The sequence below is a fragment of the Anabrus simplex genome, chromosome 13, assembly GCF_040414725.1.
Source record: "Anabrus simplex isolate iqAnaSimp1 chromosome 13, ASM4041472v1, whole genome shotgun sequence".
Taxonomy (NCBI): Eukaryota; Metazoa; Arthropoda; class Insecta; order Orthoptera; family Tettigoniidae; genus Anabrus; species Anabrus simplex.
In genome coordinates this window covers 35,312,017-35,384,105 of record NC_090277.1, presented here as the reverse complement: position 1 = coordinate 35,384,105, position 72,089 = coordinate 35,312,017, and the positions used below count along the sequence as shown (strand labels likewise).

The 72,089-nt window shown below is 39.8% G+C and overlaps 1 protein-coding gene across 2 annotated transcripts; it reads right to left on the bottom strand.

Moving 5' to 3' along the window:
• Positions 1 to 12,790: 12,790 nt before the first annotated feature.
• On the bottom strand, positions 12,791 to 63,447 carry LOC136884881 (gastrula zinc finger protein XlCGF57.1). Of its 2 annotated transcripts, none has more exons than XM_067157177.2 (5): positions 63,375 to 63,447; positions 50,147 to 50,274; positions 25,099 to 25,179; positions 19,539 to 19,618; positions 12,791 to 14,025 (listed from the first exon to the last, which is right to left on the bottom strand). In XM_067157177.2, the coding sequence occupies exons 2-5, from the start codon at positions 50,210 to 50,212 to the stop codon at positions 13,032 to 13,034; spliced, it is 1,221 nt and encodes a 406-aa protein (XP_067013278.2). In that variant the 5' UTR covers positions 50,213 to 50,274; positions 63,375 to 63,447; the 3' UTR covers positions 12,791 to 13,031. The 2 variants fall into 2 exon arrangements, with proteins under 2 accessions (XP_067013278.2, XP_068086213.1); XM_068230112.1 differs by lacking the exon at positions 63,375 to 63,447 and adding an exon at positions 62,680 to 62,788.
• Between the last annotated feature and the right edge of the window lie 8,642 nt (positions 63,448 to 72,089).

The following is a 72,089-nucleotide window of genomic DNA, read 5'->3' as shown; positions in this document are numbered from 1 at the left end:
GAGCTGACCGCTCTCAATCTTTCAAGCCTATCAAAGGCAACTACCAACATTAATATCAACTGCCCTGAAGGCACATCTATCAAGAAACAGGTGTATCTAGTACCCAATCTACTGCGCCTTCGTGGAAAAGGAACAGATTAATTAAATGCCCCCCAGAAAATCAAGATGACTGGAGGCGTGTACTTGCACTCCACATGAAAGCTTGTTAAAACCTAAGTGGCGTTAAGCCGATACACAGCGGCTATTCCCATACTATAGATGTGACTCGTATAAGAAAAATAATTTAACACATTAATGAAGAGGAGAAAATCGGTTATGAAAACGTAGTCACCTCATATCCAAATTGAAGGGGAGCTCGAGGGGGTAAGGCACTCTCTATCCCCGATTTACAGTTAAAGTAATAAGAAAATGTTTACATAAGCCGGCACTAAGTTACATTTTTTAATAGGTAGGATACTTTGAAAAGGTTTCGAACCTTCCCCGGGGGTTAAACTGCTGACCAAGAAAGAAATAAAGATGTTAAAAGGTCATTACCTTTGCTGAAGAGCTGCTGCTCGAAGGAAGAGGCGCAACCCGCCCCCTGCTATACTTCCATACACTAAGCAAGATGTTGTTGAAGTGGCGACGAGCCATGAAAATCAGCAGTTTTTAAACCCTCATGTAAGATTCGACACCTTTCATAAATAATTAAGACACACCCACAGGTGTTTATTGGTTCCCCAAAAGTTACAGATCACAAATAGAGGAAGAAGGACACTACTGGTCCAAAATTAATTAAATAAATTCGGGATTGGCTAAGTTCGAAACTGGCGGAAAGAAAGATTTATATTGCCAACCTACAAATGAAAGAACGAAATTTAGTTATAGGAAAACTTATGAGTATAAAATATCTTCAAGAAAAGTTCCATCACTTCGCACCACGGTGCATGATCATAGTTTTTGGTAGAGACATCTGTGAGAGAATGTCCACACTTCTAGTTAATTAGTAAACAAAAGCAATTCGAAATTAACACAGTGACATCTTCAGATAAACGGTTGAATTAATTCAGTTTTAAAGTTCAGAGTTTCAGCTGTAGAGGAGTAACTTAAGGCGGAGAATTCAAATGTGCGGCGTATAGGTGTACCAACCGGTACAATGTCTATAATAATTTGTCTTGCCTTAACTTTATGATTTTGACTGACAATGTTCTCTAGAAAGACCGAAACTAGTTTCAAATATATGTTATACTTATTTCTTAGATTACAATAAATGAGTATTGAATAGCTGAAAACTTTTATCTCCTGTTTTACATTAAGTTATAGTTTAACGAAAATGATATTCCTCAATAATATCAAACTTAACCTCTATTAAATTAAATAAATGTGTTTGTACTTGCAGTGTAGTGCTCTCAAGGACTGTAGTATAATAGACGAAGTCTGCTACATCTTGATATGCTCATACGACAACCATTTTCGAAACAAACATTATAGTTTGTAGTCTTTTGCAACACATTTCTCGAAGGATCCTGGCCAACGTGATCAAATTATCTTGAATCAAAGTTGTACCTTCCGAAGTTTCTAGATGTTGTGCAAGAAACTGCTTCACGTAGCAGCATGGGCGGTGATCCCCTGAACACCACACACTTTCGTAGAATAACCGACCGGTTTCTGGTCGTCTCGACGTTGTAGCTCAAGTGTGGCCGTGTGATAGAGGATAGAATAGTGAGTCACAAGCTTTTCCGAGAGAGTAGACTAGGAACTGAAGAATAGTGGACAATTTTTAGGTATATCAGAAGAAGGATTGGGGTGAAGAGGAACTACATTGGGCTGTAGAATATGATAACAATACAAACATTTAATGTTTCTTGCACTTCAACATAAGTTTAAATCTTCCTTATCCCACTCAAGTCACAATAAATGGTCATATTGTTGACTGTGGAATCACATTTCATTTGACCGCCCACAGTTTGAGAGTACCTGTCACACGAAAGCATGCATAAACAAACTAATGCAGATAATTCACTCACACTTCGGATTCATGCCATTGAAGGTCATAACTTGCCCACTTTTCATTCCTGGAGTGACTGCTGGCTGTAGTGACTTTTGGCTGGAGTGACTGCTGGCCGTAGTACAAATGTTTCATTTGAAATACTTTCAAAAAGAGCGGATCCATGTACTCTAAAAACATCGCAATTTCGGACGATGGGCGGTCTATACATTTTTCTTAAATATTTCTGAAACCCTCACTGTATTAAAAAATTGATATAAATCAGGATAATTGCCTTTTTTCTCCAAATTCCAATTTATTTCTGTCACCGGCCGCGTGTGTCTGGAAGAACCTGGCGCGGCAATACCGCTCTCACTTTCTACATTATTTTCCTCAGCTCAGTAAGTTTCACTGTTGCTATCACTATCCTAGATCTCGGATTCATTTTCCAAAACGACATTATTGCCATAATCGCCATCTAAAATAATGTCTAAAAGCGCTTTCAATCTCTCGTTGACATTAGCGCCAAACTGACACTTCTACGTAGTAAATACTGTTAGTTCAGTTCTTATGAGTTTCGAATTGACATTTGAGCGCTGCCATTTGGCGGAGGCTAAGTGAGTTTAAAAAAAAAGCCAATCATTGGCAGAGGATCGCGCCGATAGAGCGCATTAGAATCCAGTTAGAGTTACCGGTGTTGTCGAGCTCTTTTTTAATATAACGACGTGCTATGAGCTGTTTGTTGTATTGTGCTCAGTTCTTGTCACGTTCTTTCTAAGTTTACTTGGTCATTCTTGACAAAGCACCAACAGTGACAGCTAGAAAGAGCACAATTGTTCGCGATGGTATGAGGAGAGGCGGGGATCTCATGCATCTTGTGGAACAAAAGAAATAGTCAGGGGGTGTGGGCATACAATTGTTCGCCACTCTTTGTAGGACATTTTCCTTGCTTAAGGACACCGGGTAATGTAGATTAGCCAACAAAGCAACTGTTTAATAAAAGGTTTGTTATTAGATAGCCATGGCAACTATAAACTTGATATTTTTACACGTTATCAACAACATCCATGGCAGTATTTTGATAAAAAATTATAGAAATTGAAAACATTCAAAAATAATGAACATATGAAAATTCTGAAAATTTCAGATACCATTTGATACCATTTGATACCATTTCCCTGGTGTTAAATAGATAATTGGGTGAAATATATAATTCTTAATCTGATGTTGTTAATTCAACTTGTGAAGCAAAGTTATTGTTGTCAGGCATTTGGTTTCGATTTTATGAATTTTTGATTTCGTCAATAAGTTTTAACCTTTATTTGAGCACTTTTAATTTTTTCGATTACTCACATTTTACTTTACAGCTTTTGGTTTATAAGCATCTATAACTTCAGAAACTTTAAACATCTTGATTCAATCTCACTTACTATATTACCATCCTGGTAGAACACACAACCTAAATACTTGAAATTATCGACCTGTTTTAGCTTTGTATCGCCAATCTGACATTCAATTCTGTTCAATTACATATTTTGAAATATTCTCTTGACTTTTATTTTTAATGCTGTTACTTTTATTATTACACTAAATATATTCTATAATTTGCGTTCCAAGAGCAAGTACTAGATTTCTCTTCTGTTATATACATGTACTTGCTGATTATTTCCCACTCTACACTTTCAATTAATACAAGACTTTTAAAACCTTACGTTATAACAATGAAATTTTGTTTATAACAGATGAACTCATTTCTACGCTTGCATATGCGATTGGTTCGAGTAGTGTGTACCATGAAATGAACCCCAGAAATACCTTTCCTCTCACGAAAAATTACTGATTTGTTGGTTACACCCTTATTATGGGGTGGCCTTCAATGCAGGATTACAATAAACAATAACCTCAATCAATCAATCAATCAATCAATCAATCAATCAATCAATCAATCAATCAATGATCTGCATTATGGTATGTCACCATTCCCCTTGATAATGTATTCCAATTCCTTACCCCTCGTCCTGTAAATGAATATTTGCCCCAATTTGTCCTCTTGAATTCCAACTTTATCTACGTAAACCTTTTTAAAAGCTTCACACAAGCTTATATTTACAGTTGTCATTCCATGACAACTCTCCACTGACAGCTCTAAAGATACCACATAGTCAAGCATCTCGTCTCCTTACTCCCAAGTCTTCACAGCCCAAAGACTGCAACATTTTCGTAACTCTACTCCTTCCTCCAAACTCACCCAGAACAAATCGTGCTGTTTTCCTTCGTATATTTTCAGGTTCTTGTATCAAGTAGTCCTGGTGACTGTCCCTTACACTGGGGCCGTACTCTAACTGAGGTCTTACCAGAAACTTATACGCACTCTCTTTTACATTCCCCTATATACGCTCATCATCGTGTGGAGAGATCTGTAACCTGCCTTAACAACCTCGTTCATATGATTTACCCAACGAAGACCATTTGTTATAATAACACCTAGACATGGGCGCCCTTATGACAACCGCGGCCCCACTTTCCCCGGGCATGGACGCCCATGCACCTAGGTACTAACATTTCTCCACATGAGGTACTCTCACCCCATCAACACAAAACTCAAAACTGAGAGGACTTCTCCTCTTGGTGAAATTAAAAGTTGAGTTCCATCCCATTAATATTCATGGCATTGTCTGCTTCCCATAACATTGTTTAAGTAAAGGGGAGGGGTGGGAAAGTAGAAAAAGGAATGTGTGCTGATAGAGTAGAATGGAAGTAGCGGAAGTGATTGTTAGAGCATCTAGTGCCGGATATGGCGGAAAATGCGAACTGCGAAGGAGTGGCTGTGCTGGCAACAGTTGGAGGGTCGTTCTGTATGGTGACGTCCAAGGAGCAGATCGTGGGGCCAACCTCGTCCATTGGAATTTAAGTCATCACCCGCAAATATCCTTAACTGTGATTCGACATATTTACACATGTCATTTATATATATGATGATGATAATGATGCTTGTTGTTTAAAGGGGCCTACCATCTAAGGTCATCGGCCCCAATGGTACGCGATGGACGACATGGTACGATAATTAAAATTTTAAAATATATCCGCTGACTACAGATTAAAATAAATGGTGATGAAAAATGATTATGAGATTAAAACCACCAGTGGATCTAATTCGCAATGCCTTATTCTCTAATAAAATAATAGAAAATAAAGGTGACAATGGAATACGGCATTGCCTGGGAGTATATATAATTCAAGTTAGAAGTTAAAGTAACACATTACAATACGCAAACACGAACTAAAATAGAGCCAATGGGATAAAAGCGCAGTTAACACAAATACACTAAGACAAAGGACTTAACTACACACGATGAAACAAACCACTATCCCTCACAGATCGGATGACGAAATCTGCTGACTGCTCGTCATCTCGCAGGATGAGGGAGATGGTACTCGGGAGTTTTACCCTACGACGCAGATCGACCAGGTCCACTCACTCCGTAAGGATGTCTACCACTATAATAAGATGGTCGCCGCAAGTACATACCAGAGGGTGTTCTCCTTTCAGTAAGTAAGAGTGCGTGACTATACCGAGGCCGATCCGAAGACAACATAATACCACTGCTTCCCTCCAAGGAGCCCGAAGGGAAGTCCTCCATACCTTCGTTGTACCTTTAATCCCTCTCAGCTTATTTCGAAGTGGAGTGGCCTGCCACTCCATCTCCCAATGGGACATAACCAAATGACTGAGCTGAGAGCGAATAACGCTTGCTGTAAACTTGTAAGGCAACTGCTGCAGTGTAACTGCCTCCTTGACAGCCTTATCTGCTAACTCGTTTCCCTCTACATCCATGTGGATCGGGAGCCACATGAACGTGATTCTGGTGCCGGGCAGCAGGTTCTGGATCCACTGCACCGGAGGGTGCCGAGGAAAACAGGTATCAATAGACTGTAGCAAGCTCAAGGAGTCGGTACAAAGCAGAAAGTGTCGGCGTTCATCGGACAGTGCGTACCGCAGAGCTTTACAGATAGCATAGAGCTCTGCTGTGTACACACTACAGGTTTTTGGGAGAGCACAATGAAGCTTATCATTGTCGACAACGAACGCACCTCCCAACTTCATTTCTGCCCTCGAACCATCCGTATAAACGACGACTGGACGAGATACCGGCCAACAACGGACAGGAAGAGCCTCCGATAAATCGAATGGTCCGTGTTCTCCTTCGGGCCAGTGTGCAGGTCCAGGATTATTTCAGGTCGTACCCAAGGTACATCAAATAAATTGTGACAGCTATCCAAGCGTATTCCAACTAGCCGCGTTGCTCGAGGATAAGCATCATACAGCTGATGGTTTCCATTGTGGAATACGAAAGGATAGCTTGGGTGAAGTGGCACAAAATGTTGCAAGTTTGCAGCATAGGACAGAAGCATTTGCTGGCGCCTCAGGTGTAAAAGCGGCACACCAGTTTGAGCGAGCAGGCTAACAATGGGGCTTGTACGAAAAGCTACCGTCGCCAACCTAACCCCACTGAGATGCATGCTATTCAGTTTCGCAAGGACGCTAAGCCTAGCTGATCCATAATCTGCATTGCCATAGTATAACCTGTATAATGTGTGTGCCGTATAAAATCGTAGGAGGACCGTGTGGTCAGCCCCTGCACCCCCCCCCCCCATTAGTGCTGGTAAGACTCTTCAAGATATTCAACTTCTTGATGCATTGCACTTCTAACTGCCGCATATGTGGCTTCCACGATAATTTGCTATCGAAAAGGAGTCAACAACGGGAAGAGCTACATTTCCTAAATAAAACTCAGGCTGGGTGTAAAGAGTGCGCTGCCGGAAAAAGTGTACAACAGAAGTCTTTGCTGTTGGAAACCGAAAGCCATGTTCTCAAGTCCACTCTTCCCCTCTCCTAATAGTTCGCTGTAATTGTCGCTCTGAGGATACCATATTATGCGACCTATAATGCAAAGCAAAATCGTCCACATATAGCGACGGTATTACTGTTGAACCAGCAGCAGCAACAATACAGTTTATATATATGTCTAATGATACTGCCCTGCGGAAACCCACTCTTAATTATTACTGGTTAAAATTACGCTTCACCTACTCTAATTCTCTGAGTTCAGTCTTCTAGAAATGTAGCCACCCGTCCATCCATTATTTTGTCTTGTCGAACAGCCCTCATTTGAAACAATAATTTCTCATGATCTACCCTATCAAAAGCCTTGCATAGCTCAAATACGTCGGGCTCGTGCTGGTAGACTTACCAGGACGCAAAAGGACTCCCGCGAGCCTAAATTTTGGCAACTCGTCGCCTCCGAAAACCTTTAAAGTAGTCAGTTAGATTAGTGGGACGTAAAGGCAATAACAGTATTATTATTTGAAAAATGATTAATCCCTAACGGTGATTTCTCCTTGACTGAATGGTCAGCAGTGAGGTCTTTGGTTTAGTGGGTCTCAAGTTTTATTTCCGGCTGGGTTGGGGATTTTAATCACATTTGATTAATCCTTCTGGCTCAGGAACTGGAGGTTTGTGTTTGACCGAACACTATCCTTTTCATATTCAGACAACTCACTACACAATCAACCACCACAGAAACACGCAATTGGGATTACATCCCTCGACATAGGGTTGGTGCCAGGAAGGGCATCAGGCCGTAAAACAGAGCTAAATTCATTTGTATGACACAGTTTACACCCACGACCCCACAGTACGCAAAAATAGGCTGGAAGAAAAACAAAAATCTCCACGGATGTTAAATGGAGGTTAAGACACGAAAACAAAATTACTAATTCCTCCCTAAACATTTTGTGTACTAAGACAAAATTCCCAACTCTTAAACAAAATCAACAGCACTTCTCCTATCTATCACACATTTGCGTAATACAACAAACCCTGTCTTGTGCGAGAAAGAAGAGTATAATTAAGGGGACAGACGCCTTCAAAGTCACTTGCATGCATATATATATATATATAATTCACACTCGTTTGGCGATTAAAACAGAATCGCTTCAGCTGTTTTCGTTAGCCACTCCGGTGATCTTCGAGTTTAGGCTTCATATGTAACACTCTTCATAGTCCATTGTCTATCGATCTGTCGTAAAATGCTTCCCTTACACATGCACGGTGCCAAATGTCAAACCTATTATAAGTATTCATGTCAGTATTTAATTTTCTGCTTAGGGCCTATATCTAAAGAGCAGTCAATGTTCTGAACCTTTAACATTTTATTATTAAATAAGTAGATGAACGCTAAAAATTATAACAAATATCGCATAGGTTATTTTAATGGATATTTCACAGAAAAAGTTAAAAATCCATATTAGTAAGTACTATAGCATTATTTCGCAGATCGTTTCATTTTAAAAGAGTAAAATTAAGTGAACTATTACCTCATGTATTTTTATGAAAGTGTCATATATGTTTATTACAGCATTATTGTTTCAGATGGCGAGTATATTTCAAGATACATTGCTGGATCAATAAGTGTTAATCACGTAAAATTCCATGACCTCCTGCCTTTCATGCCCCATTTTATCTCACTACTTTGTCTTAAATTGTACGAGGAAGAATCAAAAAGTAAGTTAAATTCCAAGTTATGACCATTTATAAAAACCGTACACATAGGCAACACTGCTATGACAACATACAATTAAGTTTAATTTTAAACATAGTCCGCGAGAGACTGTAAATATTTCTCGGAACGGTCAACCAACATTTTGATATCAGATGCGTAGAAATGATCTCCAGCGCTCTGTAACTACCGAGAGACAGCTGTTTTCACCTCCTCATCGTTTCAGAATCGTCGCCCACCGATATCCTTTTTCAGCTTACCAAACACATGATAATCACCTGGCACTAAGTCTGGCCGGTACTGAGGACGTTGTCATACCTCCTACATGAATCGCTGCAGCAGTTCGGAGTCTGACAGTGTGGGGTGTTGCATTATCGAGCAACAAAATCACAACGGCGCTCAATTTTCATCTCGACGTGCAGGTTGCTTAGTGACGTCAAATCGGAGGACATGCATCTGGCGAGCCAAACATGTCCTCGGACACTCCCGGCACTAAAAGACATACGCCATTTAATTTCGACTACACAGGGCACTGTTTGACGGTCAGGTGCCCTTCCCGACGCCATTTTTGAGGAGCCTGACTACACAGCTCAGTTTTACGGCCAGATGCCCTTCCCGGCGTTATCTTGGAGGGCTTAACTACACAGGGCCTAGTTTTACCGTCACATGCTCTTCCCGACGCCGTAATTGGGGCCTAAATATACTGGGCTCAGTTTTAAGGTTAGATGACCTACCGGTCGCCATTTTGGTCCTCCCATCAGAGGGAGCACATATGGCCTAACCTAGTTTTATGGCGATATGTCCTTCCCGACGTAACCTTGGAGGGGCTTATGTACACATTAGCTATCTAGGCTCAGTTTTATGGACAGATTCCTCCGATACCATCCTGGAGGGCCCTAACTACATAGATCTTAGAGTCCCTGTTTTTAGGTTAGATGACATTCTCGGGACTAACTGCACACTCGCTATCTTGGGACCAGTTTGATGGTCAGTTGCCCCTCCCGTTGCCATTTTGGAGGTGTCTAACTACACAGTCGCAATCTGTGACTTTAAATGAGGTCAGCTTGAGGATTTTTCTACACCCGACATTCTACTTAGTTGTGCACCTGTTATTGAGTGGTCTTATTATGGCTTTACGTCTCCTTCCGACGGACAAATAACGCGACTTCACACTTACTGTATATCCTTGCGTACGAGAGCAAGCCTAAACACAGAGACGCAAGTTTGAAGGGGCCTATCCTCACAGACACTATTTTGATGTGGTTTGGCCCAGTTTTACCCTGCTTAAGGCTATGGTTAATAATAATGTTATTGGCTTTGCGTTCTACTAAATACTTTTATGGATTTCTGAGGTGCCAAGGTGCCGTAATTTAATCCCGCAGGAATACTTTAGGTGCCACTAATTCTAACGAAACATGCCTCACGTATCTCACTACCTTCGAAAAATACTTGAATGGGTCAGGACCGAACATGACACGTTGGGGTGAGGAAGCCTGCACATCAACCGTTTTAGCCACTTAACCCGTCTGTTGTTTAACAAAAGCCCTGCTGGAGAAACATGGCACTGCAACCATGAGAAATGTGCGGCCTTTCAAGTGAGTTAGACGACTGGTAACACAGACGATTGTACTACCAAGAAATTTTCCTACGTATACATCGCTGTGGATTGGCCTTGGCACAGAGTGAGATAACAGTCGTCTAACAAGCTGAAACTTTGGACATAAAACATACACGGCTGTTTGTAGAAAGTGAAACACTCAGAAGCAATGGTCTGAAATACGCCAAAATCAGAGGACGTGTAGACCAGTGGAACAATAATAAGTGTTTTAAAATGCAGAGAGATGGTATGCACGCTGGCCCAGCAGTGCTCTCCTGTGTGTCACCGGCCAGGGCAGTGTTACGCAACGCTTAGTCAGTGCGGTGCCGTCATACGAAGTGGAAACGTGTACCTAAGGGCCACTACGACTCGCCGACATCACAGAAGGGAATACCGGCATGTGAGTGCGTTCGAACGGGGCAGAATGATAGGACTCCGGGAGATGGGTCTGTCGTTCCGTGACATTGCGCCTCGCACAGGGTACACTGCTTCAATAGTGAGGCGTCTGTGGAACCAGTGGAGAGAAGAGGGCCGTACAGAGCGCCGACAGGGTACTGGACGACACAATGTGACCACAGCGCGAGATGACCGCCATCTTGTCCGCTTGGTCTAACGGACAGAACAGCTTCGACCACGGTGTTGGCTCGACGTTGGAGCACTTCAACGGGTGTGGGGATGTCTGCATCGACGGTTCGACGCAGTCTTCTGAGGGCGAGACTAGTGGCACGCTTGCCATTGACCAGCAACGAACAAAGTCGTAGATTGCAATGGACACCGACACTGGCGTGCTGGGTGGCAAAATGTAGTGTTTTCGGACGAGTCCCGCTTCATCTTCTCCTACAGTGATGGCCGCATACGCGTTAGACGCCGACGTGGTGAACGCCATCGCGGAGACTGTATTGTTGAGCGGCATAGCGGACAAACGCCAAGTGTGATGGTTTGGGGCGCAATTGCCTTATAATATGCGATCTCGCCTCCTACGTCTTGAGGGCAATCTGAACAGCTACTGCTTCATCAGGGAGGTTTTACAGCCCGAGGCACTGCCCCTCCTGCAGGCAGTTCCAGACGCCATATTCCAGCAGGACAATGCCCGGCCACATGTGGCGAGGAATGTGCAAGCCTTCTCCCAAGAACGACGGATACCGCTGCTTTTCTGGCCTGCCCGTTCGCCGGATATGTCACCCATTGAACATGTCTGGGACATGGTCGGTCGGCACCCTGTTCATTCAGGTCCTCCTGCAGCCACGGTTGATGATTTATGGACGCGCCTACAAACCGCGTGGCAGAGTATTCCCCAGCAGCATATTCAGGCGCTCTTTAATTCCATGCCACGAGGTCTAGCGGCACTGATTGCAGCGCCTGGTGGGGATAGGCCGTACTGAATTTTCACGGTCACCGTGCATGTACAGTTCCGTAATTGTAATCATTTGTGTCTTGTGATGTCCCTAATATGTGGAATAAATAGCATTGTCTTCACAGCTCTCGGTCTTGGTGTTTCACTTTCTACAAACAGCAGTGTATTCTCATGTTTAATACAAGAGTATAACCATTCTAATACAATCCCTTTTAAGATTAGGAATTCCCGAAAATAACGTTAAAACATAGCATGGGCGTTATTGATTATGTCTTAAACTGTGTTCCTCGAAAGCGGAGATCCAGAACGAAGTAACGACGAATGATACATTACATCAGAGTAGCCATTCACAAGAAAGAGCTACCAGGTCTGTTGGAAGACAAGACTAGCAGTAAAACGTTTAAACTCATGTATTAAAATGCTGTGTTGGCTCTGCAGTGTTAGCGACTGTGTTCTTCCTAAGACTTCTAAGAGCGGACATTAAATAAAATTAGCCTCTACAATAAACCTTCTACCACATTTGTCAGAACAGTGTGAGAGGCAATGTGTGAGAAATTTATCTCATTTTGGGTTACAACGGTGTGTTAGAATCTATTATCTAATTCGAAGGACAGTGTGAGAAAAAATTAATAATGTCGTTAAGAGAATGTACCCGTTCTACTGAACAAGTCACCTTATGTAATTTTAATACACGCTGGTGCTAATTTATATTCACACAGATATCAACAGCTTCTGCCTGCTGTCATTTATTGGTGGATACAGCACTTTTGCATCCATCTCTTGGCACAGGCCAGATTAAAGTGTAGCTTCCACCAAAGTCCCAGTCAACATCCATGGCTGTGACAATATGGAAGATGCTGTGGTATGGGTAGTGCTGAGGAATGACATTCAGAGCATGACTAGTGCATCTGAGTGTTATGAAAGGTGCTGCTCATAGGGTCAGTCGTGCTGCAATAGTACTTTCTGACACCCAGTGAGGAAAGCAATGACAAACTACCTCACATCTCATCTTGCCTAGTACACCTCATTTGGTGCTGCCATTGGCTTTTGGGGTTTCCTTATAACCCCATAACATTTGGTGGTGCAATTTGAGGATACAACCAGCCTCTGCACTGATTACCTGACAGACATCAACAGCTTAGCCGTAGCGTGGAATGACACGCGATATATATCTAAGACTACCATTTCCAATAAAGCACATACCTGATTTGTACCAACCATGAGTGTTTTCCGGTATAAGTGAGTAGGTGCGTTGGATTAATAGATTTCTGATTAAACGTTACTACCACATTGATTTACAAGTGCGAGCGCTATCAAGTATGGGCGAACATGTTTCTTGGAGTATTATAGTTAAGGGAAAATGCACCGGAACATCGATGACAGGACAGTGATTGCCGTCCAGTATGTGTAAACAATTGTTTATTAACCACCCTTTATTTACAAAAACATCTTTCCACATGCATTACATTAATGTCAGCACACTCAATGAATAAGTGATTAGGTGTTTTTTTTTTAGATTACACCTAAGGGAAAACGAATTAACATACTATCACCTTAGTACGGATTCAGTCGGGTATGCGTTCGCAGGTGTTTTATAAGCGCGCCCTTCAGACGAAACCTCTTACCACATCGGTAACAGGCATGCGGAGGAACTGCACCATGAGTTAGCATGTGTGTTTTAACATGACTTTTCAGACGGAATCTTTTTCCACAATCATTACAGTCAAACGGACGTTCCCCACTATGAGTACGCATATGTGATCTAAGCGCACTTTTTTCACGGAACCTTTTATAACACTCCGTACATTCATGGCGACGAACCCCGGTATGGATTCCCAGGTGATAATTCAGTGCGGCTTTAACATTAAACCTTCTACCACATTCATTACAGCAGAATGGACGCTCTCCTGTATGAGAAAGAATGTGTTTATCTAGCATCCTCTTTTCACGGAATTTTTCACCACACTGGCTACAAGAATGCGGACACTCTCCGGTATGAATTAACAAGTGATTCGTTAGCGTGCAGGCTTGAAGAAACTGATCACCACATTGACTACAACGGTAAGGACGCTCTCCAGTATGAGTACGGCGGTGATAAGTTAGGGCAGTATTCGTATGAAACCTTTTACCACATACGCTACAAGAATACGGACACTCTCCAGTATGAGTGCGGAGATGGTAAGTAAGCGCAGTTTTCGTACGAAATCTTCTATCACATTCGCTACAAAAATAAGGACGCTCTCCAGTATGGGTGAGATTGTGCCTAATCAGGTGATCCTTCTTTCGAAACCCTTTACCACACTCGTTACACCAGTGCGAACGGTCTCCAGTATGTTTGAGGAGATGATTTCGAAGATGAGATTTCTCCAAAAACTTCCTACCACATTCATTACAACAAAAATTCAACTCGCTAATAAGATTGCTTGGCCTTTCCTCAGAATGGTACAAGAGCAGAACATCACGTATATTATGAGGTGGCAAATTGCACATCAGCTCACTTCCTTTTTCCAATTTACTGCAGCTACTATCACCTGTACACACTGGATCCCTAGGATTTAAAAAAAAAACATCAATTACAGAATCCAAAAGCACACTCAATATACATAGCAAAATTTTTCTCTTCTCTTGAAATTACACGAGAATCTAAAGAGCTCATCAGATTCATGCGTAGAAAGTTGCAGATAAGAATGAGGTTGTCTTGAGAGCATACTCATGGATATTCTACAAAGTTATGATATTTACCCACAGTAAGAAATGGTATCAAAGGAAAAATCCAAGGTGAAAACTGATATTTCATACAGTACGGAGTTGGCAGGGTGGTAGGTAAACAAATAATTGACTGGTGGGTTCCATCATAGATTTATTATCTACTTGCTTATTCTACACAATCAGACCAGCTTACCGTGAACACACACCTATAGAACAGGATGCACATTTACACAGCTTCACTCGCTAGGGCCCTTTCATTCTCTCTGTTCTCTAGAGAGTACACAAATAGTAATAGTAATAATAATGTTAGTTGCTTTACGTCACACTAACTACTTTTTCGGTGTTCGGAGACGAGGTGCCAGAATTCACTACAGCGGGAGTTCTTTTACGTGCCAGTAAATCTACCGACACAAGGCTGACGTATTTGAACACCTTCAAATACCACTGGACTGAGCCAGGATCGAACCTGCCACGTTGGGGTCAGAAGGCCAGCACCTTAACCGTCTGAGCCACTCAGCCCAGCTACACAAATAGTGGCCGCATAATTTACAGTTAACATTCATCAAAACAGGGACATACATGCTCATGCAAGGTGGCCCAATCAGATCAAATCAAAATTACTGCATTTTCAAATGTGGTGTCTACCTTGGTGGCAAATCATACACAAGAATACATTGTTATCTACCTTTAATTTTTAAATTAAAAAAGGAGAAAGTTTCCTAAAATACAGTAGTGTAGAGTTTACAGTAATAATTTTTCTATTACAAACACATGCCATTCCTTATCAATTTATATTATTTACAAATTTCTACTCATAATACCTGCTGAACTTACACATAATGAACTCACATACAGTATGTAGAATCTCATCAAGTAATACTATACAATGGCTGTAATATTTAAATTACATTATTCTTTTTCTTGTTGGTACCTATCATGTATAGCGACCTGCTGTGTCTTAACCAGAGCGATTTTTGCCACCGCATTCCACTGTTCCAGAAGGGCTTTTACTGCTACTGTACAGGCTCAAGAGGCCTCAAGTACGTCACTGTACTTCACTCATATGGGCAGTCCCCTATTGCAACTGTTCAATCTCCATAAACAGAAGAATGAAATGAATTTAAAAAATTCTTCATACACAATAACATGCACAGGTCACATGATGCCCTCATATATTTGATTTCATTTCTGTGTTGCAGTTTATTCTTTTCTTGAATATCTGCACAGATTTTGGAAAATGATCACTTAACCTAGTAAACTGTTCCACATGTTCATGCCCTTCCCAATCAATGAAAAGTTACCTCAATCACTTGTGCTGAAACCCCATGTAGGTTAATACTTGTGGTCAGCCATGCCAACATAATTATTTTTGCCAAATGCATACTCTCTTGGATATTCTACCCACTTGCCTGCTCACCAGTATAGGCTCTATATAATTCTTTAAGACTAGGCCTCTCACTTCCTTACTTAATCCTTCCCACAAAGTTTATCTAATTTTTCTGATACATTATCTTTTATCCTGAAAATCCATTACAAATATTCCTGCTTTCCTCAGCACACCATCTATTTCTGTTACTAGATATTCCTGGTGAGAATCCCAAACACTGTTTTGTATATTCTGATAAAGGAAGAACGATACTTATGTAACTTCACATGCAGCTCCATTGCATTCAAATTCAAGCAAGTTTATATCTGATACAATTATTACCATATCATTATTATTGTTTTTATGAGTATGATCTATTAATTTCTCAAATATTCCCATGTCCCTTTCCTATCTTCTAGGCCTATATGTTGCAATAATTTCCACTTCCTTCATATTATCACAATTTAATTTTATCCTTAACATTTGAATCCTTTCATCAGGAAACATTTCATGACAGCAATAAATTTCTTTTGCCAGAATAAACATCCCCCTCCAATATCTTATATCCTCAGTCTCTGTGACAGACAGTATAACCCTCTGGAAATATTTCTTTATTACCTCCCTACTCTCAACCATGATCTACGATTCCACTCCTATCACATCAATCTCATCAGATTTCATCAAAATACTGAGTTTTAATTGCTTATTTGGAACTCTTTGACAGTTTACCAAGAGCAATCTCAGATCCCCTTTCTCCCTTAAAATTGATTGCTGAAACTGGGTACATTAAAAGTCCTTACCTTCCCAGTTTGTTACCTGAATTTCATGGTTCTGTTTGTTCTTCTGTACTCCTTTCAGTGCCTTCAATTAATTTTGTAGAGAATGGTAGTGCAGTTAGATTCAGTGGTAACATAAACTCTTTATATTTGCACATAGTTCCCTCACCAAGAACTTTCTACCCCATTTATAGATGTTCATACAATGCCTTAATATTATTAATGTGCTAACAGATACTAATAAAAATATTCAGTTTTGCTCATTTCCTTATTCACACAAGATCATTCTGGATGATCATGCCTATGGGGGTATTTTAGTAACTAAACTTTTTTCGAATTTGAGAGGGACAGAGTTGATTTCACATGTTTAATATTTCTCCTATAGACTTGCCATTATCACAGAAGTAGTAGCCCCAGGATATACACCATCCTGCATTGCCCTCACACTATATTCCCACTCAATTTTCACAGCAAGTCCACCGCCATGACTGTCATTATAAGTATCCACTGAAGGATTTACTAGTTTCTTTTCTATTATTTTTTTTTCACTACGTCTATAGGGAACTACATCACTATTACTAAAAATAATCTCTGCTATCTAACATGCTTCCTGAGTCTGCCAAAGCAGATCTTCTCTCTTACATGGAACACTCAATAACAAACTGCTTCAAGATACTTGGTCCCCCAATGCCCGGCTTATATCTCAGTCAATCAATTAACCAATGAATCAATCACTACTGACATGCATTTAGGGCAGTCACCCAGGTGACAGATTCCCTATCTGCTTTTTCCTAGCCTTTTCTTAAATGATTGCAAAAGCGTACTGCCTACAAAGAGTAATGAAAACAATAATTTGAATTTAAATATGACAGGATGATAAAGTTTTGGTATCAAACCACATCACTGGTGGATCAATTTTACCACAGTATTGAAAACTCCAGAATTATCTTTTTTTGCTAGTTGTTTTACGTCGCACCGACACAGATAGGTCTTACGGTGACGATGGGACAGGAAAGGGCTAGGAATGGGAAGGAAGCGGCTGTGGCCTTAATTAAGGTACAGGGACGTAAAATAAATAACATTAAATTAAATTAAGGTTCAGCCCCAGCATTTCAGAATTATCAAAAAACAAGTGAATGTAGAGTGAGTACCCAACAACAAAACAAAAATACTCAAGATGATAGAATTTCTGAACACGAGGAAGCACTAAAAATTGATGCTACGAATGTCTCATCCCTAAAGATAAAACATTTAGGACAAAACACAGTTTGGTGATTCTGAATTAGATAACAGCATAGTCGAGAAATGTAGCACTTTGAAATGACGGATAGCCCATACCCCTGAAACAAGTATAATGCAATTTGCTTTACGTCCCATATCTACTTTCACAGTTTTTGGTGATGCCAAGGTACCAGAATTTAGTCCTTAGGACTTCCTTTATGTGCCAATAAATCTTCCAATATGAGGATGAATTAATTGCGCATACACAACTATCACCAAACTCAGCCAGATTCGAGCCTGTCAATTTCGGCTCAGAAGGCTAGCACCTCAACTGACTGAGGCACTCAGCAGTCCTCAAAGAAATAAAAATTAAAGGAACAGATATGCAATACAATGCCTTAATATTATGGAGGTACTCATGGATAATAATAAAAAATAGTGAGGTTTGCTCATTTCCTTATTTGCACAACATCATTCTGGAAGACCATGCCTATGGGGTATTGTAGAAACTAAACAATTCATTGAATTTAAGAGGGAGAGAGTTGATTTCACATGCTTAACATTTCCCCTAAAGACTTGCATTTATCACATTAGTAGTATCCCCAGGATATACACTACCTTGAATTGCCCTGACAGTACATACCCACTCAATTTTCACAGCAAGTCCTCTGCCACGACTGTCATTATAAATATCCAATGAAGGACTTACTAGTTTCTTTTCTATTAAATTATTTTCACTAGGTCTATTGGTAACTAAATTAATTTCACTAAAAAATTCACCTCCACTATCTAACAGATCTCCTTGCTTACATTAAACACACACTGCTTCAAGATAGTTGGTCCCCAAACACTCCCAGCTTTTTTGAGAACATTCAAATATCACCACACTCAGCCAGAATTGAGCCTGCCAAACTTGGATCAGAAGGCTAGCACCTCAACTGTCTGAGCCACTCAGCAGGCCCCAAAGATATAGAAATCAAAGGGAGTTATTTCAAGGCCTTGTGCCATGCCACCCACTGAAATCGATGATTTCAACCAAATCAATCATCCAAAAAAGTTGTGCTGTAATACTCCTGCAAGACAGACAGATGCGACTGTCATAGAATCAAGATACCTCTTTGTATGTGCAGAGGAAAGTCATTCAGAACCTCTGGCATCATTTCAATTAGGAACTGCAAGCACTGTTGGCGGTTCAAATGGAGTGGGAGTATTAATGGCCAAAGATTCTGTCCCTGCTTTCTACCTATACATTCAATGAGAACCTATGCTGAATGTGACTGAAAAACATGATGAGGATTTTCATCACTCCAGATATCAGTGTTAAGAAAATTATGAATTCCATAAAGTGTGAAACATGATTCATCAGCAGGAATAATTCTTTGGAGAAAATCTTTTCAATACATTTGAGAAAACCAATCGATATCACAGAAAGAAGATACCTGCAAAGTGTCACTAATAAAAAGAGAAGATGTTCTATATAAGAATGCAGAGATGTACATAGATCTCGAAGGAGAGAGAATCATATGTCTAAATCACACAATGTTGATTCACTGGACTGGTCATGTTGCAAGAATGGATAAAAGCAAGATCATGTTCAACTGGATACCTTCCACCAGGAACACTTATAACAATATGGAGAACAGACCTGTGATGGTAATATTAAAAATCTCCTTACTGAATCAGCTACCAAGTGGTAACATCTAGGCAGCCTGCTAATCACTAGATATTATGGGCAGAGTTACTTTAATTCTGCAAAATTTTCTATCATGCCACCATCAACCAAGATATTTGGACCATGAGTGAAGTACAGGTGCCAGAATTCAAGAATGATGTGGATGGACCTGTGCTGGCATTTAACCCACGATATTGGGCTCTCAAGGTCTTCCCTCGACCACTTGTCTTAATATGGAGCTACTGAACACATAAATAGTAAATTCCATATTGTCGAAGGTTAGGGTTTTAAATCTAATTAAGCTAAACTATACTTACTTTTCTTCTTTGAGACAGGCAACCAAGTGACCAACTGTGGGCTCATCTACGCTCATTTCCTCCTTAATATAAGTAGTAGGCTGTAAGGAACAAATATGTAAAGCAAGGTAAGAAATGTACAGTAAACAGATAAGTAGTGTAAATTTTTTTTAAATACACATGACCTAGCTGACAACATAAATTTCATAGTTGCAAAATGAAAATATCAATATATTCTCCCAGTGTAAAAATAGAATGAACAACAAGTGTCATGTCATAATTATGTGAAGAACAGGAGCAAGAAAAGAATCTCATAATAGGATAAAGACAACAGCTCTGGAAGAGGGAGTAATAGAAGACGAACTAGGAGGACAAGTATAATCCCCACATTTCTTTTTCTCTCTTTCCACAACATCCCGTAATCGTGTTCATCCTATTTAGTCTTCTTAAATGACTTGTCACTTGTTTGTGCCTTGTGTTCACACAGATGATTAACTGTCAAAGAGACATACTGTACATTGGATCTCAAGCTCTTGCCTAACATGTCCAAGTTTGGATAAAAAATTGTCACTTGTTGGGCTAAATACTGTACAGCCCCATATATTTCATTACCCGGAAAAAAGAGAATCTCAACTTTCAAGATGTGGATACAACAGTAAATGTTACAGATCTTGTACTATTTTTATAAGTTGCTTGACTGCACACTGACAGAGATAGATCTTAGGAAGATGATGGGATAGGAAAGGACTAGGAGTGGAAAGGAACAGATCTGGGCTTAATTAAGGTAAAAATGGCAAAAAAGCTGCAAAATAACTTCAGGGCTGCCGACAGAGGGGTTCAAACCCACTGATCTTGTGATTCAAGCATAATAAACAAAGAAGTACTCTAAACCAAGAACTCCTGACCTGAGCTCTTTAAGACAATTAAAATGAGTAGGCTGGAATACATGGGTCACATTATGAGAACTCCTGAAAAAAGGGGTCTCCTGCAAGTAATATTTCAATGAGAAAGTGTAGGCAAAAGAGGACCTGGCAGATGATGTACATCTTGGATCGAGATTTTAAAGAAATGTGTTGGAACTCATCCATGCATGACAAGAGGAAGATAGCCATGTTTGTAGTTTAAATTCAGTTATGATAAGGTAGCAGTAGCAGTAATTAAACTGGCTGCTGGTTTCCATGGAACTGAGGGGATTTAAACTATACTATCTGCTGCACATTACCTAGCATTATATTTTGAACTACATGAAGAAAATGAAAGAAGGTTATAAAACATTAGATTACTTAAAATTTGTTCACCTATGCCAAATCTGATTTGGTTCCCTTTTTCACGTGCATTTCATCTGATGTAAGTTCATACTTGTTCTGCGGAAAAGTTAATACGGTATATTAGGCACAATCTTCAGACACATCTGGCAATTTATTTTCAAATGAGTGGGCTTAACAATTCATTATTTCCTAATGAATGAGTCGGCTTCGAATGTTCATTGTTGTTTCTCAAAAAAATTTGATGTCGAGGACTGTTAAAATCATGGCAACAAAGAGACTTTCAGGAGCGGAAAGTGTCCTGCTTGAATGCTCAGGGATATTGTTGAAGTGAGGAGCAATTATACAATATAAAATCTTCTAAAATAACACTGAACAATTAGGAAAAGGTTCAGACATACTGAAAAAATATCCTGTTCATCAGAAACAAACCAATCCTTAAATATACAGAACTTAAACTTTTTCACTGATATCTTATACTGTACTGAAACATACAGCTCAGCACGAAATACGTATTGTCCATATCTCCTGTTGCCCGTGAAGTGATCAGCATGAAGGCAGGCAGGATCCTCAACAGCTCTACCATCAGATGCCATAGAGAGCTAGGTCACAATAAGAAGGTAAACTAAGGAAATGAAAGGTGAGATAGTTTTCCATTGTTTTCCTCCCCAGCCAGACAGTGCTCTTACATACCAGTCTCTTAAGTTCAATGAAATATACATACAAACAAACAATATGAATGTCAATTCCACACCAATTTTTACTGGATTTGGCTTTTTAGGAATGGTGATAGTAACACTGTTCATATCTCAGTCAATTTTATATTGTCAGAGTCAAGGCTTGTGGGGAATCTGCATTGCCTTACATGAGAGTAGCATGGTGGTAAAAGCCTTCAATGTGTAATGCCAAATTGTGGCAGACATGCGTCACCCAGGTCATATTAGTGCCAGTGAAGAAGAAGACATACGTTTTCTGAGCTAGCCTGAGACTCCGGGTTAGGGAATACAACTGTGTTTCACATTTGTAAGAACACCTGGGCATGAGAAAAATTGCATTAGGATGTGTTCAGCGTGACTTGAAGAAATGCAGAAATTGTTACAATAAAACAGGGCTTTTAACTAATTGGGGTGTGAAGGGGAAGCTTCCTCATTCTATACCATTACGCTGGATGAGATATGGGTTAAATTGTATGACCCAAAACTGACATGCCAATCGAATGAATGGCATTAGTATGGGTAACTACAAGGATCAAAATTTTCTAACAACCCCAGCCATGTGAAAGTTATGGCTATTCTTGGGTAAAACTGTGGTGTTGTTAATGTAACATTATGCTCCTCTACAGCAGACTGTCAATGTGCAGTATTACTGTTCATTTTAGGAACACAACCTGTTACCTGCTTTCAGAAAGAAGCGGCAACACTTTCTGCACGATTCATGCATCATTTTGCATGACAAGGCTCACAGTAAGAACAGTGCAAACTGTGGCTGTTTTGTTTGGTGAATGGGGTTGGGAATAACTACCATCCACCATAATCCACAGACTTAAGCCAATGTGACACTCACATGATTTCTAAGATGAAGGAACCACTTCGGGGCCTTCGCTTCAGGACTGTTCCAGAGATTCAGCAGTAGACCACTAGGATCACAAAAGGTGCTGCTATAGGTACCCTACAACCCCACATCACTCGCAATGGGAAGTACACAACACTGGTGATTAGCCTGAAGGACAGTACATCTTAGCATAACATGTATCTCCTTTTACAAGTTGTAATTACATAGATGCAATTCATACAGTTCTATACCTGGTATACATCCAAGAACTTTCTTTTTATGAGTTGTTTTACAGCGTCCAACTCAGAAAGGTCTTATGGCAATGATGGGATAGCAAAGGGCCAGGAGTGGGAAGGAAACAGCCTTGGCCTTACTTAAGGTACAGCTCCAGAATTTGCGACGTGTAAAATTGAAAACCATAAAAAACACCCTCAGGGTAAAATCCCACTGATTTTGTGGATGGAGCGCAATAAAAATAGGAAAGTACTCAACACAAGGAACTGTCAGTCTGAGCTCATCAAGACAATTAAAATGAGATAACTGAAATGTGTGTGTCACATTATGAGGGATAAGAAAAAGAATGGTCTGCTACAAGTAATATTTCAAGGGAAAAGGTTCAGGCAAATGAAGATATGGCAAAAGATGAACATCAAGTATTGACATTTGGGAGAAATAGGGTGGAGCTCTTCAACGCATGACGAAGGGATGTTAGCTATGCTTGTAGCCAACATGGGATTAGGATAAAGTAGCAGTAGCAGTGATGAAACCAGCTGCCATGCAGTGGAGGGTCTTTGAACAATAATAGCTGCTATACATTACCTAGCATTAAATTTGAGGATGTATAACTGCTAGGTCATCGGCCCTTAATTGTACGAGGTGAACTAAATGAAAAATTATAATTTCAGAATGTATCAACTGACTAGAATCTGCAACAAATAATGATGAATAAATTATAATGAAACAAAAACAATCAGTGGATCCAATTCAAAATACCTTAATTAGTGGGATTATACTTACTATTTTTTTTTTGCTAGGGGCTTTACGTCGCACCAACACAGATAGGTCTTATGGCGATGATGGGATACGAAAGGCCTAAGAGTTGGAAGGAAGCGGCCGTGGCCTTAATTAATGTACAGCCTCAGCATTTGCCTGGTGTGAAAATGGGAAACCACGGAAAACCATTTTCAGGGCTGCCGATAGTGGGATTCGAACCTACTATTTCCAGGATGCAAGCTCACAGCCGCGCGCCTCTATGCACATGGCCAACTCGCCCGGTTTATACTTACTTAAAGGGGTCCAAATATATATCACTAGCCCCTCATAATGGTACTAATCACTGATAAAGCAAAACCATGGTGTTCCTCGCATACTGGTGCTATCATTGGTAAGGTGGGTTCATGGTTTCTCTTGCATAAATGGTACTAACCACAGGTAAAGAAAACCCATGGTATGCCACACATAATGGCATCACTCATGGGCAATACAAACTCATGGTGTTTCACACGTAAGGGTACTTCTTGCAAGCATGCAGACTCGTGGTGTTCCTCACATAGTGGGATTAAACGTGGGTGCCAGCCAAATTTGTGGTGTTTCACACACAGAGGTACTAATCAGATACAATGTAGACCTATGGTGTTTGTCATAAAGTAGTACTACTCATAGGTAAGAACGTGGAACCAACCAGTTGAATGTAGATGCTTACACATATCACAAACAATGCGCAGAATTGTAGTGTTCCTCACATAAATTTAACGTTCCTGTGTATTGTAGACCCATGGTTTTCCTATCAATGTGGTCCTAGTCACATGGAACACAGACCCATGGTGTTCTGCAGGTAAAGGTTCTAATCACAAGTAGTCTCAAGGTTCTAATTTCATCATCCCTTCATTGTCCCTTTAAATCACCTCTTGTGACAGGCAGTTAATGTGGGTGTAGTCTTAGCTTTTTTCTTTGCTAGTGGCTGTACGTCACACCGACACAGAGAGGTCTTATGTCAATGATGGGATGTGAAAGGCCTAGGAGTTGGAAGGAAGTGGCTGTGGTCTTAATTAAGGTGAAGCCCCACCTGTGCCTGGTGTGAAAATGGGAAACCATGTAAACCCATCTTCAGAGCTGTTAACAGTGGGATTCAAACCCACTATCTCCCGGATGCGAGCTCACAGCCGCCCGACCCTAACCACACAGCCAACTCACCCAGTTGTAGTCTTCGTCCATGTCCCACAACCAGAAAGGGTAGATAAGAGGGAACAAAGAGAAAGGAAGGGATCTGACACTAAGAAAAATGGAGTACCAGACAAGGAAGGACAAGAGTAATAAAGGGTGTGATTATAAATGATGGCCTAGGCATCAAATCCCCTAATAACGACAAGTTTGGAAAAGAACAAGGGTTAACTAAGAGAGGTCGGACAGGATATGTGAATGTGAGAGCCTGACACAAGTGGCAGCAAGGCAAATACTCAGTTAAGAGCCCCATAGTCGTCAACATGTGCTCTCAAGTTGAGAACTCCTGGGACACCTTTGAGTCACCTCTCATCACAGTCAGGGGTTCTGTGTCCCATACCCACAGGGAGTAGCATAAAATTATGAACTGCATGAAGATATATAAATATTATTTCAAAACACTGGCTATCTTACTATAAATATAATATTTCCCCCTTAAAATGAGGAGTTATTAAATGAAATCTATTCAGCAGATTACTCACAATTTGCATAATCAGAAAAAAGGCCATCAAGGTACATTATTAGATTACTTCAGTTGTGTTTACCTGTATTTCTACTGGCTCTAGCAACTCTGATTTTGTTTCTTCCTTCAAATTCATTTCGTCCGATGTAAGTACATAGTTGTCCTGTGAAAAAGTGAATATATTAAGCACATTCTTCATACAGATTGGAAAATTTACTTACATGTCAGTGGGCTTAACAATTCATAATTTCCTATTAAATGAGTCGGTTTCAGTTTCAATTCTTCATTATCATATTTCAGGAAGTTTCCATGCTGAGGTTCCTTAATCAAGACAACAAAAAGACCTCTGGGAATGGAAAAATGTCCTGTTTGAACACTTAGAGTTATTTTTGAAGTGTGCAGCAATTATATAATATAAGAACTCCCTCGGAGCCTACTGGCCCCTAGGGCGCGCATCCCCAGGTGGCAGATAGGGGGACCCTACAATTCAGTAGGACTGGTTGAAATACCCAATACAACCCATGGAACAAAGGGCAGCCCAGTTCCTGGAGGCTTTACAATACTGGGACACCCTCTCTCCAGGAGTCACAAATATGGAGGGCCCAAGACCAATATAAGGGTGAAGACACCAATGGTATCAGTGGCAGAGAAGGCAGACTTCGGTACTGCATCGGTGACGAAAGTGGGAAGTTTGTAGCATGTGTACTCCAGAGGAGCGGCTACAGAAGCCGTCTGTACTCCAGTGAAGCAGCCTAAAATAACACCTGGCAGTAGATATAAAATGCCTTTGGGAGTGGTGACTCCATCATAATAATAGCCTATATATGGTATGATACAACGAAATCAACTCCAGAAAAGGCTAGGGCAACCCCTGCTTAAAGTGAAGAGCAATTCTCAGGGTACTGTGGGAACTGTGAGAAATGGGCAACCAGTAACCATCATTAAGATAGGAATAATAAATCTTATGACGCCGAAAGGAATGGTGGAGGAAGTAGTAGATATCATAGAGAAGGAGAAGGTGGAAATGATAGGGCTGAGTAAGTGAAATGGAAAGGTAATGGAAGGAAGAAATTAAGGAAAGGATATGCATTATACTGGAGTGGTGGCCAAGAGGCAATCAATGGAGTGGGACTAATCGTTTCACAATTGGAGGAGTATATTGAGGTGGTAGAATGTGTGAGTGACAGAATAATGAGGATTAGACCAAAGATGAAGAATGAAGTGATGGACTTCATAAAAGTGTATGCACCACAGACAGGAAACAGGGAAGAAAATATTGAAGGATCCTTCGAGAAAGTAGTAAGAGAAATTTCATGTGTGGAAGTGGTTATTATGGGAGACATGAATGCACAGGTTGGAAATGAGAGACAAGGAAAAGAAGAAGTCACTGGACAATATGGATAATGGGAAAAGGAATCGCAAAGGAGAGGAACCATTGGACTTCTGTGAAAGGAATGGACTTATAGTGCGGAATACATGATTTTGAAAGAAAAACAGCAAGAAAATTACCAGATATGGGTGGGGTGACAGAATAAAAAAACCAGCAATTGACTACTTTTTTGGTGGAAAAGACAAATCGCAGAAAGTTGATGGATGCAACAACTTTACCAGGAGAAGCATTTGAAGGGGATCATACAGTAGTGGTGGCAAAATTACAGTTGGGAAAAATGCAAAAACTAAAAGGGATAAGAGAAATCAAAATAAAAGTATGGAAATTGAAAGATAAAAATATATTGGAAGATTTTCAGGAGAGATTGAAGCAACAAATCCCAGTTACTGAAGTGGAAAATGTAGAAGAGGAGTGGGCCAATTTAAAAAAGGCATTTGTTAGTGCAGCAGAGAGTGCTTGTGGCAGGACATCTACAAGAGTGAAAGAAAAGGAGACACCGTGGTGGAATGAGGAAGTGAGGAAAGTGGTAAAAGGAAAGAAGACAGCCTGGAGAGAATGGGACTGAGATCAAATAGAAGAAAGCAAAAGGAAGTATCTTGACAGTAAATGGAGATGCAAGAAAGTAGTAGGAGAAGACAAGAAGAGTTGGGAAGAATTTACACAAAAATGGAAGCGGATGTAAGTGGCAGTAAAAGGATGCTGTACGACTTATACGTAGTAAGAGGACAAAGAGTTACCACAAAGCTAGTAAAAGAGGAAGGTGGGGAACTGTTAACACACCCAGAAGATATAAAGATAAGATGGAGGGAGTATTTTTATAAGCTATTGAATGTGAACAAGTGTACATGAGAGATGCAAGGAGAAGCAATACAGTTTGAGAACTGGACAACAGAGGATGATATAACAATGCAGGAGGTGGAATTAGCAGTACAATAGATAAAGATGGGAAAAGCAACAGGGATGGATGAAATCAGTGCTGAAGTGATAAAGGCTGCTGGACCTGTTGGTATGTGATGGTTGTACTGACTACTAAAATAAATGTGGGAATACAAATGTGTACCACAAGACTGGAAAAAAAGGATAATAATACCATTGTTTAAGAAAGGGGAAAAAGTTTGTGATAACTGTAGAGGAATCACACTTATATCATCATAGGTTGTTCTGCCATCCGGCAGGTCCAGTCATGGCTGTGACCTCCATATCTCTCAATCTTGTGCCCTTTTCTTCACTTCTGCATAATCTTCCTTCCTTTTCCTAATGCTGTCTAATAACTGGAATCGTCTCCTTCCCCTTCCTCATTTTCCTTTTATCATCCTTTCAATTGCTACTTGTTGTAAAGTGTTGTGTCTTACATTATGCTCTATCCAATTTTTCTTCCTATTGTGGATTATGGTCAGCATGCTCCTCTCTTTTCTCACTCTCTTCAGGACTTCCTCATTTGATATTTTATCTTCCCACTTTACTCCTTCAATTCTTTGCCAAATCCACATCTCAAATGCTTCTATTCTTCTCTGTTCTTCCTTATATCATGGGTTGTTAAAATACTGGAAAGGATATTACAAAGAAGAATGGAAGAAAGATTGAAGGAGAGTAACAAGAGGAACAATATGGCTTCAGGAGTGGAAGTTCTAGAGTGGACCTGATCTTTAGCATGAAACAGCTGATGGAAAGGGACTGGGAATATGAAAAGGATCTGGTCCTGACTTTCATAGATATAGGAAAGGCATATGATAGTGTACCCAGAGATAAGGTTTGGGAAACGCTGCTCAAAATAAGGCTCGGAAGAGAAATGTTAGAAATGGTGCAAGCAATGTACGACAACTGTGTTCGCAGACTACTGATCACAATTTGAAAAACAGAATGGTTTAGGAATAAGACTGGACTAAAGCAGGGGAGTGTGCTGTCTCCTCTTTCCTGTATTATGGTCATGGACAAAACAGTAAAGGAAACAAAGGAAGCCTATGGAGATAAAGAGATGAAGATAAGACTACTATTTGCAGATGATGTTGTGATCTGGGGAAAGGACAGCAAAGAAGTGCAACAACAACTAGATGTATTGAACAAAGAATTGAGAAGTATGGCATGTAAATAAGTACAGAGGAAAGCAAGACTATGTCAAGAGGGGAAAGGCAAGGAAAGGGCACTGTGAAAATTGGAAGTCAGTGTCTGGAAATAGTGGACAGCTTAAAATACCTAGGAAGTGAATTGATGCAAAATGCTAGGGTGGACATGGAGATAGCAGGAGGGTACAAAAGGGTAATGCATTCTACCAAAGTGTAAGAAAACTTGTCTGGAGCAAAGAAGTACAAAAAGGAAGAAGGTGATATATAAAATGTTCTATGTGCCCATACTGACTTATGCAGTTGAGACTAGGACTTAGACTAGCAGGCAAGAGAGTAGAATTCAAGCCAGCGAGATCAAATTCTTAAGAAGTATGATAGAAAAGACAGAGTAAGAAGTGAATGTAAGGAAGGAATTTGGGATAGGAAAGCTAAATGAGAGAGTTGAAAAAAATTAAACTACGGTGGTTTGGACGTGTAAAGAGAGGATGAAGGAGAACAGAATTTCAAGACAAATGCTGGAGGCAAAGTGCAAGGGCAAAAGAGCAAGGGCAAGATCTAGAGCAGCATAAGGAGACAAAATTTAGACTGTGACCAGATCGTGGAAGTGGAATTGGGGAAGGAAAAAGGAAGATGGAGACGTATCATAAAAACTCCATGGATAAGGGCAAATGATGATGATGATGAAGAACTTCTAAAATAGTACTGAAAAATCTGGAAAATGTACAGACATACTGAAAAATATTCTGCTCATCATGAAGAAACCAATTTTGAAATAACAGGAACTTCCAAATTTATTACCATCACCTTTAACCTGCTGTACAGCAAATAAACCTCAGCACAAAATATATATCGTCCATATCTCATGTTGTCTCAGTCTGAAGGTAGGGAGGCTCTTCAACAGGTCTACTATCAGTTGCCGTAGAGAGCTAGGTGTCACTGAAGAGGCAAACTAAGAAAATGAAGGGTGTGGTAGTTTTCCATTGCTTTCCTCTCTGAGCCACATAGAGCTATTGCATACCAGTCTCTTATATTCACTGAAATATACATACGGACCAACCATTTGAACATCAATTTCACACCCTTCACTACAGGATGTAGCTTTATTAGGAATGGTGTTACGAGCATTGCTCATATCTCAGTCAATTTCATACTGTCAGAGTCAAGGATAAGACTGAGACACAAAATATAAGTGACAAATTCGTTCTGGGCCAATCCAAAAGACATCAGGCTTTAAGCACGCAGTATCTCACCAGGCATGGATTAGGGCAGGCCACCTCATAGGAAATTTGGAAAGGAAGCCATCAAGGACATAAGCCCTAGACAACATGAACCAATTATTCCTGTATGTTACCTGAACCACACTGAACTACAATAACACAGAGGGGCTTATGCCTGACATCAGCACTTCTTATGGAGGCATGAGATCATAATTATGATCAGCTGGCAGGAAGATTATGCATAGTGACTGGCCTTCATATGTTTTAAGAAGTGAAATGTTTGACTGACACCTTCAAGAATGCCAGCCCAATGTTCAGCATAAGGCTGCACTAATCAGTGTAACTAGACCATGGATATATTTTGTTTTAAGTATTTATTACTGAATTATAACTGATATTGATTCTGATATTCCTGTTTCTAATTAAACCCTTTTTATGGTTTATTTCAGGTCAGGTCATGTTTATCCTGCTACCGTATGCAACAGTAGACAGTACTACCCGCAGCTGTTTGACCGAGGGTTGTGTGGCTATTACCGAACCTGAAAAACTACGGGAGAACCAATGGCAAATGGGCAGAGGAGTTCACCCATAGGGGGCTTCTTGAAGCCCCTTTGTAGGAAATGACATATAAATTCAACTGTGAAGCTGCTTTATTGCTAAAGGGTACGGGAGATAACTCTGACAGAAACTCTTCTCTAATGTTAGAACTAGCATGTTAATTGGAGAGTAACTGGAATCATTTTCCACACTCATACGATCCTCGGATGGAAACAGTGAACTCAAAGTAGACAACAGCATGATCAGACTCACGCCAGGTATGATGGCTTACAGCCTGATAATAGGCCAGGCTTTGCAATTGTGCAATGACCCTGGAGAAGACAGCACACTCTAATGGGAACCACTTATGAACTGAGTTTGACTGGGAAATTTGAAGAGTTAGTGGACATAATGGAGAGAAGGAAATAATCAATCCTAGGACTGAGTGAAACTAAACAGAAAGTGAAAGGCAAAAAAGAGTTCAGAAAAACTATACCCTCTACTGGAATAGTAACAACAGAGAAATGAGAAATGGAGTAGGATTGACAGTGTCAAATGAGTTAGATGGTATTAGAGAGATCCCGTACACCAATGAGAAGATAAGCCTGTAAAGGCAACAATTCACCTAGGAAAGAGAAGCTGATACTGGTGAAAACGTATGTGCCTCAGACGGGTTGCAGTCAAGATGAAAAGAACAAATTTCTCTAAGACCTAGAAGAGACCACCAGCGAAGAGAGGGCAATCATAATCGGGACCTCAACGCACAGCTCAGGACAGACAGGAAAGCCTATGAGAAGGTGATGGGGCCACATGGCTATGGGAGAAGGAATTCAAAAGGGGAACATCTTCTTGACTTCTGCATAACAAACTATTTGGTAGTGAAAAACATTTGGTTCAACAAAAGAGTCAGTCACAAGATTACCCGTTACAGCTGGGATGGAAAAGCAAGACAGTCATCGACTATGACATTATAGATAAAGAAAGAAGTAGACATGTGATTGATGTCAAAATGATTTTAAGTGAAAACCTCAATAGTGACAGACATTAATGTACCAAAGATAACAACCAGGAAATTACCTAACATTAAGGCGAGGGAACTACAACAGATTGGAAAGAGAACCGAATATCAGGACCGTACAAGAAGACAACAGCCTACAGAAGAAGTGGAGAGTGGTGAGGTAGAGTGGACAAGATTAAAAAACACTTTGATAAAAGAAGCAATAGAGGTTTGCAGGAAGACAAGTGCAGGAGGAAGGAAAAAAGGGACACCCTGGTGGATTGAAAGAGTAAAATCCTTAATAAACGAAAGGAACATAGCACGAAAAGAATGAGACCATGGATATATTTTGTTTTAAGTAATTATTACTGAATAATAATTGATAAGATATGAGGGGAAGGTCAGAAACCTTGAGCAAGTTTACCAAGACAAGAAACTGAGAGTTAAAAGGGTAGTAGAAGAGGAGATAATAAAGTGCTGGGAAAAATTTACTGAAAGATTGAAGAAAAACAGCAGAGGCAATATTAAATTTTTGTTCAGAGTGAGAAAAACAAAAGAAATTCGGTTGAAACCATTCAAACAATTCAGGATCCTAATGGGCCAGGAAAGAAGAGGATATCAGAGAGGTTCTGATGAATCATTTTGATCACCTATTGGACAGCATAGAAGCAGATCAGAGAACAAAAGAACCAGCTGTATAAACCTGCACAAAGGAATGTGCAGAATCAGAAGGAGCACTTAAGAAGATGGTGCACAGGGAATCCCCAGGAATCGATGAAGTCAGCACGGACATGTTTAAAGCAGCAGGAGTTTAGGGTTTACAGTGGCTATGCAGAGTCCTAAATGCAGTTTGGAAAGATGACAAGATATCTACTGATTGGAGCAATGGTGCAATATCCCACTGTTTAAGAAAGGAAATTGCCAAAAATCCTCCAACTACTGGGGAATAACTTTTTCCTTATGAGCCTAGGATTCTTGTAAAAATCTTAGCGAGCAGATTGCGAGTCATCTTACAGCTGTGGTTTGAAGAGGAACAGTATGGCTTCAGGCCTAACAGGTCCACAACAGACCTAATCTTCGGTGTCCACATGTTAATGGACAAATTTTGGGAAAAAGGCAAAGATCTGTTTATGGATTTCCTTGATACTGAGATAGCATATGGCTGCATTGAGAGAGAGAAGATAAGGGAATGTTTGAGAAAAAGGAATGTATCAGAGGTACTGGTGAGGAAATTCCACATGCTGTAAGAGAACTGTTCCAGCTGTGCATGATTGGATGACAGACAATAATCTTGGTTCAAGAACAAAAGTGGTGTCCAGCAAGGCAGTGCACTATCCCCATTACTATTTATAAACTTCATGGATGATGTGATGAAGAACATCAAGAAAACCTCTGGTAAATTAAATGTGATGGCTTTCACTGATGATGTTCTGGTCTGGAGAGAAAACTAAGGAAAAAGTACAGTTGAGACTCAATGAATGGAAGGTTAAGTTCCAGGAGTTCAATCTCAAGATAAGCGAACCCAAAACAGTAGTGACGGCAATAAACAGAGAGGGACGACCAGCGAACATCATGCTACGAAACCATCCACTAGAACGTGTGGAAAGCTTTAAATATCTTGACAGTGGATTACCTCGAGATACACCAGCCACAAAAGAGTTGGCAAATAGAGTGCAGAAGAGTTCTCACTTTTACCACTGTCTACAAACACTCCTCTGGGATCCCAAAGTTCCAACAAAATTAAAGCTGGTGATGTTCAATCAGTACTTCATACCAATCATAACCTATGGTATTGAAACCTCCACCCTCAGTTTGTGTAAGAAATTAAAAATGATTAAACTTGCAATGCCCAAGGACACATAAAACCATGAATTCTCAGAAATGACAAAATCAACATAAAGCACAAAATTACTTGCCTTGGGGCAATAGCATCAAACATAAAATGTGGAAGAGGACCAAAAATAAAGGGATTAAAGGCCAGGATCTTAAATAAACACTTGAGGGGTTGCCAGGTCAAAGCAACTAAGACTACTAAATAAGAGATCAAATTAAAGGTTAAATCAAAATATTTACCTAAGGAATTAAAATGTAATATTTCATGAATGACACTTGCAATGTATTGAAAAATAAGGAAAGTCGAGAACAAATAATTTAATGTTAAATTAATTCATTAAAATAGGAGTTAAATATATATTTTTAAAATAATTACAATTATGAATGCACACACTGATAGCAAGCTATAGTAATACATACAATGTAGCAAAAATTAAGCAAGGTCAAGAACTTACATACAAAAATAATGTTAAATGGATCCTTTCCTTAACCCTTTGACACTCACCTTATATTCAGGAGTTTGCTCGAAGACACTCAAACTAATTTCTGTCATTTTCCAAACCAAATTACAAAAGCTCAACACGTAAACAGTTTAACACACATTAAAATAAAATAAATCACACTAATACAGGAAACTATGAGCATTTCAGAAATGAATATACCTAGGACATATTGTTATTGGTTAAGCCAAAAAAATTATTAAATTTTGAAAATAAATTTTTAAAAATAATTTTTGGTTTTCAATGACTGAAAAATCAGACATTATTGCGTCTTCCTTCTTTACTCTTAGATGTGAAAGAAAGAATATTTAATTCTGAATAATTTGATATCAATATGGTGTGTGTGCTGCAATTCACTCATGAACCATGTCAAAAATGATATTCACTGTACATGGAACGGTCATCGATGTCAGGTCCTCGCGGTCCAATGCACGGTGTGCAGCTGTGACTGTGTCATTTGTCACATAATGGGAATCACTTTCGGCAAAGAAGGTCATTATTACTGTCTAAATCGTCTGATAATTCAAGGATATCGGCCTCATTGGGCCTTCAATATGGCCTAGCCATAACGATAAAAAGATGATGCAAGCATGTGCAAAAACGGAGTTTTGAAAAGGAGTAAAGTTATAGTTCATGAAGTACAGTGAACACACGATATACCAAAGAAATGAAATATACTCTAAACTAAACTCATATCAAAATCAAATTGTTGTATTCATAAGCCAACCAAAACAGATCCACGCAATAACAACTTCAAATAACCACAACATAAACATTCACTGTCAACAGATTTCATTTGTCGAAAATAAAAATATTTTGTAGGGCTGGTGGATATATCTGTAGAGTAAAACGCAAATTCAACACCTAACGGTACCGTCACGATCAACTGTTACGATTTAACAGCCACGCAAATGACCAAAATCCCTAAATAGGACAGAGCCGATGTATCGGCGCCGTGAGCTTTCTCGCTATAACCACTCGCGCCGATAGTGCGAAAGGATTAAGAGCTAATCATACTACTGGCAAGCAAGTTCTAGTAGGTAGGCTAACATTAATCTGGTGAAATTGAAATGTGTTTCCAGTCCCTTTACATAAATATTTCAACCATCCCGGAAACACGGTCATACACAAAATTCAAAATGAAACAACAGGAATTAAAAATTTATATGCATAAATAATTAAATGGACAAGTGAATCGCAGAAGAAAATATTCCCCAAATCACTTACAGATTACAAAGGGAAAATAATATTAACGTTTTGCAATTAACTGAACAACAATACACACTGAATCCTACAACTAACCAAGTCAATCTATCATAATTAATTAACTGGCAAGGGCAGTCAAAACATAGCGAACACTGGAGATAAGATAAAAGAAAGTGACACAACAAATAAAGAGAGGAAAAAGGAAACAAAACACGGACATGAATTAGACTGAGGAGCGTAAACAAAAGAATATTTAAGGAACAGGTGAAACAAATTTCAATTTGCTACAACTGCAGTATAATAATAATAATAATAATAATAATAATAATAATTGTTACCGTGTTTTAGCGGTAGTTATGCGTAAAAGAAGGTGCGGGTGTGAATGGGTTTCAAGCTACGAAATCAAAGTTAATGTAAAATTTAACAAGGTTATATTTTCTTTTCAAAAACAAAGAAATAACAATTATGACAGGTACAAAGTAGCAAATCAAAGGGGAGTCACAATATTTACAGGATTTGGGCTTCGAGCCCCGAAAACACAATGCTTGGGCAATCAGCCCAGTTTTACCTCCAAAACACAAGTTTCAACAGAGGGGCAGAAAACCCCATTCATACCTCGGAGCCCTTGCTCCAAATTACACTAAAAAGCCTCCACGAGGCATACCACAATCGATTTTTAAAAGAGCCACTCGCTCTCAGATTTAAGCCTTCTCCCAGGCCACACCAAACTCCACCTTCAAGTTGTCCTCAACGGACCAAAACACAGGGGTAAAATACCCAATCTACTGAGGTCTAGTAAATGAAAAGAAGGTTAATTAAATGACCTCTAAGGTAACAATTTGAGAGGAGGCGAACTTGCACTCCTAATACACTTTGTTTTTAAGACCTATTTTGGCTCTTAGGCCACTGATGCAAGGGCTAATCCCATACTACAGAGGTGACTTAAGAAAAGAACAATAGTTTTACGTTATCGAAGAATAGGTTGTGAAAAATAAGTTCACCTCAAAACAATATGAGTGGGAGCTCGAGAGGGTTAGCACTCTCTATCCCAGAATGTAGCTTTACAAGAGAATAAAAGAAAAGAGTAGTTACATTTTAGGAAAAGGTTACATAGTGGAACGCTTCGAACCCGCCCCGAAAGTTAAACTGCTGAGCTAGCAAAGAAAGAATTTATTAATCGGCCATTACCTTATTGTTGACCGCTGCCGGAGAAAGAGGCGCTTCCCGCCTCCTGCTATGTACTTAATACACTGAAAGATGGAACAGAAGTGGCCCGGAGACCCTAAAATCAGCAGTTTAAATACTCTCGCAGAAAGTTCTAGGCGTTAGGGGAAAGAAAACACCCTCCTACAAAGATTTTATTGGCTAGGGTACAGAAACATATCCAAGTTGGGGGAAGATACATCGGATAGGTCGGAAATTACTCAAAGAAATTCGGGATTGGATAAATCTAAAACAAGGGGAAAAAGAGGGGTATACAGCCAACTTAAACAATAACTGAAAGAAATTTAGCAGAGAACAAACATTTGAAATAAAAATTTCTCCAACAAAATAGTTCTTTGACTCCGCACTAGGTCGCACTATTGTTGATCTTCAGTAGTGTCCTCTAGAAGAGAAAGTTCACACTTCTTACTTCAAGCGAAACAAAAACACATCAAAAATGACACATTTCAAAAACTCAAAGTTTTCCACGTGGTGACATCTTCTGAGAAAGTAGAGAATTAATAGCGTAGATAAAGTTCAGACTTCCTCCCGCAGAGGAGTTTCAACTGGCGCACATTTTAAATTAGCGGCGTGGGGGTGTACCGCCCGGTACAGACCTCCCCCCCCAAAAGTTCCACCAGGGGTGATATATGAAATTTGTTTGAAAATCAGGTCCAAGTTTTGATGTAGATATGGGGATTGATTGCCCAAAAAAAAAAATTTATAAGATTTTCTAGATTTGGTTTGTTTCAGTTTCAAACTTTTGTTGTTGCAAGTGAAGTATAGTCTTTAAGTTTGTAGACGTAGAATTCTGAAGATAAATTTTTTAATACTTGAAAGTGATGAAGAATTTTGCAATGTCCACCAAATATTGCTGTAGAATCCCCAAGTGTAGTCATTACTTATAGTAACTGTTCATGTAGTTGAGGTTAATGAAGTTGGATGGCCAGACCGGCCGTTGCAGCTAGCGTCCAAAGGAGGCCGCTCGGACACCTCAAGTACCCTGAGATACCGCTCGCCCGCACTATGAGGGGAGCCGAGGTGTTGAAACACGCCGCGCCCGCGGTGAACATATACAGGCTGCGGGCAAGTAGCAGGTCGTGCGCCGCACATCAGCCTTGGCCGGGAGGAGAGCTCCGGCTCGCCGTGCACATGTCGTCCTCGCTGGGGAGGAGGGGGCCCATCCCCCTCCCCAGTTGCTGCACGGCGCTGCGCGGCTGCGGGGGCACTGAAACATTAAAGCTAGGCGGCAGAATTGTGTTGGACCATCATGTATTTTTGAGGGCACAGGCTTTATGGAGAGGTTGAGGGGCCAGCGGCGTGTAGATATCCATGGCATTTAATATTATGAAGCCACAGTGTGTATTGGAGCAGGAGACGGGAGCGTGATAATGGCCGTGGCAAGGACAGGATGGCAGTTTAACAATCGGGGGAGGTTTACAAGAAATGCTTACATATAAAACAAAATATTATAGAAGGAGCAGAATGCCTTAAGCGTGGAACTCAAAAAAAAATATAACCATCATATTCCTATAAAATTATATGAAGCAAGTTGACACAAAATTTACACCGGTTTCACCTGGGACAGGTGAACCCTAAATATCCTCTCGGTGGCTGGATTACTTACTAACAATGTAACCGGTGTGAGAAAATCGAGAATGATGCATGGCCCATGAAATCTGGGGGCAAGCTTGCCCGCGGGAACAAAATTTTTGACCATAACCTGGTCACCTACCTTCAAAGGGGTGGGTCTCCGTCCACGATCATACCTTTCCCTAACCTTTTCATGAGACACTTTAAGATTGGCTTTAGCCTTCTTCCAAAGATCTTTAATGTTGTCCGGATCTATTGTCTCGGGTAGAATGTCATTCAGAGACCAGAGGTTAGAGAGCGGCGAGTTGGGAACAAACTTGAACATCAAAGAAGCTGGAGTAAACTTGTGAGATTCATGAACCGCCGAATTCAAAGCAAAAGCTATCCAATGCAGGGACGTGTCCCACCTGGAAGGATCTTCATGATGATAGGCAATGAGTGCGGACCTGAGATTACGGTTAACCCGTTCAGCCAGAGATGGTTGAGGGTAATAAGCAGAAGTAGTCACATGAGATATGGACAAGTCAAAACAGAATTTACGAAACAGATTTGATGTGAACGCCTTAGCATTATCAGATACAATATATTGGCACGGACCAAAAGAAGCAAAAATAGAATTTAAGCAAGTAATGGTGGACTGAGCGGTAGCCAGCTTAGTCGGAAATAACCAAGAAAATCTGGTAAAACCATCTACACACACAAGGATGAACTTGTTAGCATTACCCTTTGACTGGGGGAAGGGTCCTACATAATCGATATACAGGCGTTCCATGGGGCGCGACGCTTGATGCGAAGACAAAAGGCCTACCTTGGTGGACATGGTGGGTTTACTAAGCAAACAAGATTTACAAGCTTTTACAAGTTCACGGATTTCACCGTCCATACCTTTCCAGAGGAACATCTCACGAATCTTTTCACGAGTTTTAAAGATACCCAGATGCCCTCCTAATGGGGTCTCATGATAATACTTGAAGATCATAGGTACCAGAACAGCTGGAACGACAACTTTCATCATCTTGTCATGCCTCGAAGGGCAACATAAAACACCATTCCTCAGGCCATAAGGGACGACATGTTCCCCAGAAGAAAGGGTTTCCATTATCGGAGCCAGCGTAGGATCTTCACGTTGGTATTTCTCGATATCCCTAAAGAGCATGGGAGCATCTGTTAAGATGGCATTAACATCAGATAGCATGGACTCGGGAGGTGGTGAACTGTCGACCGGTTCATGGGTCTCGACGTCGTTTGAAAACATACGGCTGAGTCCATCAGCAACAACATTTTCGGTGCCTCGGATATGCCGGACATCGAATTGGAAGGCAGAGATACGGATGGCCCAACGGGCTATACGACCAGTACGACGCGGCCTACCTAAGACCCAGCTTAATGCTTGATTATCTGTCTCCAGGTCGAATTTGACGTGTTCCAGATAGAGACGGAACTTTTCTAAGGCGAATAAGACTGCCAAACCTTCGAGCTCATAGATGGAATACTTGGCTTCTTGAGCTGACAATGTCCTAGACGCATAGGCGATGGGTCGCCTCCCTAGTTCAGTCTCTTGAAGAAGGACTGCAGCTACCGCCGACGACGACGCGTCGGTTTGGACGATGAATTTCTTCGAGAAATCAGGCATAGCAAGTACAGGGGCATTACAGAGAGCTAATTTAAGGTCTTCAAAAGCGGCTTGTTGAGAAGGTCCCCACTCAAATTTGATGCCTTTCCTACGTAGAAGGTTTAAGGGCGCCGCTCTATTAGCAAAGTTAGGAATGAACTTCCTGAAGAAATTCACCATACCAATGAACCTGGCGATACCTTTAATGTCCTTGGGAGGTTTAAAATCACGGATGGCCTGTGTTCTAGAATGATCGACGGCTACCCCATCGGGTGACACAATATGCCCTAGGAATGACATAGAGGGCTTAGCAAAGGCAACCTTGGACAACTTAACAGTTAACCCAGCCTTACGAAGGCGATCGAGAACTTCTCGCAGATGATCTAGATGTTCTTCAAAAGTCTCTGAAAATACGACGACATCATCTAAGTAGTGATATAAGTACTCGAATTTGATGTCGGAGAAGACCCTATCTAGCAGCCTAGTGAGTACAGCTGCTGCCGTAGGGAGCCCGAAAGGCACGCGGTTGTATTCATATAAATTCCAGTCCGTGGCAAACGCTGTAAGATGTTTAGACTCTTCGGCAAGGGGAATTTGATTATAGGCCTGATTCAAGTCCAAGATAGTAAAGAACTTGGCCTTACGAAACCACGAAAAACAAGAATGAAGGTCGGGAAGAGGCACAGATTGCAACACCACCTTCCGATTGAGAGCCCTGTAATCAATGACAGGCCTGAAGCCTCCTTGGGGTTTCGGGACTAGAAAAATAGGCGATGAATACGCCGACTTAGAGGGCCTAATAATACCATCCTTCAACATCTGATCGATAATTTCTTTCAGAGCCTTCATTTTAGGTGGAGATAGCCTATAAGGAGGAAAACGGACAGGAATCGAATCCGTGACCTCAATTTTGTATTCAATAAGGTCAGTAACACCAAGAGTATCAGAGAACACCTCGGGAAACGACTGACATAATTTACGAATACTATCAGCCTGCTCCTCAGGTAGATGTCTAAGGTCTAACAACATCTCATCCTGGGTAGGCGAAATAGATGAACATGACACAGAATTACACTTTAACAAGGGAATTTTACAATTGGACACAAATTTGAATGTGCACGACTTACTCTGAAGATCGAGCACAAGACCAGTGTGAGAAATAAGGTCCGCTCCCAGTATGATGGGGCAAGACAAGTGCTTAGCCACCAACAGTTTAATTTTCCATGTAAATTTAAAAATACGAATTTTGACCAGTACGGAACCTAGAATTTCTAATGGAGATGGATTAGCCGAAACATATTGAATAGGAGATGAGACATAGTCAGGTAGTTTACAAACAGATTTCAATTTAGAATACCATTCAGCCGAAATAATCGAACAAGCACTGCCTGAATCTAAGAGAGCTGTTATAGGCTCGTTATTTAACTCAATCTTAAGAAAAGGAACAGGTGCGGGGGTATCCGCCGCAATCCTAAGACATTCTTTAGGGCATTCAAAAGATGAATTTGAAGGCTGATCGTTCTCTGCATTTACAACCTGTTTACTAGGGGCTGAGTCTCGGGAAGATGGATTAGTCGACTCAGCCGACGCCACTAGTCACTTTTTATTATTGGCATAGCTGGAATTTGCACCAGAAGTTGAGCAGGAGGGGGTGCTATTTGAGTTTGGGCAATTCATGGCGATATGTGAGAAGGCCCCACACTTAAAACAGCCTTGTGATGACCCGGCTCCATTCCTTGTCCCACTTGACTTGATCAGTGGACACTTGTCGCGCAGATGGTCAGGCGACCCGCAAGCATAATATTTACGGGGATTGACTGGTCGGCGAGGTGGAGGCCGAGTGTTACTACAGGAAGGCGGGGGTTCTTTCGCGACACGCAAAGAATCGGCGTATCTAACTCCTTCCGCTGAGACGGCCAATGCTTCAAGTTCCGAGAAAGTTTGCGGGCACGCCGCGAAACACAAATATGACCTATAGGATGGTGAAATACCTTCCACAATAGCTTGTACAATTTGATCCTCAGGGAAGTGAAGAGCAAACACCCTAGTATAAAACTTAATGTCCTGTATGAAATCAGCCAAGTTTTCATCCAAACGCTGTACACGATAATAGTACTTCTGAATAAGGGAGGACCTGGCCCTAGCCGGGATGAAGTTAGCTAGCAAATGGGCATGAAAATCCTCAATAGATGATTGCTCGGCAATGGCTCTTACGATTTTATCAGAGAGAATACCAATAGCATACGGATAGATAATTTGCAAGATTTGACATGGAGAAAGAGAAAAAACAAGGGCATGATCCTGAAATTCCACTAGAAATCTTAAAAATGAAATTACATCACTGGTGGTATTAACGGAAAACTTAGAAATACCTCTGAGCAACATTGCCAATGGATGAGGCAAGCTGCTGAACCCGGGTGACATAGAAGGCAAAGGTTTCAATGGCAAGGAAGTCAATTCCGAACGGATGTTACTCAACGATGCACGGCGTTCAGATTCGTTGTCCAATGGGGCAGGGATAGTTTGAGCAGCAACGGTTATCCTATTGACTTCTCCCTTGGGAGGCGCTTCCTCACTACCTGCATTCACAATGGTGGGTTGATCAGATTTGGGAGGAACTTCCCCAGTTAACAATTGAGTGACTTTACTAGACAATTCAGAAATAGTTTCAAGGAGCGTATTAGCGTCCTTCCTCTGAACGTCATTCACCTTTAGAGACAAGAGATCATTAACTCTATTTGAAAAGTGATATAGTCTGCCTTGCACACGCTTAATTTGATTAGGAGACGGATCATTTTCATCAAAAAAACTAACTACAGATGCTAGCCCAGTGATATTCTCGACGATCGTGGAAAGAGAGTCATCAATTTCTTTCTCTCCCAAATTAGGGATGGAAATGGGCAAATCAAGGGACTCTCTAAGCTTGTTAGTGTCGATAGCAACCGTGCCTCCAGATTGCACGTTTCTAATAGTTAATTCGTAGATCAACTCCTCTTTGCGCAAATGGTTAAGGAGGAGAACATCGCGGGGGCCAGGCATGATGACAGAAAATTTTTGAAAAACCCCCCAAAAAATCCAGCAACTGAGAAAATGGTTAGAGTTCGGATCAAAACAGTGTTTAGCCGTCAAAAGGGGCTAAATTGAGACCCATTCAACCACGCTCTGCTACCACTTGTTACCGTGTTTTAGCGGTAGTTATGCGTAAAAGAAGGTGCGGGTGTGAATGGGTTTCAAGCTACGAAATCAAAGTTAATGTAAAATTTAACAAGGTTATATTTTCTTTTCAAAAACAAAGAAATAACAATTATGACAGGTACAAAGTAGCAAATCAAAGGGGAGTCACAATATTTACAGGATTTGGGCTTCGAGCCCCGAAAACACAATGCTTGGGCAATCAGCCCAGTTTTACCTCCAAAACACAAGTTTCAACAGAGGGGCAGAAAACCCCATTCATACCTCGGAGCCCTTGCTCCAAATTACACTAAAAAGCCTCCACGAGGCATACCACAATCGATTTTTAAAAGAGCCACTCGCTCTCAGATTTAAGCCTTCTCCCAGGCCACACCAAACTCCACCTTCAAGTTGTCCTCAACGGACCAAAACACAGGGGTAAAATACCCAATCTACTGAGGTCTAGTAAATGAAAAGAAGGTTAATTAAATGACCTCTAAGGTAACAATTTGAGAGGAGGCGAACTTGCACTCCTAATACACTTTGTTTTTAAGACCTATTTTGGCTCTTAGGCCACTGATGCAAGGGCTAATCCCATACTACAGAGGTGACTTAAGAAAAGAACAATAGTTTTACGTTATCGAAGAATAGGTTGTGAAAAATAAGTTCACCTCAAAACAATATGAGTGGGAGCTCGAGAGGGTTAGCACTCTCTATCCCAGAATGTAGCTTTACAAGAGAATAAAAGAAAAGAGTAGTTACATTTTAGGAAAAGGTTACATAGTGGAACGCTTCGAACCCGCCCCGAAAGTTAAACTGCTGAGCTAGCAAAGAAAGAATTTATTAATCGGCCATTACCTTATTGTTGACCGCTGCCGGAGAAAGAGGCGCTTCCCGCCTCCTGCTATGTACTTAATACACTGAAAGATGGAACAGAAGTGGCCCGGAGACCCTAAAATCAGCAGTTTAAATACTCTCGCAGAAAGTTCTAGGCGTTAGGGGAAAGAAAACACCCTCCTACAAAGATTTTATTGGCTAGGGTACAGAAACATATCCAAGTTGGGGGAAGATACATCGGATAGGTCGGAAATTACTCAAAGAAATTCGGGATTGGATAAATCTAAAACAAGGGGAAAAAGAGGGGTATACAGCCAACTTAAACAATAACTGAAAGAAATTTAGCAGAGAACAAACATTTGAAATAAAAATTTCTCCAACAAAATAGTTCTTTGACTCCGCACTAGGTCGCACTATTGTTGATCTTCAGTAGTGTCCTCTAGAAGAGAAAGTTCACACTTCTTACTTCAAGCGAAACAAAAACACATCAAAAATGACACATTTCAAAAACTCAAAGTTTTCCACGTGGTGACATCTTCTGAGAAAGTAGAGAATTAATAGCGTAGATAAAGTTCAGACTTCCTCCCGCAGAGGAGTTTCAACTGGCGCACATTTTAAATTAGCGGCGTGGGGGTGTACCGCCCGGTACAATAATAATAATGATAATAATATATAGTTGATTGAGTTTAACATTTCATTTAAGAAAATTTTAATAGAGGACCAAAAGTGCTTGTTACTAAATTTAAAGTTAGGAGGCCTTGGAAGTACAGTAATGTGCATATGAGTCAGAATATAAAACCATCCCTGAAAGGATTAAAAGAATGATCCCATTACAAAAACTAAAACAGCACATGGCATCATAAAATACGTAACAGTGCAAGAGAGAGCACAAAACAAGAACCAGGAAAAATACAAGGAAATCCACCAACCAAAATTAATAATCCCAACAAAATTAAGAAGCAAAAAATTTAACACAACAATAATCTCAATAAAATAAAATAAATAGAATAACTTTCTTTATCATTGGCGCATATACCTAGTTTCTGAATTACCCCGATAATTCAGTTACAGTTGGAATTTGAGAATTTGAGAAAATCTTATTACATTTTAAAAATCTTGATGATGCAGATGCAGGTAGGTGTAATTTCAAATTACAGTTGCAAGGTTGGATCGATATAATCTTGACAATGTTGCCAAAATTTCCCACAACATTACTGTCATATAATGAAGCTTGTTACTTAGATTTAATTTACAGTAATATCTTCTTCTATAATATACGTAAAAAGTATTTTATTTTACTACCATCTATTCAATACAATTCAAAATGTTAATGTATAAGTTAAAACTCCAGTGTTCCTAAATCTTCCCACGCAAAGAGGTCAACAGCCCAACAACATTAAAGAACATAACAATGACAAATATCGTACCACAGTTCGACAGGCCCCATTCAGCCATTAACAATATTACTCAACAACATAAGCTTACTATCAATATAAAACTTGTCAGTCAAATGAAGAAGATAATAATGACTATTCAACAGTCCTCTGCAGGATATCAATTCCATAACTCAACATAGTGTCCAATTTGTAGCAATAAACATTACCACTCTCTTCGCATCGAATTACTCCGTTAATCAAGAAAGTGCACAACGACAAGAGATGGTCTAATGTTACTTTGGCGAACTTACAACTTTTGGCCTATAACAGATTAGTCCAATTATACGTAATCTGTTGAACTGCAATGAGATGCAACATTTTCTGGGCTAGACATTAACTACAATCAAACTTCACAACTTGTTGACTAATCATACATAGACTGTATTGAGTAAAATGTGCCAAGGCCAAATACTACGATACTGGCACAGTATTGGAATGCTTTTCCTCACCATTTTGTACTTAACATCACATTTGTTTTTTACCCTCTCTACCATTTTTTATTAACATGTAAATCTTCATCCACATCAAATATCGACTATGTTTTCAAGCCATCAATATCGCTATTTTTAATCACATGACACCACCTTTTTCAAGTGAATTCTTGTTCAATTATTTGTTATCATATTAGAGTTTTAATTAATTTAGAAACATTGTTTGTTATGAACTGTAAATTTTGCTTTAACATATGTCATTTTGCAAAATATTTTCGAACAATCTTTAATGATGTACCTGCTAAAATTGAGGTATGATATTGACTGAGGATACCCCATAAGAAGGGGTGAAACATGTCTCAACTTATAGTTTAACAATGTTTTAAATCACACATTAACATTTTGAATTGTACTGAATAGGTGGTAGTAAAATAAAAAACTTTTACGTACATTATATGATACTTTCAATACAGACCTACAATGAGTAATATCTTGTAATATCTTCTTCTCCAAATAATACAGGCAATAGAACAGTTTCGAAACAATTAAAAGGTATCAGTACTTGCATTCTTAAGTATATAAATTAATTTAAACCAATAGCTTATGTCCTTGGGTAGTGTTTGAAATCAAGCACATGCTCCCAGCAATTCAGAGGTCACACGTTTCACAAAATTACAAGGTAGAAGATAGTAAAATTTGAATCACAAGGTATTAAAGCAAAAGCCTTAATATACAAGGCTACCAGCCTGGAGTGTCACATAACATTGCACCAACACACAAGCATGTCTTCCACAACACAGGACAATCTACCTCCATCTTGTACAACGCCTCAAGAACAAATCCCGGTTACCCGGAAGCAGCCTCAGCACACAGTCCAGGAGTAAGTTATGCACATGTGTGCAATTATTGTTCCACATATTGAGTGAATAGAATGATCACACCTTGAATGTAACAATAGCAGGTTGCAGATTTAAATATATAGACACTGTCGGTCACACCAATTAACAGCAATTCCAAAAAAATGAGTGATAAGGGGGGATAAAATCCCAATACACAAACAAATGTCCAAATAATTATGGTTGCCCATATTCATGTCACGGATTCTCCCCTCAAGAAGCCAGAACACAGGGGAGGAGAAGAGTTCAAAATGGTGGATACCAGGTTATATGGTACAATTTCAATGTTCAAACCTAATCTTCATATGCTGATTATAAAAGATGACAGTCCAAAATTTTCAAGTACAATTAACAGGGAATGGTCTTACATGGTTCAAGGAAGGCAGATCTTCACCATATGCCAACTGATGAACACGGTAAGTGAGACCAGAAGGAGATCCAACGTGGCCAGCATTCCACCACACACCACACAAGTTGACAGCACATAATACAGTAGTTTAATCATATCGGTACAGAGTGCAGTAACTAACCATAGGTATCACACACATTCTTGCAATCCTAATATAGTTGCCTAGTTTGAAAGTCGCACAAATATGTCTGCAACAGAAATTCTGGGAGCACAGAAATTTGTTCACCAAGACCGAAAATAATTTTGCAGGCCGGAACACACAAATGCATGCATTAATCGCGTAGTGGCATAACACATGACTGGTCACTCAAAGAGTCAAAACGAAGCAGAACCAGAAAATGTTCAAAGTAGGATACCAATACTATTTTTGACGTACATGGTTCGATGTTTCTTGATACTTTCTAACACAATAATTTATATAAGCCAACTACCAATAGTAATAAATGACAATATACCTTGTGCTTGGATAAGTTACCAAAATTTTGAACAGAATTAGTAAATAGAAATTTAAAAGGAAATATAATTTACAGGATCATTAAATATGTTCACAAAATTCTGGTGATTAAGGGGGCTTAACATGACTCAAGTGTACTCATCTAATCTGTTTGGCAACAGGATCATTAACTAATAAGGATACGGGAGTTAAAAATTCCAGCATGGTACAAGCACCATGATAATGAGCTGCTAAATTTACAGAAAATTTATTTACAGCCTGACTACTAGGGTATGACTTGACAAAAACAGTGTCACCTACAGACAGATTGGTGGGTCTGCATACTTTATCATACTTATTTTGCACATAAGCAAAGGAAACAACGAGTTTAGCTCTCGCTCTGTCACTCCTCCAGATTTGTATTGTCAGGAAGGAGAGAATCAATGTTAAACACATTACATATTGGGGAAAAGGGGGTAAATCTGAGCATTAAGGACATGGGTGTTTCCCCATGAGATTCATGAACAGAAGAATTAAACATGTAAGTAAGACAATTAATGCAATAATCCCATTTAGATTGATGGTTATGATGGTATGCAATGAGAGCAGCATGTAAGTCGTAGATAACTCTTTCAGCAAAACTGGGGTTTAGATAGTAAGGTGTGGTGGTAACATGAGATACAGATAGATCAAAGTAGAATTTCCTAAACAGGTTACAAGCAAAAGATGTAGCATTGTCAGATACAATAGACTTAGGAGGATCAAATATAGAAAAGATCAAATTTAGACCAGATATAGTGGTCCGAGCATCCAGATTTCTAGTCGGAAAATTCCATGTAAACCTGGTCAAACCATCAACACACACAAGTGCAAATCAATGTCCTTCATAGCTTAAGGGGAAGGCTCTGACATAATCAATGAAAAGTCTCTCCATAGGTTTAATAGGGTGAGAAGAGGACAACAAACCAACACGGGCATTGAAACAAGGTTTACTTATACTGCATAGTCTACAAGCTTAGACCATTTCCCTAATGTGAAAATGCATAATCTTCCAAATGAAGTGTGTGAATATTTTGACGATTTTTAAAAACACCTAAATGCCCTCCCAGGGGAGAGTCATGGCAATACTAAAAATTTAAAAAATCAGAATTAGGATTTGCAGACACACAAATTTTTACTTACTGTTAACCCTAGCTTTGCAACACAAGATATTGTTAACAAGCTTATGAGGTTTAACCACATTTCCATTTTCAAGCTGTTTTGATTTGAGGATCAATAGCATGCAATTTTGAAATATCATGGAAAAGCAACAGGGCAGTCAAGATAGCATTAATACAATTGGATTGGCATGTAGAATGGTAACGAAGGGCATTAACACCGAAATCAGAATGGTTGGGTGGGTTTTCACCAAACATCATGCTCAAACCGTCAGCTAAGAGATTTTCAGTACCATGAATGTGGCAAACTTCAAAATTAAAAGCGGAGATAGGGAATGCCCAACGGGTTAACATACCCATCTGCTTAGGTCTATTTAATACCCAACTGAGGGCCATGTTATCAGAAGAAATTTGGAGTGCTCGACATACATGCAAAATTTTTCAAGGGAAAAGACCCCTAAATATTCAAGCTCGTATAAGGAATACTTCATCTCATAAGAATTCATGGTACGTGAGGCATAAGTAATGTGCCTCCTACCTAGCTTGTCTTCTTGGAGAAAGACACCAGCAATGGCAGAACAAGAAGCATCAGTTTCAATAATAAAAGATTTTGAAAAGTTTGGAATCACCTGAGACAAAAGGTACATCAAAATCATCCAAAATTAACTGATGCAACCCTGCATATAGATATCTCCCAATCAAATTCCATTTCAATTGCCAAGTTGTTTCCAAGGAGCATGCTCATAATTTCTGTTCCAACAAGTTGGGACTCCATCTTACCGATGAATAGAATTTGAATTGTTACCTAGATGAGTAACCCTCGGGATGCTGGATTGGACTGAGTACTGACTACAACCTGGTGGTGTTTACATATCCTTCCAGGTTGCATAACTTTTTGTTTTGTGGGACATATTTAAGGCATTCTTTACAAAACACTACTGGGTACTTGTAATTGTCAGGTCACTACTTTCAAAAATTACTCCAACTGCTCCATCCAGGAGTGCTGTCAGCATTGCCAACAAGCTATGATCTTCCTGAGCGAGCCATAGGTTGAACAACAGGAAGAGTACAAATAATCATGATCATCCTCCCACAGCTCTCCCTTAACTTTCTTTTTCAGTGGATTCCACAACTGCTAGTCATTCTAGTTGCTTCTCATGAGAATAAATCACAAAAATATAAACAGAATTGTTCAGAGTTAGGTTAATTTAGCTCTGACCTTGGAGATAGCTGTACATCTTCCACCTGGCAGTATAAATGTTCAAATCATGAAGTAAACAAATTCATAAATAATCAATATAAAAAAACAGGAGAAATACACTGAGTGGAAGTAGAGGGAATACAACATGAAACATTGTAAAAAAACAATTAAAAACTTGAAAAAATCACAACAAAAATTTCCCTCCATGATGACACAGGCCCATAACATAACGAATTGGAAAAATGAATTATACAAACTGGCCATTAATGGCATAAAATTTAATCCACCAAGAGTTAAAGGTGAGCAAAAATCAATAATTAGAAAACTCCCTATATACACACCAATATAACCTGCAGCTAGTGAGAAAAGTAGCAGTACATCTGTTGGTGCCAAAGAAGATAATATAGAATGATCAATAATGCAAGAGTGGATTCATTCCCCTGTCTCATGTTTTTAGGATTAAAGGGCATGACCAGTTAACCAGTTTTACCAAGTGAAGAACATGAAGGCCTCGGTATTGAATGGATCCCAGACCAGCACTTAGTATTTCAGGTAATGAAATCTCAAAGTCACTGGAAATCTTACCAGAGCCCTGTACATAAGATCAAGGCACTCATTCTCTAAAGCATATGGCCTGCTCAGTTGATTGATGCTGAAAATAATTAAGTGTTAAGTAATCAATCTTTAAATTATCCATGGGTAAATATCATAAATCCAAGGTTCTAATGTCAAAAACTACCCACAATTTCCATTAACAATGAATGACATCCAGCATGCTATCACCACACATCTTCTGACCATTTACAGCATACCTACAAGACTACTCCCTACATGTGCTGTGCAATGAAACATCTGACTAAGAAGTTTCTAAAATCTGGAGAGTTTATTGGCCTTCTTATGCAACAAACATTATTCCATATGAAATATTTCATAACCTATAGACCTGAAAATCTTCCAGAATACAAATTAAATTCCAATCACTATAAAGTAATCAGAAATTATACTTACGAACGATGTACTTGCTGTGCCTTCAAACCAGACAGGTTCCTCCTTGATCTCCATTTTCTGGTCCATTTCACACAGCAATAGATATTCTTATATGAAAAGGAGCCCAAAATTAGTTCCACTGACTTTTACTGAAAGAAGGATCAGGAAATACAGTTTGTTATTATTGTTAGAGTGATCATTTATAGACAAACCAAGTAACCAAGCAAGTGTGCATTTCTCCATTATTGTCAACATATTCATCACAGCCACACAGTTTAGTCTTCCATGGAAATCAAATCATAGGGACAAGGCCTTTATTCTAAACATCCCACATGCACTGGCTGGGACTGAACGATAGGCACCTTGGTGAAAAGACAGTGACAATGCCACAATAGTATCGCTGGCCCACCTAGGTCTGTACACTAGTTTGATACAGATTTTCATGTCACCATATCCTGCACTATCCTATAGGCTAGTTTAATACACATCTCCACTATGCACTATTCTGTGCTTACCTACCCATTACTAAAATTACATGCTCCATCTTATTCACATCTGTACCATTTTCTGACTGATACCTAATTCCTAACACACTGTATATACTTACTTTTGAAATTAGCTGAACGAGTTCTGGGTTTCTCAACATGTATTCCATGAATCCAAACCTAAGGTTAACTTTTGCCAAACCTTTCTATTCTTATCAGTTTTGTTCACAATCTACTTATTTGTGACCTGAGCTATCTTTTTTTTGCTAGTGGCTTTACGTCGCACCGACACAGATAGGTCTTATGGCAACGATGGGATAGGAAAGGCCTAGGACCTGGGAGGAAGTGGCCATGGGCTTAATTAAGGTACAGCCCGAGCATTTGCCTGGTGTGAAAATGGGAAACCACGGAAAACCATCTTCAGGGCTACTGATAGTGGGATTCGAACCCACTCTCTCCCAGATGCAAGCTCACAGCCGCGCACCTCTAACCGCTCGGCCAACTTGCCCGGTACCTGAGCTATCCATCTGACTTTTAACATATTTAGGTAACATCACAATCCAGATGCTTCTATTCTTTCTTTTAGTGTCAGCTGTTATCCATTTTTCACTTTGATACTATGAATGCTTGCGTGTTAAAGAAGGTCTTCGTAATATAAGAGTTGAGCACTGGTTTTCTACTATTATTATAGCTAAACTCTTCAATTATGGGAAGATATTGAAGCTAATAGGAATGGAAGCATCTACTGTCAATCTGAGCTAGTTGGAATTGTTGTTGTTGTTGTTGTTTGAGTCATAAGTCCATAGACTGGTTTGATGCAGCTGCCCACGCCTATCCTATCCTGTGCTAACATTTTCATTTCTACATAACTATTGCATCCTACATCTGCTCCAATCTGCTTATCATATTCATACCCTTCTTTGCCCCTACCATTCTTACCACCTACACTTCCTCCAAAAACCAACTGAACAAGCCCTGGGTGTCTTAAGATGTGTCCTATCATTCCATCTCTTCTTCTCGTCAAATGTAGCCAAATCGATCATTTCTCACCAAATCGATTTAGTATCTCTTCATTCGTGATTCGATCTATCCATCTCACCTTCAGCATTCCTCTGTAACACCACATTTCAAAAGCTTATATTCTCTTTCTTTCTGAGCTAGTTATCATCCATGTTTCACTTCCATACAATGCCATTCCCCAGATGAAAGTCTTCAGAAACATCTTTCTAATTCCTATATCAATATCTGAAGTGAGCAAATTTCTTTTCATAAGAAAGCTCTTCATCGCTTGTGCTAGTCTGCATTTATGTCCTAATTTCCGCCATCGTTAGTTATTTTACTACCCAAGTAACGTTATTTGTCTACTTCATTCCTTTAAGACTTCATTTCCTACTCTAATGTTTCCTACATTCGTTCACTGCACTCCATTACTTTCGTTTTGGACTTACTTATTTTCATCTTGTACTCCTTACCCAAGACTTCGTCCATACCATTCAGCAGCTTCTCGAGATCTTCTGCAGTCTTAGATAAAATATCTATGTAAACATTGAAACAGAGGGGGGGGGGGGACAAACTGCGCCTTGCCTCACTCCTTTCTGGACTGCTGCTTCTTTTTCAAAGCCCTTGATTCTTATCACTGCAGACTGATTTTTATACAAATTGTAGATAATTCTTCGTTCTCGGTATCTGATCCAAATCACCTTCAGAATCTTACATAGCTTAGTCCAATCAACATAATCAAATGCCTATTCTAGATCTATGAACGCCATGTACGTGGGCTTGTTTTTCTTAATTCGATCCTCTAAGATCAGATGTAAAGTAAGGATTTCTTCATGTATTCCTACATTTCCTCTGAAGCCAAATTGATTTTCTCCTAACTCAGCTTCAAATTGTCTCTCCATTCTTCTGTGAGGAATATGTGTTAAAATTTTGCAGGTATGAAGTACTAAATTAATGGTGTGGTAGTTTAAACACTTGTCAGCACTGACTTTATTGGGAATAGGTATAAGAATATTCTGCCGAAAATCGGATGGCACTTGTCGTGTCTCATACATCTTACACATTAAATGGAATAATATTGCCATGCTGGTTTCTCCTAATTACGAGGGAATATCATCAATTCCAGGTGTCTTCTTCCTATTTAGGTCCTTCGCAGCTCTGTCAAACTCTGACCTCAAAATTGGGTCTCCCATTTCATCAGCATCAACAGCCTCTTCTTGTTCCAGAACAAAATCATCTACATCTTTACCTTAATACATCTGTTGGATATGTTCCTGCCATCTTTCTGTTTTGTCTTCTTTCCTTAGAAGTGGCTTTTCATCTGAGCTCTTAATATTCATACACCTAGATTTCCTTTCTCCAAAAGTTTCCTTGATATTCCTGTATGCAGCATCTACCTTTCCTAGGACCATACAACCTTCGATATCCATGCACTTCTCCTTCAGCCATTCATCCTTAGCTACCTTGCACTTTCTGTCCACTTCATTTTTAGTCACTTGTATTCTTTTCTGCCCTCTTCATTTGTAGCATTCTTGTATTTTCTTTGTTCATGAATCAGGTCTAGTATCTCCTGAGTTATCCACTGATCCATAGTTGATTTTTTCTTCCTTCCTAACATTTCTTCAGCAGCCCTACTGACTTCATTTTTCATGACTATCCACTTCTCCTCTATTGTGTTTCCTTCAGCCTTTTCATTTAGTCCTTGAGCAACATGTTCCTTGGAACAACCCCTCACATCCCTTTCTTTCAACTTGTCTAGATCCCATCTCCTTGCATCCCTTCCTTTCTTCAATTTCTTCAACTTCAGATGGCATTCCATGACCAACAAGTTGTAATCAGAGTACATCTGCTCCTGGGAAAGTTTTTCAATCCAACACCTGGTTTCTAAGTCTCTGCCTAATCATAATGAAGTCTATTTGATAACTTCCAATGTCTCCAGGTCTCGTCCACGTATACAGCCATCGCTTGTGGTGTTTGAACCAAATATCGCCAAGGACTAAATTATGATCAACCAGCCGACTTCCTCTTTCATTCCTTTGTCCCAATCTGAAATATACTGTACTACCTTCTCTTCCTTGGCCTACTATTGCATTCCAGTCTCCCATCACAATTACATTCTCATCACCTTTCATATATTGTATTAAATCTTCTATCTCTTCATACATTCTTTAAATTTCCTCGTCATCTGCTGAACTAGTAGGCATATAGACCTGCATTATTGTGGTGAGCATTGGTTTGGTGTCATCATGATGATAATAATTCTTTCACCATGCTGGTCATAGTAGCTTGCCTGCTTCCCTATTTTCTTATTCATTATTAAACCAACTCCTGCATTTCCCCTGTTGATTTTGTGTTGATAATTCGATAGATGCCTGACCAAAAATCCTGTTCTTTCTGCCAACGTACTTCACTTTTACCAACTACATCTAACTTTAATCTATCCATCCCCCTTTTCAAATTCTCTAACCTACCACGACTCAAACTTCTAACATTTGATGCTCCGACTCGCAGAATGTCAGTATTCATCTTCCTGATGATCGCCCCCTCTCGTGTAGTCCCTACTCGGAGATCCGAATGGGGGGCTAGTTTACCTCTGAAATATTTTACCCGGGAGGAAGCAAATCATTATTACATCATTCATACAGAGAGGGCTGCGGGCTGCATGTCCTCGGGAGTTACTTATGTCTGTAGTATCCCACTGCCTTCAGCTGTGTAGCAGTATCAACACAGCTAAGCCATGTTGAGTATTATTACAAGGACATATCAGTTAATAGTCTAGACAGCCGCCTTTGCAACTTCTGAAAGGTTGCTACCCCCCTTTCGATGAACCATTCGTTAGTCTGGTGTCTCACAACAGATACCCATTCGATATGGTTCCACCTGCAGCTCGGCAATTTGCTTAATTGGGACACTCAAAGCTCCCCACCGCAGCAAGGTCCCATGGTTTGCAGGGGAGGAGTTGGAATTAGCAGTTACAAATGCATTTGTCAATGATAATACTATTCATTGGTGCATGTAGGAGGGTAGACGCACCAGATACATAACAGAATATATCATAACCAACTAAAAATTCAGGAAATCCATTCGGAATGTGTGGGATTACCAGGGAACGTTTTGATACGGACCACTATCTGATTCCCAGTGAACAGAGTATCTCTAGGTCTAGAATGCTGAAAGTGAAATCTGTCTGCAGATGTGCAATGGTTTAAAATCTCCACGATGAGGAAATTAGACAGAAGTACATGGATATGATAAGCAAAAAGTTCCAAACAATGGATAATGGGCAGGTTAAGGTTAATGAAAGATGATAGGTGGCACACAGGGATACTGTAGTATAAATAGGGAGTGCCTAGCACAAGTGAACATAAGGATGGGAAAAAGTGAACATGGTGGTGGAGTGATGAAGTGAGATCAGTTTGTAAACTTAAAGAAAGGGCATATCAGAAATGGTTCCAAACAGGAAGTGATGAAGACAGGGATTTGTACAGAGATGAATGAAACTAAGTGATACAAATAGTTGCTGGTTCCATGAAGAAGTTGTGGGAAGATTTTGGTAAAACTCTGGAAAGGCTACATCAAACAGCAGGAAAGTATATAATAAAGAAAGTTAGGAAGTGAGGAGAAAAAGGAAATGAATGGTATTTGGAGTAAATCAGGTGAACTAATAATAGATTGCACAGAATCATAGGAGAAGTGGAAGGAATATTTTAAAAAACCTCTCAACATAAAAGGAAATCATTTTGGTGACTTTGCAAACAAAAAAACTTCTGGGAGAGGACAATTGTGTTGGGGAAATTAAACCTGAGGATGTGGAAAGGACGAAAAATAAACTACACTGTCATAAAGCTGCAGGAATAGATTAAATCAGAACCGAAATGGTGAAATATAGCAGGAAGCCAAAGAGTAAATGGCTTCATAGGGTAATAAGATTAGCATGGAGTGTCAATAAATTACCTTCTGATTAGACAAAAGCAGTAAATGTGCCTATCTATAAGTAAGGGAACAGGAATCTTGTGAAAACTACTGCAGTATCTAACTAATTAGGAAACCTGAGAATGTCTTCACTGGCATTTTGGAATGAAGTAGTTGAGAGTATGTTGGATGAAAACCTGTGAGGTAACAGACCACAGGGGGGCTATCAGGATCATATTTTAAGTGAGTGCTAGTATGAAAATGACTACAAGAAGAATAGACAGTAATATTTATGTTTTGTAAGAAGACAAGTAACAGAGTACCATTGCAAATAATGTTCAGCACGCTGGGAAACTATGTGAATAAGAGTAGAGTATTAAAAGCAATCAAAGCTATTTACTGTATGTTGAGAGTTGCACTGCAGTAAGAACTGATGGTCAAACGAATTCCCGGTTGAGGGTAGTTAGAGGGGAAAGACAAAGATGTAATCAAAAGCTATAAAATTTATGTTGTTCTGTACTGAATAGCAGTTACAAGAAGACGATGAATTATAATTGTCCACCTATTCAACACATTCTTATTGTGGAAATATTATATTAAATCTGTCTTGGTGGTACTAGTTTCAGTCATGTATCCATTATCAGCTGAGACAATAATTAGGCAAGATATATAAAAACTACTAAATTAAGTGTACAGGCACAAGTTTACATTTTAAGGTGCATCACCAGATTCATGGTGATAATGCAATACAAACACTCCAATGGTATATTATCCAAATTCATGTAGCAGTATTAAAATTGAGGACTATTGAAATTTTTAAAGTTTCTTGTGTGAGTTCAAGGAATTTTTACAAATATTTTACATATAGCACCATGCTAAAACCATAATATAGCTACCATGTATGAGGTTAAATGAAGCTCAAATGGATCAACCAAATGTCATGGAAATAAGGTACATTAGATTGTTAGTTCATGTAAGGTTCCTCTGCTAGAAATGGAGCTTCATGTGGTAAAAGTGGAGTGGAGTATATGGCTGGAGTATAAATGTCACATACGAAGCTTAAATCTGACCATCCCCCTACGCTGGATGTGTCTTTGATAAATATTGCAGTTAAAACGGAATGAAAACAATGATTATGAGGCTCAACTCTAGTTGGAAAGCACCGCAGTAAAACTCACACTGGCAAGCCAGAGTAGAGCTGGACTGTGGGAACTGGGGGAGGGGACAAGGGGACAAAGGGGGAGATGGAGAAAAGCAGGAGAAGGGAAAGGAGTCTCTCTTTTCTTTTCAATCATTTTCTACTTTTAGCTATAATTTTTCAGATATACTTCAACATCTATGATCTTTTCTGAACAGTCGCCAGGCTCCACACTTTCAGCTGTCCTATCCGATCTTGTCCAGTCAACCCATGTTCTGTTTGAGACCTGGGGAGTATTTTCACGTCCTTCTTGGCTCTTACTTTTCTTTTGCCCATGCCTTCATTCTGGGGGTGGAAGCAATTATTGTTGAAACTGTCCTCTCTTAACTTTATTCAGAAGAAAGAGAAAAGAAGGAAAGAAAGAGGTTGAACCCTTAGAAGAATGAAGAGACAGGACAGGAAGACTGTGAAAATGAAGGACTAGGAAAATTCGTACTGTTGGGGTCAGAAAAAAACAACAGTTAAGCAAAGTTGAAAAGCATGGCACAAATAAGTAGAAGTAATCCCAGAATCAGCTAAAGATCTCGTGGTAGCAACCCCACTTTGAAAGCCCCTGGGTTCCCTTTTAAATACCTCATACGTCAAGCACAAGATAATTAATGACGATAATAATTCACCTACCATTTGAAGATATTAAACTGTCCCTATATAGGAGTTTTACTCCTCCAGTTTCCCGCTTACAAAATGCAACTAGGCTTTTTCATGGTTTCAAGTGCTGCAGTCTAGCAGTAGCAAGTCTGCCACTTAACTGGAGACTCGGGTTAGATTACCTATTAGGTCAGGGATTTTTATCTGAATATAAGAGCTGGTTTGAGGTCTACTCAGCCTATACAAGAACAACTCTAATGGTGAGATAACGCCCCGGTCTAACCAATAATGACTAAGGAATTTGTCATGCTGAACACACATCTCCTCATAACCTGAAGGTTCAGGACTGGGTAGCAGTCACTTGAGAGGCCAAAACCCAACAGGGCCATAGAACCATAGATTTTGTTTCAGGAGTCACATTTTGTCATAGAATGCAAAGATATTTTTCAAAGCACAAAATTACCACTCTATTCATATGATTTTCATATTAATTAACTTTTCTTTTTAGTTTCACCCTTCTGCCAACTCAGTATTTAATAGATTACAATATGTGTGGCACATACGATCTAGTGCAGCGTTTTCTCTCAAGCACATTTTCAGAAGTTCAGACCATACATTTGTATTATCATACTCAAATGAAACGAAACCTACACAATTTCTCCTTCATTGCCACTGTAGTGAAATAGAAGAGTTGTAAAAGATCAAGCAAACTCACAAGATGTTTACACAACTATGGTGTCAGTTGACAGTGTGAGAGATACACGAGGCGTAAGGAGACATCTTGTTAGTGGACAACATACTTTATTCATCTACGTAGCGAGATCTATCTCAGCAGTGACTTAATCTTCCTATGAGATATGTCTCATGATATGCATCTCAGTTTTACTCATATAACCCAATAGATTGATCTGGAACTGTAATGGCGAGTTATCTAGTGGATTACTGGGTCACTTATCGTGCATTTGCTGAGCAAAGTAATGAAAAGACTTCCTTCACAGAGAACTGTACATGTCTAAAGGAAAAATCATACAAATCTGATATGTGTATCATACAAGATTAAAAAGTGGACAATTCACGTAATGAATATTAACTACATAAGTTACATAACCACATGATATGGTGTTACAGAAGAATGCTGAAAGAGTGAAGGGTAGATATTATCATAAATTATGGGATAATGAATAAAATTGGTGAGAGGAAAGCAATTTGAACTTTTATGAGAAGAAGGGATACATAGGCATGACACATATTAGGGCACCCAGAAGTGTAGGTGGTAAGAACTGTAGGGGTAGACCAAAACATGAATATGAAGAATAGATTTGAATAGATTTAGAATGCAGTAGTAGTTACAGGGAAATGTAAATGTTGGCAGAAGATAGGGTGGGATGGAAGGCTGCACCAAACCAGTCCACGGACTGATGACACAAAGAACAATTAATACCTTCCAGAAAACTATCCTTTAAACACACTTAATAAGTGTTACATTCCCACAATATTTTTTTCTAAATAATATTTAATATATCTGAAAGATAGAGTCTGGTTATTACGTTGCATTGAGAACATCTAGTTTAGGCTGTATACTGTACCGGGAACGTCCTACGAGAGAAGTCCGAAGAATGTTTGTTGAACTTCGCGCGAGGTGGAAGGTAGGCAGCCCGCCGAACGCAGTGACGTACCCAGCGAGTGACGTGGCCGCCGTAAGCAGCTATCCGCGACCATATATGGTAATGTTCCAGCTTACCCTCAAAAGTACATTTTGAGCTAATTTATCGCTATTTCGACACTGCCATCTTAAAAACATTTACAATGGACGTAATCTGTCAAGATTTCAAGAAAATCCACCGAGTGTTATAGGAGTTATAAGGGTAGATAGTACGCGAGTTCTAGACACTTCCATGCGAACGTGTATAAAAGGAGGACCACCCGACCTACGAATTCAGTACCTGTCACTCAGCCGTCTCTGTGACACGGGTGACAGGAGGAGTATTGTGTGTGTCGAACTTCTAGTTGACAGTCTTCGAAATCCAAGTATTGGAACTTTGGTATTTTCTCTAAGTGTTGTGTCGGGACTTTATCATATTCTTGAAGTGCCTGATTGGGACTTTGTTATTTTCTGCGAGCATCGTGTTGGAACTTTGTCATATTGACACATTGGAACTTTGTTATTTTTCGTGTGTCGTGATTGGACTTTGATATTTTCTTAAAGTGCCATATAGGAACTTCGTTATTTTTCTGAAGCGCCTCATTGGAACTTAGTTATTTTCGCCAAGTGTCGCGGTAAGAATTTATTATTTTCTTACGGTGACATACTGGAACATTGTCATCGAAACTTTATTTTCTTCGAGTGTCGTGTTGGGACTTTAATATTTTGACTCTTCGCAACTTTGTTATTTCTACACATTGGAACTTTGTTATTTTTTTGAAGTGCCACACAGGGACTTAGTTATTCGACGACGATTTAAAGGACTTTGAATTTTCACGAGTGTTGTGTACCACACTGAACTTACGTTTCGAACTTATCCGAACTTGTATTTTGTGAATCAATTTCTGGAACATTGAAATTTTCCTAGCGTGTAGGATGTACTTGTGCCCTACCGACATAAACTTTCGTGTGAACGATATGACTTGTTTTCCCAAGTGCCTCATTGAACTTACATTTCGTAAAAACTGTGGAACTTAGGGGACGTTCAATATTACGTTTAATTGTGAAATATGCAATATTTTCCAAGTGCTGCACGGGGACCTGTGTTTTGATTCTTATCCCCATTAAAGACTGTGACAATTCAGAATACGCATGTCGCATTCCCAGAAAGCCTAGAACTTTCCAGTATTTTGAGTGAATCCATAATTTATGAAATCAGACCTTTTCTTTCAAATATCATTTTCTTTAATGGCTATTCACTTCGCCTATTGACGGAACAATTCAGTTTCCGAGTGCCGTTTATTCAGTTCATTGCCAATGTGTTTTAAATCTTCAGAACTATGCATTTATAACTATAGTGACAGTAATCTTCTAGAACATTCTGACTTACAGTAAGCTTGTGTTATGAACTTGCATTTCTACCTGTACAAAGTCAAAATCATCTTGTTCTTCGAGTGATTATTCCAGAACGTTTTGATTTAATATCCAGAGTGCAGTAACAATCATTAAAAGGTTATATCTGTTCAGACAGTGCCATGAATGTGTGGAGTGCCGTGCAGAAAACTCAAGTGTGAATTCCGTCTCAAATCGAACCCTGGAACGTGTGCAAATCTTCGAGACATTCCAGAACGTCGAGACATTCCAGAACTCCTCATCCGAGCAGGCGTGGTCCCTGCCCAGGCGATGTCCAGCACCATCCCCGGACTCGGAGGTACCAACCAGCCACGACACTTCCATGCTGCTGTACGAAGGTGATATGAACTTGCTTTTGATGATCAATAAACTCAATTTATCAAAAGAATCTCTAAAATTGATCACTATACCCCTCTCTGTACCAACTCCAATGATAAAGCCACTCCCTAGGATAACAACCATGCTCGATAATTTAGTATCAAGCGCCTTAAAGATATGAACCAGGGGCGTATTCTCCTTGAATGCAAGGCATTCACTGCATGCGTTATGATAACACAAAGAACTGTCTGATGTACGATTTTAGGTTGTTTTAAGTCAAATATTAACGATTTCATCTCTCAGAAGTTCAAAAGGTCCGCGCAACTGTACTAGTTCCGTTGCTTGACTACGTGTGGTGCTGGTGTAGTCTCGCCGTCTACTCCTCTCTAGGAAGAAAGAGACAGCATGGCGGAGTTAAGGATGCAAGGCATTCAATCTTAAAATTGCATTCGGTGGCAGACGTAGTTCTGAAACCCTCCGAACGATGTCGCTGCAATTGAAACTTGGTCAGAATTTGTCACCCCATACCCGTGCTACCCTCTGCCATCTGTTAGCAACTTGGAGAAAGTCGACATGTTTACAGCGAACGGGACCCACAGATTATCCCCCAGCGAGAACCCAACGTGACGAAACTGACCAATGCCACTGAGGTGACTTTCCTCCAGTGCTTCAGTTGTGGCTAACTAGTGAGTTAATTCATCGTGTGTTTTGCTGATTAGTGAGTTCATTCTGTGTGTGCTGTTCCTGTGCTATTCGTCGTTTTAGGTCTTTTATTATATTTTGCGCTTATTGTGGTATTAACGATGGATGAGTCTAAAACGGATATAATTGTAAATCAGTTTACTGGCCGTTCGTTTGATGAAAAGCCTCAAATAGTTCAAGCCGAGAGACCTCTTCCTTCCCTCGTGTATTTCTTCTTTACCGGGCGAGATGGCCGTGCGTGTAGAGGCGCGCGGCTGTGAGCTTGCATCCTGGAGATAGTAGGTTCGAATACCACTATCGGCAGCCCTGAAAATGGTTTTCCGTGGTTTCCCATTTTCACACCAGGCAAATGCTGAGGCTGTACATGAATTAAGGCCACGGCCGCTTCCTTCCAACTCCTAGGCCTTTCCTATCCCATCGTCGCCATAAGACCTATCTGTGTCGGTGCGACGTAAAGCCCGTAGCAAAAAAATTCTTCTTCTTCTCTTTCTTCTTACTCTCCAGGCTTTTCGGACTCAGCGAGGGATCCCACCTGTATCGCCTCAAGGGCAGTGTCCTGGAGCTTCAGACTCTGCGTCGGGGACAAAACTGGGGAGGATGACCAGTACCTCGCCCAGGCGGCCTCACCTGCTATGCTGAACAGGGGCCTTGCGGGGGATGGGAATATTGGAAGGGATAGACAAGGAAGAGGGAAGGAAGCGGCCGTGGCCTGAAGTTAGGTACCATCCCGGCATTTGCCTGGAGAAGTGGGAAACCACGGAAAACCACTTCCAGAATGGCTGAGGTTGGAATCGAACCCACCTCTACTCATTTGACCTCCCGAGGCTGAGTGAACCCCGTTCCAGCCCTCGTACCACTTTTCAAATTTCGTGGCAGCGCCGGGAATCGAACCCGGACCTCCGGGGGTGGCAGCTAATCACACTAACCACTACACCACAGAGGCGGACTCTCGTAAATTTAAAAATAGAAAACAAGAATTGTGTACGCACGTTCAATCCAGGAACTTACAGTAAAACTGTTTGGCTCGAGTTCACTTACATGTAATTAGGGTGAGTAGAATTGAAATTTACTTAATACATTGTGTTAACTGCATGGTTACTAGTTGCATGCCTCAGTGGAGATTCCAGGATACGCCACTGATATGAACACTTTTTACAGGTACAATACATTGTGGTACAAAGTTAACTATAGTACGCGAACCTTTCCTTGATACCTGATCTCCCTAGTGCTGAATCGGAACTTGGTATCAAGAAGAGGTTCGCGTACTGTACATAACCGTGAGAATGTAACGCACTACCTCATGTTATAGATGTCGACATCTGCAAGCAACGGGCATTCAGACAGCCAAAATAGAGTTAAATCAAAATTTCTGCAAATTGCAGCAGAGAAGGTTTGAAGTTCGCAGTGAAATGTTGCAGAAAAACAAAAAGACACCACAGTTCCGTAATGAAACGAACCGTAGATTTAAATAAATTAAAAAACAGAATGATACGAGTAAAACTGCATAAGTATGGCGATACAGTACATACAAAAAACTCAATATTGAACGACATAGCTACCACTTCGAAACGGAACCGGATATAGGTAATAGTCTTATTTTGAAATTTAAAACTATTACGGTACGCTTGGGCCATACAATATATACCCTCGGTATTAATCGCTTAAAGTAGTAATTATACCAGTATGAAGGTGAGCAAGGCTACGGAAAACGGATATTTGAGTACCAAAGTAAAGCATCACTGGAGTATAAATCACACCTCAATGTGTAACGACCAGTTAACAAATGGAAATAAATATTCTGCACAATGAGAAGCAGACTGATAGTAATGCATGCACCATTTCACTTGAGATAAAAGCTCTGTACTGTTAGTTTAGGGGAGGGGAACGCTGAATATTTTTACACAAGTGAAGCCTCTAAAATATCGTATTGCTAACAGTGTTCGAACATTTATTGCACTATAATCATCAAAAGTGTATTTATTTTCAGCTTACCTGTCGACAAGTGTGAAGAAATACTACCAATGTATTCTAAGTTATCTGAAGATCTAATTAACAACTGTTTAAGTATTATCCGCACACTTTATGTTGGTGCATTTACACCCTAGTACTGAATCGGTCGACCTCGGCGATCTTCGAGATTCGTACTGGCAACCTTTGAAACACAAACTATGAATCGCTTACGCATCGTTGTGCGACATCTGGCGTACACTTTACGTACTAGTACTGTTGTTGTTTACACAACAAAGCCAAAGTATAGAATTCATGCTAGGAACAAGATTCGCATCCAGAAATGTTTTATAATGTTATATAATGTGTATGTGACATAGTTGTTGGCTTAAGATGATAACGGTTTAGAAATTTCGTATCGATCGATCATATTCTCGATTCAATTCAGATTTCATTTTCCTTCGGTTGGTAGCACTATCGATACCGGGTCACCTCCCTCCTTACTCCTCACCCCCGTACACAAATGCACCAACATAAAGTGTGCGGACTACACGGTACGGTGTATGGCGGACGCCTTCGCCAAGACCTAGGTTCCCGGAGGAAGTACGTCATAACATACCGGTACCACATTACAAAAAGGCTTTACAGGAGCCAGATAAAACCGACCCCACTTTTGTCGCTGAAATCGCAGTCGTGTTCTGTCATTAACGCAGTTTCACTGCTGATGTATTGATTATTATTATTATTATTATTATTATTATTATTATTATTATTATTATTATTATTATTATTATTATTATTATTATTATTATTATTATTATTATTATAACTCCGCTATGCCGGTTGCAAGCCTGGGACATCATCTCGCAAATGATGAGGAAGGAGAGCAGGAGGAGTATAAACCGTGTTAAAAAAAACAGATTCCATCTGGCTCTGTATGGTGGCATCCTGTTATAGGCCCCCTACCTAGGGTTTCAGGCGAAGGGGACCAATGGCTTGAAGGGTGGATGAGGATATGTCCCAACAGCTGGAAAGGCGGAGGAGTCTCTCTTCCTGGAAGTGGAAGCAGCGCTATCAGTATCAGCCCAGTTCGGTACTAAAAGGTGTCTACTGGACTGTCGCTGAAAATTTAGTGGCATGGTCAGGAAGACTTGAATTTGAAAGGCCGTAGAACTGCGATATGGAAGGCAACGGAAAACCACCACTGTATTTTTCCTAGTATAGCAACCATGGATAGTACGAATTGTAAATTAGGTACTACTGACCATGGTACTTAGACACCAAAATCCGGTAGGGGAATGACTGAGGTATCCCAGGTCGTCAGCAAGCGAAAACCTCAGAAGTTTGCAGAAGGGATTAAAATATGGACATGGAATACAAGAACAATGCTACGAACAGGAAGAATTGAAGAACTCAAACTAACTATGCATAAAAGCAAAATAGACATTCTGGGATTAAGTGAAACTAGATGGCCTATCAAAGGTGATTTCCACAGTGACCCATTCAGAATTGTGTACAGAGGAAATAAAATGGTGGACAATATGGAGTAGGCCTAGCTGTAATATTAGGAAAGAAGTGGGCAAACAATATGCGTAACACATATCATGTTGATGGTAGAATAATGATGGTGAATATAGCTGCCAAACCAACAGATATAGTAATAATACAGGTACACTTCATTACTACTGGACATGATGATGATGAAGTTGAGGAAACGCATAATAATACAAGACATAATTAAACTAAACAATGACAATGATAACATAATCATAATGGGAGACTTCAATCCTGTGGTTGACAGCAATATTACCAGAAAAGTTGCTGGCAGATTCGGTCTAGGATAAACAAATGCTAGAGGAGAACATATGATGGACATCTGTGAAGAACAGGACATGATCATAATGAACCTGTATTTGACATGCCTAATAGAACACATTACAGATGGAAGGATTTGGGAGATAATAACAAATACCACCTTGACAACATTCTAGTAAAGATAAGGTACAGAAATCAGGTAAGGTCTTGCCATAGCTACCCTGGCTTAGACATCAACGGCAACCATATCCCAGTATTAGCAAAATGTCGAATTAGGCTGAAGAAGTTAAGGAAACAAAGAAACAGGAAATGGAATCTAAAAAAGTTAAATTATCCATTAACACAAGTAGCATTCGAAGAAGACAGACACAAACACGTACAACAACAACAACAACAAAACAGATAGGGTCACTGTCAAAGCTTCACTTACAATGGCAGCAGATGAAGTGCTAGCAAAAAAGACCCTTAAACCCAGGAAGAACAGGACGACAGAAGGAATACTAAATCTCATTCATGAAGGAAATAAAGGACACCAGAAAAGTACTCCAGATGGTATGATAAACTATAAGAAAACTAAAAAGTCTAGTTACACAGAAGTGTCAAGAGGCAAAAGAAAGATGGACTGATGACATTCTTAAAAGCATAGAACACGATATGAAAATCGGAAATACTGACAGAGCATAAAATCAAGTAAAAAGATTGCAATTTAAGGCTAAAATGAAGTCCAGTGTAATAAGATATAAGGAAGGAAATCTGTTAAGAGAAGATGAGGAGGTAATGAAGAGATGGAAAGAGTATTTGGAGGATCTATATAATGGAGAAGAAATTGAATATGTAGACGAGTACATCATAAAACAAGAGCAGGTCTCACAAGATGAACTAGGTCCTCCCATTGTGAGAAGTGAATTCGAAACAGCACTGCCACAGCTGAAAAAGAAAGAGGCTCCTGGATGAGACAAACTGCCTGCTGAACTGCGGAAAAGCTCTGGAAAAAGCTGAAGGATGAACTCCTCAAATCACCAGGTACTGCTATGAAAACGGAGATATGCCAGAGGGTTCTTTAGAAAGCAAAGCGGGACTTCTGCACAAAAAAGGAGATTCAACCCAATTACAGAATACTAAGCCTTGTTTCACATGTAGCAAAAATATTCACATGCATATTAAGAAACAGAATCAAAATGAAAATTGAGCAGAATCTAGATGATGATCAGTTTGGGTTCAAGTAAGGAGTAGGAACTAGAGAAGCTATTATAGCACTTAAAACCATCTTGGAGAGAAGACTAGAGCTGAACAGAAATACACATATAGCAATTGTAGACCTGGAAAAGCTTTTGACAGTGTTCAGTGGAAAAAACTGTTCAAAATTATGAAGGATATTCATTTGGACTGGAAAGACAGAAAAGCAATACTAAACCTCTACATCAATCAAAGAATAAACATTGAAAGTAATGAAACAGTATGTAAGTTGAAGATCAGAAAAGGAGTAAGACAGGGGTGTTCCTTATCACAATTTCTATTTAATTTGTACAATGAAGAGGTCATGAACATTTTAAAATCAAAAACACCTGGCATTAAAATAAATGGAAAAACTGTATACTGCATTAGATTTGCTAACGATATTGCACTTCTGGCTGACAATGAGATGAACACGCAGATCATGCTCAACAAATTAACAGCCATCTTAAAAGATTTCCAACTTAACATTAATGTACATAAAAATAATGTTATGGTTATAAGCAAAACTAAAATGAAGCCAGAGGCACATCTCCGAATTGGAAATATTTTAATAAAACAGGTGCACAAGTTCTGCTACTTAGGATCAGTTATTACAGATGACAGCAGATGCACTGTGGAATTAGAAAGAATTCCCTGTGTAAGAAAATCTTTGAGGAGAAGAAGCAACTCTTAATAAATAAATCCTTAGATACTGAACAAAAGACATTGTTAGCAAAACATTCATTTGGAGTGTGCTGTTATATGGCTGTGAAGGATGGACTCTCTTGAAGGAGGATGTGAAACGACTAGAGGCAGTGGAAATGTGGCTATGGAGGAAGATGACAAGAACTAGCTGGATTGAGAACAAAACTAATGAAGCAGTACATAGAGCAATAAACATTAAATAACAATGATAAAAAGGACAAAAGCGTCAGTTTTTGGTCACATTCTCCAGCATAATGACTTCATAAAGAACTTGTTTGAAGGCAATGTGATGGGGAAGAAAGGCAGAGGGAAACCACGGAAGAAGATCATTGAAGAGGTAGCTGAGATGATGGGATACCAAAGTTATGGAGAGATGAAAAGGATCGCAGAGAGAAGAGATCAATGGTTGCAGCGACAAGGCAAAGGCTTTAGATAACGATGAATAATAACAATCACAGCCCTCTGTCCGCATTAAAGCTACATCATCACACATCTAGTCTTTTCTTAAATGATTGCAAAGAAATTCGAAATGTATTGAAAATCTCTCTTGTATTCCAATCCCTACCTTACCTCCCTATAAACGAATATTTGGCCCAATATGTCCTCTTGATTTTCCCAGCGTTATCTTCATATTATGATATAGATGTTGATTGAAACAATATTGATTGTATTATAAAAAATGGTACTTTCATAAAAATACGTGAGGTGATAGTTTACTTCATTTTACCCTTTTAAAATAAAACCATCAATGAAATATTTATTTATTTATTTATTTATTTATTTATTTATTTATTTATTTATTTATTTATTTATTTATTTATTTCCAATGAGTCTGTGCAGAGTTCTCCTCCAGTATAGACCCTATGCTCTATGAATTGAACAGATCAAAACCAGGATAAAATTATGAATATTAACACAAACTACTATTAAACTACCCTATCTATTTATGTAAAACATGCGAAAATGTATGTAACTTGTAAACAGGAGGTTACGTAATCAAAAGGCAAAACAAACATACGGCAATCGGCATCAAAGGCATTTGGCAAATTATCTAAAGCAAAAGAAATTGTTACCGTACCAACATGTTCAACAATTACGTTACGTAAGAACAAGGAAAGAAAAAGCAACCTGGTCTTGACCCACTTCTTTACATTCCATTGACTGAGTCATCTTCTCTGGTATACTATTCACCACTACAAGCTGACCTTATCAAAACCTTACAAACCGCTGAGTGCACACTCATCATCTTGCTATTCTTCTTGTACTGTCGTCCTTTCTGCTAATTTCCAGGCCACCAGTGCGATTATATAAACACTTATCCCTAACCAACTATGTTATTATACCATACCTTTCACTTTTCATAGGCAAAATGTTTTGACTACACATTAAAATGATTCAAATTTCCTTCAGTGTTCGAGCCATTTACTATCCACGCTAAAAATTTGTGTTCATTATTCTGCCTGCACATCTCTTGCTGCTTGGTACTGATAGTAACCCACAGCATTATCTTTGCCCACAAGGTGCTGACTCTCGGTGTGGCCACCAAAAGTCAAAAGTAACAGGAATGGAATACCATCATGAACATTCTCTGCCATTAGCTGTAATGGAAGCAATCAAGCCACTGCACAAGAATCTAAGTGATAGGGACCTTCTTTGAAAGTGCTTGCAAACTTGACAACAGCTCTACACGCCATTGATAAACGACGACTCATGAAGGCGGAAAAAGTAATCAAGGACCAGGAAGGGGATGGAGAGAAAGAAGAAAGAAGAAGAAGAAAGTCAAACACAAGCTGAATACATGGGGGAGTGTTCTAGATACTTGTCAGTGATTTTTTTTTCATTTACTCAAACGTTGAGTTTTCAGACATTCAGGTGCACATTTCTCAGTAACTCTTGAAAGTAAAGATCGGATTCTTTCTATGTTGTACCATGGAACCGACCTCAGAGAGATTGTGTGTATAAAGGTAAGGGTGATAGATATAAAGCTGAAAATTACAGGCCAGTCAGTTTGACATACATTGCATGTATGCTTTGGGAAAGCATTCTTTCTGATTATATTTGACATGTTTGCAAAATTAATCACTGGTTCGATGGAGGGCAGTTTGGGTTTAGGGAAGGTTATTCCGCTGAAGTTCAGCTTGTAGGATTCTGGGTAAATATAGAAGTTATCGTGGATTCATTAGGTCAAGTGGACTGTATCAAGGTTTACCTAAGGTATTTGATAATGTAGATCATGGGAGACTACTGGCTAAAAATGAGTGCAATTGGACTAGACAAAAGTGTGACTGATTGCGTGGCTTTATTTTTAGAAAATAGAACTTGGAGAATTAGAGTAAGCGAAGCTTTATCTGACCCTGTAATAAATAAGAGAGGAATTCCTCAAGGCAGTATTTTTGGATCATTGTGTTTCCTTATATACCGTATATAAATGATACGAGCAAAGAAGTGGAATCGGAGATAAGGCTTCTTGCAGATGATGTTATCCCTAACAGAGGAATAAATAAGTTAGAAGATTGTGAGCAACTGCAAAATGATCTTGATAATGTTGTGAGAGGGACAGTAGGCAATGGTATGATAATAAACAGGGTTAAAAGTCAGGTTGTGAGTTTCACAAATAGGAAAAGTCGTCTCAGTTTTAATTACTGTGTTCATGGGGTGAATGTTCGTTTTGGGGATCATTGTAAGTACCTGGGTGTTAATGTAAGGAAAGGTCTTCATTGGGGTAATCACATAATATTACTCTAAATAAAGAGTGCAGATCCTTGCACATGGTTATGAGAGTATTTAGGGGTTGTAATAAGGATGTAAAGGAGAGAACACATAAGTTTCTGGTAAGACCCCAAATAGAGTATGGTTCCATTGTATGGGACCCTTACAGGGATTACTTGATTCAAGAACCGGAAAAAATCCAAAGGAATGCAGCTCAGTTTGTTCTGGGCGATTTTCGACAAAAGAGTAGCATCACAAAATTGTTGAAAAATTTGGGCTGGGAGGACTTGGGAGAAAGGAGATGAGCTGCTCGACTAAGTGGTATGTAATACCAATATAAATGGTCCGTTATTGGACATTATAAATTTTCCAGCTAACTCATTCTTGGTTGCCAGCGTTTCGCCCCTGTGTGCTAGGTTGAGCTCATCAGTTGGTACCTAACACACTCACCAAGACACATGGCTAGTGCATACCAAGGAGGCCACTGCGTAAGCTACTTGGAGCCACTGGCAGTGCCAATACACTATGAGATACTATGTCTATCAAAAATTGATGCCTGCTTGGCCATCAGAAGATATAGATGCTGCTTACCATAGGGAATCTAAAATATTTGTCCCGAATTGATAAATTTATAATACCAATATAAATGGTCCGTTGCTGCACATTATACATTTTCCAGCGAACTCATTCCAGGTTGCCAGCTTTTCTCCCCCATGTGTTCGGTTGGGCTCATCAGTTGGTACCTAGCACGCCCACCAAGATGCATGGCTAGTGCATACCCAAGAGGCCACTGCGTAGGTTACGTGGAGCCACCAGCAGCACTATGAGAGACTTTGTCTCCTTACTAGAAATTGATGCCTGTTTGGCCATCAGATGACATAGAAGTTGATTCCCATAGGGAATCTAAAATATTTGTCCTGAATTCCCTATGGAAATCAATATCTACATCATCTGATGGCGTTTCAGATGGCGAGTATAATTTCAAGATACATTGGTAGATTAATAAGTATTAATCTCGTAAAATTCCACGACCTCCTGGCTTTCACGCATCATTTTATTTCACTACTTCGTCTTGAATTGTACGAGGGCGAATCGAAAAGTAAGTTATACTTCCAAGTTATGGACATTTATTAAACTACCTACACATAGCAACACGGTTGTGACAACATACAATGTAAGTTAACATTTCCACATAGTCCCCAAGAGACTGTAAACATCTCTCCGGACGGTCAACGAACATTTTGATTCCGGATGCGTTGAAATCACCTCCAGCGTTACATAACCACCTGGAGACAGCTGCTTTCGCCTTTTCATGTTTCGGAATCGTCGTCCACCGAGATCCATTTTCAGTTTACCAAACACATGATTATATATATATATACAACGACTCAGTGGCTAACGTAATAGTGATGTTGTGCTGCATAATATATCGACATATATGCAAGAAATATGTTTCTGTTGTGGTTTTTGGTGGATGTTTGTGGCTAGGCGTACTTTTAATGTGCTAACCTAGTGTTTGTGTTGTCTAGTAGGTTTACGAACATTATTTGCTGGTATTAGGGTTATATTTGTGAAGGTTTTACGCCCTAAGTGACAGTCATTTTGGATTTCCTACAATCATTCCATAGATAACACTAAATAGAACGGCAGTTTATTATATCTGTCTATAGATTCTTGCCCTAAGTGTCAGCCATGTTGTCCGATAATTGCCATAGAAACCACGTTCCATATAGGAACTCCACACTACATATCTGGTGTTTCTTAGACCATAGAATCTTATATGATATCTGGAGTAGACCGCACAGCAAGTGTCTCAAGGCCGAATGTTGGGCGGCGGGAAATAACCTGACCACCCTAAAAGGCAAAGGACTTCGAGCGGTTGAGACTTTAGGGATGGATATGACCCTTCAGCGGAAGAAATGCCACTGGAATCCATAATGACGAACGGCAGCGGCTTCGTTATTAGTGCACGTTGGCGCCAGCCTAGGTATAGGTCGATACGGTGATGTGACATACATTTGGGAGCGTAACCATAGTGGTATAAGCGGTCTCAAAACTGCGTGAGGAAGGCAATGGAAACCACCTCGTATTTAATACCCAGGAAAATCTTTAGCATGACTGGTAAACATAAAGCCAAGGCAGGGGGTGCTAAGTATCTCGGGGCCAGTCATGAGAAGTATAGCAACGTGGAATGTTCGTGGCTTGTTTCAAAGTGGAAAGACTCATAACGCCATCAGAGAGATGGAGAGAGTCAAGATCGACGTTCTTGGCATTAGCGAAATGCGTTTGCCTCGTTCAGGAAAGATTGTAGTCAGA

Coding starts and splice junctions, on each gene's coding strand:
- LOC136884881 (XM_067157177.2), bottom strand. CDS start 50,212: ATGGACCAGAAAATGGAGATCAAGGAGGAACCTGTCTGGTTTGAAGGC. Junction 25,180..50,146: donor GCACAGCAAGTACATCGTTC/GTAAGTATAATT, acceptor ACTTTTTCACAG/GACAACTATGTACTTACATC. Junction 14,026..19,538: donor GCCTGTCTCAAAGAAGAAAA/GTAAGTATAGTT, acceptor TTTAAATCCTAG/GGATCCAGTGTGTACAGGTG.